The sequence below is a fragment of the Pogona vitticeps genome, chromosome 3 (genome assembly GCF_051106095.1).
Source record: "Pogona vitticeps strain Pit_001003342236 chromosome 3, PviZW2.1, whole genome shotgun sequence".
Lineage (NCBI taxonomy): Eukaryota > Metazoa > Chordata > Lepidosauria > Squamata > Agamidae > Pogona > Pogona vitticeps.
In genome coordinates this window covers 71,363,960-71,423,375 of record NC_135785.1, presented here as the reverse complement: position 1 = coordinate 71,423,375, position 59,416 = coordinate 71,363,960, and the positions used below count along the sequence as shown (strand labels likewise).

Below are 59,416 nucleotides of genomic sequence, written 5' to 3'. Positions count from 1 at the left end.
GGAGAACCAAGCTACTTAAGCCTTAATTTTGGTCTTTACACTGATGGAATATCACAGGCCTCACCTCTTGTGTAACACAGCTGCTTGATGAAGCTTGCCATTACTGATTTAGAGTGTGTCTATGTATATGCGCATGCATATACACATTTCCATATGCACACACAAGAAAATAATGGGAGTTCCTGTTAGAGGTGTGGGGGGGGGAGAAGAAGGGATCATGAGGGTGCATAAATTTAACCCAAGTGTTATTCCATGTTAATGTATCTACACAGTAATCTGTGATGGCTTCTTGCAAAAGGAAGAAAATACATTACTGAAACTTCTTTATCTCCTCTTGTTCTCCTGAATAGGATATTATTTCCAGCACAATTTGCAAAAAATATATAAAAAATAAAGGGAGTAATGCAGAATGACTGTGGAAGGCTTTGTTGTATGCAGCTGTCATTATCAGTTGATACCTGAATACAGAAATGGTGTTTCTAACAATCTTTGATCAGTACCCCATGCTCTTGCTGCGTAGATGTTTCTCTCAGCCCAGCAGCTTCCTTTCAGCTTTTTCAGACAAATGTATCCTCCTGTTGCAGTTGTGATCTCACGGAATGAGCAAAAAAATGTGTAGGATCATTTTAGCAAAATTATTATTTGTCACTCCCAGATTCTTACTTAATTTGATTTCACTCACTCACTGAACCTCATACTTTAGAAGATGAATGGACCCTCCATTCTTATTCTACTAGTTGTGATTACTGGGATCCATTTTAAAACTGTGTATGTCATTCGCTGTCTGATGTTGACTCCTGTGAAGAAAGGGACAGTTCATGTATTCCTCATGTTCCAGAGGAGTGACTAATGGTATAGTATTTCCTGTAGTGTGGACAGAGAAAACTGAATGGGTGGGGAATCCTCATTTTGGATTGGCCAGTCTCCATATATTACCTCAGGTGAAGACACTGAAGCTAGCTAGAGTGTGAATGAATGTCAGATATTTGGTTTCCTGGCCATTTTGAAGCTGGGAGCAGGGGCACATGGTGTTCCTTAAACATGACAAATATTGCCTCCATGCCATCTAAAACACAATTGTTTTCCAAATATTTTTTTAATTGTCTTTAAAAAATCAAGATGTGTGGAACCCTCATAGGTTCTGCAGGCCCACTTTTGGGCCCCTATGGGTGCTCCTGACTAACCGGCCATATGTTGCTCACTTCTGATCTAATAGGTTGGGGGTACTTACCAGGGTAAATGAAGAGATTTTCTGCCTGAGATGAAGGACAAAGAAGATACTCAATCCCCTTCTACCAATTCTAGCTCATTAGACTATTTCCATTAAATACTTGCAACAGGTGAGATCTATCATACCTGAGGCTGTAGGCCAGTTTAGGGGATCAGAACAAGTTGTGTGACACAACCTGATCCTTCAAGAGAAGGAAACAGCTGAGAGACACGGAAAGAGCAGCCAGATTACTGCTTTTTGCCCCTCACCAACTGTCATTCCAGGTATTTGCCTCTCTGACTAATCGTAGGGACAGCTATGGAAGAGACTGAGTGTAATCACAACTCTTTTCAAGCTGAACCTGGAGTCCTAAGAAAATCAGAAAATTGTTATGTAGCGTGCTTGATGGTATTTTAATTATTGATTCAAATGAAAGGGAAGTGAGCATCTCTTTCCTCCAGTTGTTCTTTGCAGAGGATCCAATTGGCTCTCAAAGAGATAAGAAATAACCCACCACAAAGGGATGACTCCCCAGCTGCTGCTTACTTTCTGGCTCCAGAAAAAGTCCTGGAAATGCTATTCCTTTGCAAACATTTCATGTCTCCAAAGCCACGGAAAACATAAGGACTAGGCAATCACTTGGCAGCCCATTTGCAAATAGCATGTATGCATGAACATTGCTACAGCAATGGAGAAAAATAGGTTCCCAAATGCATCTTGATTGCAAAATTGAAAAGGAACATAATACATGGACGGCAAAGGCAAGCAAATTTGAGAAATGAGTTTCAGCTTACACAAAAGCACATTTGTGAAGCAAGCACATATAAAAATATGCAATCAAGCGCAACAACAAGTAAAAAAATGATAAGTAAAACCCCAAAGGAAATAATTCCTGCAGGATTCTGTAAAGGCGTAAGGATACTCAGAGGTTATCATCACAGGAATTTCTTCTTCAATTCAGCCCCTATAGGTACATGGTGAGTACATGCACACACATATGTAAACACTCACCCACACAGAGATTTCTCATTATCTTTGCTAGCCAAGACAAGAGAGTGCTGGTTCAAGAACAGAGTCCATACACTACATTAAATGATGTTTTTAAACATGCAGTTTTGAAGCTTCTCTTATTTTTCTTGATAAAAGAAGCCATGAAAGCACCAATCCAGATTGGTGTTGGGGCCTGTGGGCAGTGGGGCTAATTATTTCCCACTATGCCTTCTTCCATGGTGAAAACATTGTTTCCTTGAAGGTACTTTATAGGACTCTACATCTTAGAGAGCAAACACTATGGGGTGGAGAGAAGGAAGGAGGCATGAGTTTTGGTTGTGAAAATGGGAGGGAGGAAGCTCCACCCCTCATGACTGGGTATATTTAAAAAAGAGAGACATTTTCTGTGTACTTAATTTAGGGGTGAGCAAAGACTTGTTCCACTGATGCACCACTGTTTTTCATGTTTTCTGCCCCTTTAATTAACCCCTCCCAACAGTTCAAGGATAGAAAAAAATGTCCCTCAGCCTCTTTGTCCAAAAGGCTGACAAAATCTTATTCAAAATGTGTGGTGTAACCCATCCATCACACAAGCAATGTGTGTGATTTTGCAAGCTGTCCATTGTATGCTCAGACATGTAGCATGCTTGCATGTAGCTTATTGCATAACTGGGCATGACAACTAGAAAATTAAAACTCCTTGTACCACTGTTCTTACATCAACACAGTTTTGCAGTAGGATTCTGGCCAGTGCATTTCAGTGCATGGAAGCCTTTGGGAACAGTAATTCATATTGTAAATAGGTTAATCTCTTTCACACACTACAGTGGCGCCTCGCTTAACGAGTGCCCCATTTAACGAAAAAATCGCATAGCGATTTTTCCCCATAGGCACCATTTTCCCCCAGCTGAGCGGCGGGAGCTTTGAAGCCCCGCTGCTCAGCTGGGGGAAAATGTCGGCAGTGGGCTGCGGCCTCGGAAGGACCCCGAAGCCACCGTCCCCTGCCGACAATTCCCTTCCAAGCTCCGGGGACAGGCTGGGGGGTGGACCGGGAAGCTTGAAGCCTCTCCGCGCCGCCCACCCCGGCTGTTCCCGGACTTCCAGAAGTCCGGGAACAGCCTGGGTAAGCAGCGCGGGAAGGCTTCAAGCTTCCCGATTCACCCCCCAGCCTGTACCCAGCCCGTTCGCGGACACCTACCCAGCCCGTTCTCAGACAGCCGAGAACGGGCTGGGTAGGCAGCGGGGGAGGCTACCGGCATCGGGGACAGGCTGGGGGGTGGACCGGGGAGCTTGAAGCCTCTCCGCGCCGCCTACCCAGGTCGTTCCCGGACTTCTGGAAGTCCGGGAATGACCTGGGTAAGCAGCGCTGGGAGGCTTCAAGCTTCCCGATCCACCCCCCAGCCTGTCCCCGATGCTTAAAGCCTCCTTGCGCCGCCTACCCAGCCCGTTCTCGGACACCTAGGTGTCCGAGAACGGGCTGGGTAGGCGGCGGGGGAGGCTACCGGCATCGGAGAACAGGCTGGGGGGTGGACCGGGGAGCTTGAAGCCTCTCCGCGCCGCCTACCCAGGTCGTTCTGGAAGTCCGGGAACGACCTGGGTAGGCGGCGCGGAGAGGCTTCAAGCTCCCCGGTCCACCCCCAGCCTGTCCCCGATGCCGGTAGCCTCCCCCGACGCCTACCCAGCCTGTTCTCGGCTGTCCGAGAATGGGCTGGGTAGGTGTCCGAGAACGGGCTGGGTAGGCGGCGCAAGGAGGCTTTAAGCGGCGGAGACAGGCTAGGGGGTGGATCGGGAAGCTTGAAGCCTCCCAGCGCTGCTTACCCAGGTCGTTCCCGGACTTCCAGAAGTCCGGGAACGACCTGGGTAGGCGGCGCGGAGAGGCTTCAAGCTCCCCGATCCACCCCCCAGCCTGTCTCCGCCGCTTAAAGGGTAAGCGGCTACCCCAGCCATGGCTGGACTCTAGGGAGTCCAGCCATGGCTGAGGTAGCCGCCATGGGTCAGATCCAAGCCGCGGGGGGGAGGGAAAAAACCGGATAATCCGTTCCAGTTGGAACGGATTAACCGGTTTTCAATGCATTCCTATGGGAAATGGTGCTTCCCATAACGATGTTTTCACATAACTTTTTTTTTCTGGAACCAATTAACATCGTTATGCGAGGCACCACTGTATTTAGCAGCAAGATATGTCAATTTTGCAAAAATGGGAGCAGACTTTTAGCCATTTCAGTGTTGCCATTTTCTTCCTTCCTTCCTTCTGCAATTTCAGTAGTTCATGTACCCTTTAACATTTAATGGGCTGGAAATGGGTGTCTTAGTGCCCTCCACATCTTTTAGACTACAATTTCCAGAATCCCTCTACTTTGGTAATTCTGGATGAGGTTTACAGGCATGCTAATCCCAAACATCAATAAGGCACCAGGCTTCTAGCAGGTTGTCCATATCTAATCATTTCTTTCTTGAAAATAAATACTACTGCTATTCATATTTGTTTAAGAATATATTCTTATTGTAGAACAGCAATTCATATAACTTTTTTCTACAGTGAAATTTATTACCCTAAGGAAAGTAACGAGGAGAAATCTAAGTGCAATCAAATACAATGATAGTGAAGGATGTCTCACAGGAAGTGAAAATAGCGACAAACCAACTGTCCAGTACTCACAGCAATACACAAATTTAAAAAGCATGCCTGAAAGGGAAATGCATATTCCTAAGGATTAAACCATTTTACACACAAAAACACGCCTGTCATACATACAGATTAAGCTCATGTTTACCTTTCGAATTACCAGTCTCAGAACAAAAGCAAAATCAATGCAAAATTTAAGTAAGAAAAATAATATGCAATGAGAAACTGTCATCTTTCACCAACTGAGGAGATATTTCATCTCTTTCAAGGACCTGACAAACAGTGTCTTTTTGTGAAATTGCCTCCTGATCTTTTTAAGGTGATTTTTTTCATCAGACAGGAGGGCTGCTTTGAGAGTATCTTGACTCATGACTAGTTAGTTCTAATTCTGTGAAGACATGGACCAGACAAGGACATGGTGGACTGTGCAATATGCTGACAAAAGGGCACTGAGGACCGGATTTTTGCCTCAGCCATTGGACAATTACTGTGTGCACAACCTTGAGTTGCCCACATACTATGCCCACATACTATTCTTCAGATAGTATGGCCACAGGAATTTGGCCATACTATCTGAAGAAAGAAGACCTTTTTTTGAGAAAACTTGCCTTAAACTGACTGTCCAGTGATTATTCCTTTATATACAGCGGTGCCTCGCTAGACGATGATTATCCGTTCCACTGAAATCGCTGTTTAGCGAAATCATCGTCTAGCAAAAAGCATTTCCCCATTGGAATGCATTGAAACCTGTTTAATGCATTCCAATGGGGAAGAATCGTCATTGTCTAGCGAAGATCGGCCACAGGAAAGCCACTTTGCAAACCACTGATCAGCTGTTTAAATAGCTATCTTGCGAAGCTTAGATCCCGAAAACACCTGTTTTGCGAGCACGGAGAGAGCTGTCAAAGTGGTTGTCTAGCGAAAATTGGTTTGCGAAGCAGGGACCAAACATTATCCAGCGAAATTCCCCCACAGGAATCACTGTTTTTCGAATTGCTATAGCGATCGCAAAAATCCAATGTCTAGTGAAAAAAACTATCATGCGGGGTAACTGTTTAGTGAGGCACCACTTTATGTTTGATGGGTAAAGATCATCTTGTTCCCACAGGCTTCAGACTCCCTCACCCTCTAATTTTCCTTAAAAGCAAGGCAATAGAGGTAACCTATAGGGCACTGCAATCTGGTTTGGACTGAGACCAGTAAAACAAATGTGAGAAACTCCAGCAGCTCTATCATCTGGAATGTGTCAGGCTATCTTGAAACGGCACTTTGCCTCCACACATGAACATTTTCTGCATCAGGATTTTGAGCCACTGCCAGGGTATTGGTCTAGTTTCATAACTGTCTAAATGTGATATCATTATGGCTTGTCCTTTTGTCCCACAAATTCCCCTTCAGTTCCAGGAATTAAGAAAAAAACGAAGATATCCTGGTTTGAAAGTTACTAAGGAGAGCATGGATTCAAAACATCCTTTTAACCTCTGTTTAACTAACTCTCTTGCCTTAGGGAAGAAGCAGAAAAATAGCATTTTGCAAGGCTCTCTGCTAAATCCACGGCTCTAGGGGTGGCTGGAAGAAGAAGAAAGATCTTATAACCATACCAAAACACTGAGCCTTCCACCAAGACAAACATACTTCTGTATTTATCTAGAAAACAAGACATTGTTGTCTGTTGATCCCAGTGCACAGGCATGTCTTTCTTTGACCTAATAATCTCAAGACAAACAAAGAAGTTGTTTCAGCTTTGCATCTGTCATCTTGCCAAGAATTAATCAAGTTTCCCAACCAAGCCAGAGGTATTTTTTTCTGTATAAGAAGATACTAAACTTGTCGCTGGAATGTGATTTACATTAAGATACCTCGTGCAGATCAGGCACCAGTGTGTGTTTAGTGTTACCCTGATGTGCCTTTTTTTTTTATTAAACTGCTTTTAGTTTAGCCTTTTTTAGATTTCACCCCAGAGAAGCAAACTTATGCTGTGGTGCCACCTTGTGTCCACCATGCAGAATGTTTTTGTTTTGTTATTTATTTATTTATTTAGCTGTGAATCTGTTCATAAAATGGAAGAATTTCAGAAATGTAAATGGCAGATTTAGATAAATGTCAACCTAACCGAATCACAGCTATCTGTGCTGATCTGGCTCTTTCACAGATCAGAGCAAAGAGCCTTGGGCTGGCCACAGTGGGGATCGGCATCTCTACAAAGTATGGATTAGGTAAACTGCAGGATCTGGCTGATTTAAAAAGATGCTTTAAAAATAGAGATATGTGGTGCAATGAAAAACAGTGAACAAGAAAGAGAAAATAACACCCTACAAGGCAGAAGTGGCCTGAGATAACAACAGAGGATGACAACTGTAGACACACATACACACACACCAGTGTGCATGCAGCTGCTTGTCTGTGTGCCCATCTGCCTGAGTGTGAGGATATATCTGTGATAATTGTAAATGGAGCTGGGAGGAATCTAAGGGCTGCATAATATTTGCTTCTTCCATGAGGTAAGCTTTACATTGACCAAAAAACCCATATTTAGCCCTGAAGTGTGTTGGTATCTCTCATAGAAATAGTGCCTGCCAGTTTTTCTGGCCAAAAGTACACTCCTCAGAAATACCTGACTGAATCTGCAGTGTTTCCTGTCATGGCACATGATGTGATGCCGTACTGCAATTCAAAATGGCACCCGGTCTGCTTCTTTTCTTCTTTGGTTTATTTACTTTTTTAAAATAGATCCATCACACGTTTGGCCAGTACAGGACCACACAATTTTCCCCCAGAAGTTATATGCTGTCCTCTTCTCCACCCCTTTTTGCCACTTCCCCATGCTCAATCTCCTCATTTATCCCTCCCTGCCATCATGTCTTCAATTTCCCCCCTCATATTGTCTTCTATTCACAAATGCAGAGAATCAATTCCCTTTTTAAAACCTGTATTTAAAATTGCACATTCAAAGACATACATAAATATATTTTCTAAATTTTTTTAAAGGGGTTGTGTGGGACTTCTGCACAAATTTTCATGTTGACTTGAGCCAACACATTCATGGCAACATTGTGCACAACCACCTACACTAGAGATCTCCCACCATATATATCAATAGGCTGAATTAAAGCATGGAAAAATTCACAACTTGGATGTGTGTTTAAAATGTGGTTGCACCTGTTTGCTGCAACCTTGCAGCAACTATACTTTCCCCAGTTTATTGCAGTCTATTTATTTACTCATCGGGAGACTCTCCTTTTTGTAATTTGTGAACCACAAAAGGAAATTGTTAGATGATTTATATTAAGATCGGGTGTTAATGATCAAGCTAACCCCAGTCTTTCATGCTCTTTTTTCCTTTTCTTTTTTTGGACATTAAAATAACTTGCAATCTCCATGCAAGTAATGAGGCCAGGAACCTGTTCAGCTTTGGTGGAGCAGAAAGGTGTAGAATGTGGGATTACCCTTCTTGCTCTTATTCAGTCAGAGATTTCTGTCAGTGTATATGCAGAGTACTTGCAAAGAAGGGGCCGGAGGCCTCCTTCCATGGGCAGCATTGCGCTGCAAAAACAGTTTGATGGACAAAGATCCTGGCCATGATTTCTCAAAGACTAACATATAACTACTCTATCTTAAGTTATCCTTAATATGCGTTCTTGATTAAGAACATGAGAAGTACATTGTTGGACAAGATGAAGGCATACATAAACCCTATTCAGCCATTCTCACAACATGCCCAAGCCAACGTAGACGTGGCTGTTTCAGTAATGTATACATGCTAAAAATTCCAGCTCAATCTAGGACTACTCTATTTGGAACTTTGTCCTGCCAGGTGATACAAAAAATGCATCAGAGACAATGCATATGAAACGTGTTCAGCTTCCTCTCCTGCCGTGCACAAAGGGTCCAGGACTCACTGCAGTACAGGAGTGTGCTCAGGACACAGGCTCTATAGACCTGGATCTTGGTGTATGCCCTCAGCTTCTTATTGAGCCATACTTTCTTTGTGAGTCTTGAGAACGTGGTAGCTGCTTTGCCAATGAGTTTGTCCAGCTCGACATCTAGGGAGAGAGTGTCAGAGATTGTTGAGCCAAGGTGCACAAATTCATGAACAACCTCCAATTCTTGCATGGAGATGGTAATAGCGGGAGGTGAGTCCACGGCCTGGCCCATGACTTGTGTTTTCTTCAGGCTGATTGTTAGTCCAAAGTCTTGGCAGGCCTTGCTAAGATGATTCATGAGTTGTTGGAGGTCTTCAGCAGAGTGGGCAACAATGGCTGCATCATCGGCGAAGAGGAAGTCCCACATGCATTTCAGTTGGACTTTGGTTTTTGCTCGAATTCTAGAGAGATTAAAGAGCTTTCCACCTGATCTAGTCCAGAGATAGACACCTTCTTTTGCAGTTCCAAAGGCCTGCTTCAGCATGACTGCAAAAAAGATCCCAAACAGAGTCGGCATGAGGACACAGCCCTGTTTCACTCCACTTTGGATGTCAAAGGGATCTGATGTTGAGCCATCAAAAACTGCAGTGCCCTTCATTCCATCATGAAAGGACCTGCTGATGTGAAGGAGTTGAGGTGGACATCCAATCTTGGGAAGTATTTTAAAAAGGCCGTCTCTGCTAACCAAACCAAACGCCTTTATGAGATCCATGAAGGCCACAAAGAGTGGCTGTTGTTGTTCCCTACATTTCTCCTGCGACTGTCTGAGGGAGAATACCATGTCAGAGGTAGATCTATTAGCTTGAAATCAGGATAGACTCTGTCTGCAAGCACCTGGAGTCTCTTCAGTACAACATGGGCAAGCAGCTTCCCTACAACACTGAGAAGAGAGATGCCACAGCAGTTATTGCAATCACCCTGTCTCTTTTGTTTTTATACAATGTAACAATGTTTGCGTCCTTCATGTCCTGTGGTACTCCACTTTCCCTCCAGCAAAGAATTCATACAGTTCGGTGGTGATGATCTCCTTACAGCATTTCAGCACTTCAACAGGGATGTTATCCTTTTCAGGTGCCTTGCCGGAGGCGAGGGAATCCAAGGCCACTTTTATTTCTGCTAAAGTTTAAATGAGTCTTCAGTTTAAATGACTCTTAAATTAACTTTCCCTTTCCTCCATTTCCTAGTGCATCTCCAATAAGTTCCCTTTAAGAAAGATATTTAGCAGTCAAGAAGTACAAAATATAACCCTCTACACTGGCTAGACAGAAGAGGAAGCAGTGGTGATTACACCAAAGAAAGCTTTTCACTCAGCAACCACATATACACATAAAGACCAGCTAAGGCAAGGAGGTGCAGCTTATAGGAATAGAATAGATGGTATAGTTTGTAGAGACAAGCTCAAATAGGTTGGAGAAATGTGGTGATTGTTGTCATTTGGTCAACACCTAACCTAACAAAACTAAGAATGAAGTGGCTACATTTAATGTAAAGGTGTCAGAGAGGTGCTTGGAGATTACCTGGGGAGTGTGTGAGTGATTAAGGAGATAGTAGTGAGAAGGGATGCCTCCCCATGTAGGTTGCAGGGGCCTGTCTGTTCTTTCTTGGTGGTATGCCTTCCAAAATTCTAGCAGCAGTACAGGAAAAACTCCTTGTTTGTCAGGTGTGCTGTAGGTAAGGCTGTGAATCTTTGTGGGAGTAGCACCAATTGCTGTGGTTGCTGCACTCATTTTGCCTTTCCCACCAAAAGATTGAGAGAGAGAGAGAGCTTGAGAGAGAGAGAGAGAGAGAGAGAGAGAGAGAGAGGGCTTTTCCCACATGTGACTCTTGGATATTGCATTGCCTGGTTATACCAGTGTTTTGATCCCATTGACCAGGATTACCCATGTGCCCTTGTCACAATTAACAGGCCCGGAAGCATATCCAGCCCTCCTTCCAACTCTCGCTTGCCTTTCCTCCGCTCTTGTGACAACCCCAGTCCAAGGTTTGGGCCCTATAACCTTAGGGATCAAAATGCTGCGAACCGAGCAACCCTAAAAGGCTTTTATCTTCTTGTTATGCCTTTCCGTTAGTCAGTTTGTGCAGGGTGACAATCTCTGACATTGTATAACAGCAGCAAGCATAAATTTGGTTTGGCAAGATTGGTCCCCTTTACCCTCCCGGCTCAGCTAGCAAAAGATTACATGTGATGTCTTCCTCGAACATTAACAGGAACAGGCAAATCTTGCTGTGGCCTTTCCTATTTGACAGGAAGGAACAAAGTTTTCCAATATGGCTCTTGGGTGTGAACCTTTCCTGCTCTCAGCTGACACAAATTGTTATATTCAAAAGCGACAAGCTCCTCTTACCCCTTTCCAAGCTTGATGTTGCCTTTTTAAACATTAACATTTTATGAAATTGCAGCCTTGCCCCTTTGCTGTATCAACATAATGGTGCTGAAAATGATTCATACACAAGTCAACTTGGTGGGGGTTTAATAGACTGCTGGGCTGAAAGCTGCTAGAAGCCAATGGGATCCTGCAGTGTACAAGATCAGAACAGGAAAAAAACAAAGGATTTGTTTGAATCTGTGGTGGTGGATTGTTTTGTGGAAATTGGGGACATCTGTTCCTTTCAGTGGGACCATGATGCAATGAGGCAGCCTTTCATTAAGAGACATATCTAAAGGCATGCTTGGATATCCTTACATAAAGAGATAAGAAACAGACATTCCATGTGGGGGTAGGAGGATACAGATGCAAATATTAAAAAGCCAACAGCAAGTACAATCTGCTTCATTTTCTCTGTGATCATCACAAAAAGAGCTGCTAGGTGCATATAAAAGTGACTCGACATGGAGTTTGTTGAGTCCTTCTGTAACATGTAAAGATAATTATTATTACATGCTGTCCAGTCAATTCTGGCTGACGGCTACCATTTCTAGAGTACAGAATACTCAGAAGTATTCTGCACTCTTCTTCTGGGGCCACTCTGGGACTGTGTAGCTTTCCCAAGGCTATGCAACCTGGACCTTCTCCCGGGAAGTCCTGTGCAGAATTGATCTCCCAAACTCCGGCTCCAGAGTCAGATACCTTACTCACTGAGCCACGAAGTCACATATATTTAGGTAAAAAGGAACATTGCCCCCCCCCATCCTGACAAGACAAAACTTAAGGCAACTGTGATATATCTGGCAAACTGTGAAATAAAACTTTCTTGTCTTCAATGCCACAGTTTGCTGATTTTGCTTCAACAGGGCCACATGGTTCCTCCCCAAAAAATGTTGGCAAATGTGATGTTAGAAATAATTTGGCCAGTCCTCACATTAAGACAGGGCAGGGTGACACTGGTTGATCTGAGGACAAATTCTGCTTCCCTGGAAGGTGTCCGGTTAGAGAGCATAAAGCCTGAACATCTTGCTAAGAGCCCTGCAGAACTTTATAGACCTCCAGGAAAAAAATCAGAAACCTGTATTTGTCCCAGTTGGCATTTATTGCAGAAAGAGAGTTAATTCCAGAATGGAACCTGATAACCATTTCCAATCATTTCAAAACTTATCTGGGTATCAAGATATACTCTTTTTTTCATTATTGTAGTAATTCCAGGCAACATCAGCTCATCTAATTTTACAAAACTTTATTTATCTACATTACAGTGGTGCCCCGTATAGCGAGGTTAATCCGTTCCAGATTAACCTTCGCTATACGAAAACATCGCTGTGCGGGTAAGTAAAACCTATTGGAACGCATTAAACTTAGTTTAATGCGTTCCAATAAGTGTGCAAACTTACCCCTCCAGCGATGTTTTCGCGTCCGGCGGCCATTTTGGAGCCGCCGATCAGCTGATCGGCGGCTCCAAAATGGCCGCTGCATGACCCGAAATGGCCCCTATCAGCGTTTTCACGCCCTCCGTAAGCAAGGGGAGGGCGCGAAAACGCTGATAGGGGCCATTTCGGGTCATCCGGCGGCCATTTTGGAGCTGCCGATCAGCTGTTCGGCGGCTCCAAAATGGCCGCTGGAGCCCCAATCGTCGCAAAGCGAGTGCGGCGATTGGGGCTGATCCGTATAGCGATCCCCAAAAAGGGATCGCTATACGGATTTTTCGTTAAACGGTGCACTCGTTAAGCGAGGCACCACTGTACTTCTATGTTCCATACAGTATGCACAAAAGTATGGAACTTGTACTTCTAAGTTGTTGAAAACATCTCCGTTTCAGTGCATTGTTCTGGCTCTGTGCTCCCAGTCCTGTGACCTGGCTTCCAGCCCAGTGTTCTTGCCTCTGCTTGGCCACAGCCAGCTGCATAGTGAGTGTCTTTGGACTTGATAACCTGTGTGGAGGACTGGGTCCTGATGCCCTTGTCCATGGTGGGAGGCTGTCTGTGACATCTTGGACTTTGACATGCAGGTTTGACTAACAGCTGAGTTCATCTGCCATGGAAGTGGGTTGCACTGGGTGTAAGTTGTTTTGGCCCTATTTTTCCAGGTAGCTGAAATGCTATGGGCCTAAAGTGCTGGTGGACTATCTTGCTCAGGTACCAGTTTATTCTGTCCACATTTTAAGACTCTTATTTCCTCCCCTCCTTTGTTTACTTCCATGGTTGACTTAACAACCATGAAATAGATTCTTATGTAACATAGAGAGGTGGCTAGAATGCTTCCTAATCTCTTGCTGATATTGATTTAGCTGCTACTTACACCACAATTTGTATCTTAAAGCCATCCAATAAAAGAAATCAACATTCCAAGCCACACTTACAGTTAAATACAGAAAATATGGCAGCTTTTAAATTGAGGATAGAAAACTTTTAATTTTCTAGATGTTCTTGATGCCATCTCCCATCAGCCTCATGCACCACAGTCAATAAATAAGGGGTTGCAGAATTTGCAGACTGAAACATCTAAAAAGCCAGTGGTTCCTTTCCTATGCTTTAAATTGTACGGCAGCTTGCCTGTATGTTTATTTCCTAAACACAAACACTATAAAGATGTTTGAATCCTCATATTTATTTATTTATTTTATTTATTTATTATGTAGTACTAAAAGATTGGTAAGGATGTGGCTTTGCATAAATGCCGTGCCTTTGAACATGCATATGAAACCAGAAGCATGCTAGACTTTTGTCTCTTGAGCACCAAGGTCTGCTGAGAGATTTATAACCATGTTTTGGCTGTAACTGGTTACTGGGGTGTTGTCTTTCTGATTTTTTTTTCACTCCAACTCCCAGAATTCTCCAAGAATAATCAGTCAGCTGATAAGAGCTTAACTTGAGTACTGGATCTGACAAACTGGATAACTGGTTCACTGCAAGACACCTTCAGGACAGCAAAAATGGTGCTGTGCTTAGAAAACTGATTTAAGGTTTTTGGGTCTTAAATTCTCACTAGACATGGGGATGAATATAAAAATGAATCAGGATATTCAACAAGTATTCCTGACTCATCAGATAATAATTGCTTTGTATTCTTGGGGTCCAGAGACCCCAACAAATATGAAGCAGTGAATATAACCCTTTCATATTCGTCCCTTCATTCCCTATCTGCTTATACCCCCACAGATCAGCTGTTCCTTAGGGGCATAATCAGAGAGAGGTTTTCCTTTCAGGCAGCTTGCTAAAGCCTGCCTGAAGGGAATCTCACCCCTGGGCTGGGGAATGGCTTGGTTCCCCTTTCCCCCTCTTCCTGTGCCCACACGGCATAGGAAGAGGAGGGAAGGGATCAAAGCCTTTGTGAAGGCAGTGGGGCTGGGGGATCGCTTTGATCCCTTTCCTCCTCTTCCTATGCCATGCGGCACAGGAAGGCTGTGGGGCCAGGGCTTTTTTTTTTAAAGATAGCCCCAGGGGCTGTCTAAAAAAGTATGACCTGACAAATTGATTCGTGGTTGGTTGGGCCACGGGGGGGGGATTTGTGGTTCATGGGTTGTCAAGTTTGACGACCCATGAACCAAGACGCAGCTCCATTTTGGTGCTTCCTCCTCATCTCTATTCATCACCTTACCTTTAGCCAGCCATGCTGTCTTATTTCAACCTGCCTCACAGGGTGGTCGGGATGATAAAGTGGGGTGGAGAAGAACTGAGTATGCCTTCAGCTCACGAGAGAACATCTAAAATAGAAATGTTATTAAAAAATAGGAACCATTGCAGGAAAAAAATGAAAATAAAGTGTGAATTTAGTAACACTTTCTTGGTTTTTAAAAGAAGCAGTTTGTACAATCAGTGTACAATCTAGGGGGAGATTCTCCCCAAAATAATGGACAGCAGTCCTGAGTATCTTATGAAAGGTACATTATTTTGAGGATCACATCACCCAAGTATCTGTTCTGAAGCAATTATACATATTCTAACTACATTCAGGATAAATTCTTACAGTTATTAATTTGACTTAGTTTCTCGGCAGAACACTAGAGGGTAGTGTTGTTTTCTTTTTCTTCAATCGTCACCAACAAAAATTTGGTTTTTAAGGTTTTCTAAAATCAAGACGAGTCAGAAGTTTTCTGGGTAGATTACAAACATTAACATTACTGTGAAAAAAATACACAAAATGCTCAAATACAAGGCACTGGCAGCACTAGTTCAGAGGAGAAATGCAGAGTTTTGGCGTAGCAGAGTTTTAAATTTCTGATAAACTATCTTTTGCTACACAGTAGGTATACAGAGACTCACAAAGGATAGCAGTTACAAGTTTCCCAGAGTCCACCTCTTTCTCATCAACTGATATATACAGTCTCAGTAATGCACTCTGAGATATTTGTGGTGAAATGAATTTTTTAAAAATATTTATTTACAATTGCTTGAAATTACAGATTTGTGCATGCTGCTTTCTTTACTGCACATACATTGGCAACCAACCAACCAGAGCAGCATCAAATAAACAACTGCCACTAACAGAAGAAAGAGAGGGAAAATACATTCAGCAGAGAGGTGGGGCTCTCTATGTATCCAAAGGCTGGAAGGAACAATTGGTTAGTGCTGGAGAGATGGATACCCCAGCCCAGAAAGTCCCTCCCAGTCACACAAATCACACACAAAGTTGCAAATAAAATTCCAACAGAAGGTTTCCACTGACCCCTTCCCAAACCGCTGCTCCCTCCAGATTCCCATTATCTGCTGTTAACACCGGCTGAGAGCAGATCGCTTTCCTAGTATTTTTTGCTCTATAGCTGTCAGAATTCTTCATCCAGAATGTGTCGTGTTCATGCTGGTTTGTGGGGCTAGGGATTGTAGTGCAAAAAAGCAGCTTGTCTAAGAGTTGGTTCTGAGGAATAACAGCCAAGAGCAATTGTCAACTTCCCATCTCCTGGGATTGTGAATTGAGAGCAGAGCATCCAACCCACCCACCCCCTTGCCTCACATGGGCAGAACGAAGAACAAAGCAAAGCTGTGCTGAAACCATTGCTAATGGTGAGCCCTGCCTTTGGGAGATTCCTGGAGACATTTGGTGGAATCTTTTCTCCACAACTAGGTGGAGATTTTTGGAAGGCCATTTGTGCCAAGAAATATTTGTTACCAGGATGAGGTAGGGAGTACTAGATATCTTAAAGTGAGGGCTAGGCCTGCCTAAAACACTGGAGAGTCACTGCCAGTCAGAGTTCACAGTGCATGATGAACTAGGAAGGCAGCGTATTTTTTTTTTCAACCAGTGTTCCTGGCTGCAGGAGGAGGAGGGTTGATATGGTCATGCTGACAAAGTCATTCTCTCGGAAAAGTTATCCTACTATAATTTGTCTTCCTGGTTGTATTTCTCCGTGGCACTCAACTGTTCAAGGTTGCTGGCCAGGCAGACATGAAGCTACGTGAAAGTCCAAGAATGATCCAAATCACCCCACGGAAAAGACATCACAAGAGTTCAGGGAGGAGGCAGAGGATAATCACAGTACAAAGCCAGAGTCAATCCATAAATCAATTACATAGCAAGTCGGCAATCCAAACAGGGAGCAGTCAGAAGCAGGATCAGTAAACAGTCCAAATGAGGATGGCAGGAGATCAGTGGAGACGAAGAGTGCTGAAGCCAGGAAGCAGGGGCAAGGAGCCATCAAAATAAAAGCAGTGGTTTTAGCAATTCTGTTCCATTTTGTTTTCTGCATTTGTGGGCTCCTGGCTGGGTGACTCCCTATCCCAGCTGCAGTTGCTCTGTTATGTGGTATAGGTGGGCCATGAAATGAGATGCACTTTCCTTCTCAGCTGTGCTTTAAATTCTTGCAGTTTGAAATACAGTGGTGCCTCACAAGACGATTGCCTTGCGGGACGATTAATCCGCAAGATGATTGGTTTTTGCAATTGCTGTTGCGCTTCGCAAGACGATATTTTCTATGGGCAATTTTCACATTTTTCCCCATTGGAACACATTAAATAGATTTCAATGCATTCCAATTGGGAACTGCGTTCCACAAGACGATGATTTTTATGGACGATTTTTGCAAGATGATTATTTTTCCATTGGAACACACTAAATAGATTTCAATGCATTCCAATGGGGAATGACATTTCACAAGATGTTTTCGCAAGACAGCATTTTTCGCTGAACGAATTAACATTGTCTTGGGAGGCACCACTGTACTGACGTTTTTAATGGACTGGTGGAGGGGATCATTCTTCTCCAGCCCCTCTGGCATCTAGAAGGAAGGATTCCTCTCTGCAAGGGCCAGTCTTTGCTTTAGTCTCCTGCTTCTCAGAAGTAGAGCTGGCAGCTGGCCTCATGCCCTTCCTCCAGAATGAGGCATATCAATGTAGCCTTTATTGTCTGAAGAAAACTCTGCCAGGCAGGGCAGGGCATAGTCATTTTAGTTCCATACAACTCCAGAGATCTCTCTCCACAGCTAGCATCCAACTCCCTGGCTCCAGCTGCTGGCATTTCCAGACTGATGGTCAAGGAGATGCTTCCTTCATTCTTGCCTTCTTTCCTTCATCTTACCCTTCCTGACACCAGGAAGCATAGTCTGTTGCCTTAGGGGGAGCACCAGTTTGCTATAGTGACTTCTGTTCTCCTTCTGTGGTTGCTGCTCTTGATCTCCCTCTGCTTGCCTCAAGTGTACCTCTTAGTCTTTTATGTGTCCCCTCTTTCTGGGCTCTGGGTGTTTGTGGATGCTGTAGACCAAATAAGATGGCCAGAAGCCCAGCCAGAAATGAGTTTGATGGCCAGTGTGTGTGTTGGGGAGGGGGATCCTTGTGCCTGCTTGCCACCACCGCGTAAAAAGATGCTCTAGTTCGGCAGAGATTTTCCCATATTCACTGAAGCAAGATGGACAACTTTTTGTCTACGAATCTAATATGCCACATCCAGAAAGGGCAATGGGCAGGTATTCTAGGAATGGTGGATCAGAAAATTTGAAGGCTGTTCTATTCCTGTTCTTTCTACTGTAGACACAACAGCAGATGGGCCTTTAACAAGCATACTCATTTGGAACAACTCAACCTTCAAAACATTTCAGCTGCTTCAAAATCCACAGGGAGAATGTCTCTTGATTCAGCAAGCTTGGAAGCCCTTTGGGAGACAATAAATATTTCCTTAACTTTAACTGGCAAGAACATTGTTTTCTTCATATGCCTTAAAGCAGCTTCAAGAGAACAGTCAGGAAGTACCATGTAATTATTTTGGAATCTTTTTAGTTGACCATGATAGTTCATGGTCAGACAGGGAAACAAGCCACAGAAAATGAATGCAAATAAGCAAGAGCAGAAAAGTGTTATTTGAGCTTTAGCCCATGCCTTGCCTTTGTAAGGACATCCATTGACTGTGACAGAATAAAGAAATTTAATGGAAGTAATTACAAAGCGAGGATAGCATGGTATTTTGCAAAAGTGAGTGAACTGCTTCAGGTGGTGGATTATGAGTAGAGATAGACATGAACCACTAACTCAGTGGTTTGTGCTGGTTTCCTTATTGGCTGAACAGGGGTTCAGTGCTTCAAAGCTCCACCTCCTCTAGTGACCACCCACTCAGAGGCATCACCTGGAGATGGCAGGGCAGCGAAGCCAGGCCGCTTCCTCTGAGTGAGTGCCCCCCAAGGAGGAAGCAGGTCTATGAAGCACTGAACTGATAAATGAACCAGCACAAACCACTGAACTGGTGGTTCATGCCCATCTCTAATTAAGAGTATTATGAAAAGGCAGCAAATTGCTATTAATGTACTGTTGTATTTTTACTGCCAGGGGGGATGGAAAGGAAAACTCGAGAAAATCTCTGCCTCTATTGCCAAAATAATTTGGCTCACCGTGGGTACTGGGTACTATGACCTTTGGAGGGTAAGAAGAATGCCAATTCCTGATCTAACTCAAATAGCAAAATGGCTTCAGCTTGCTCTGTTACAAGTACAGTACATTTTTTCTTGAACATTAGGCTCCACTGGATATTCCAGGTACAACTCTCTTTGAGACAATTGTTTGAAAGCCAGCTCATTTCATTATTGCCCTCTTAAGTTTCAACAGATGGCAAAGGAAATGAAGAATATATGGTACAGGCATATTTTACTGTTTCCTAAGATTCCTTAACTGTTTTCCTCCCTTCTCCATGAATGGAAGTGAGTGCAATTACCTTTGGTTACACATTACAGATATTAGAAAATGGACTGAAGCCCATACACTGTCCTCCAGGAGTTCTCAACTTGCTCCAATATAGCAGTTGCTATGGCAAATGTTAAGCACCTGTTACCGATGGCAACAAAGATCTATGGTGCAGTGCAGTTATACCTGAGTGAAGTGGAATGCCTCCCATATTGAGCAACATTATTGTAATTTTCTCAGGACTCAGGGAGCAGCTGGTATATTCTTCACTTCAAATAGTTATTAGCTCAGGATATAATAGCATGTTTTAAAATTGGTGTGGTTTACAATTAGTGTGCCATGTTTAAAATGGTGAGCAAGGCCTTCATATAAGTAACAGTTGTAAGGCATGACTAGCTATGTTTTAAGAATATAGACAGCTGCCTCATACCAAGTCAGACCATTTGTCAAGAGGATGAATGGGAGTGAGGGGTAAATCTCTGCCTATTTTCTTCTTGCAAGCAACAAACAAAAATCACACAAGTTTTGTCCCCATCAATTAAGATTATGGACGTTTTTGTGCATTTGTTTTGTAATTTGATACTTTTTATTCAAAAATTTGCAGATGTGTATTTTATTGCACAAAATATGTTTTACATGAAGACCTTATATATTGTGCAAAATACAGGATTTCAAATGCAAAATATACATGTTTATTTTTTGTGCCAAAACACACATTTAAAAAAGGGCTGCTCCTGTAGTCCCACAGTTACTATATGATTGGTAGAAAGTCCAATTTGCCTCTGTTACTCTGTAAATTGGAACTTATATATGTACAAGAGGAACGTTTAATTTATGCTCTAGCTTATGATGAAGGTTTTATTTTGTTTTGCTTTCACTTTCAACTTTCCTGTATGCTAATAGGAACCTTGCTGCCATAGAAAATAGCTATGGTCAGTAAGTTTTCTGATGAACAGTCCAGATGTGAATTATTTGTTTAGTTAAAACTAGGCTTCAGGTCTTTCCTACATTTTGCCATACATTTGGAAAACCTCAAATGGTGTCCCTGTTTAGTAGGCAAATATTATTCTTACATAGTGGAACTCAGTCTGTATATTTTCCTGGGTTCTAGAGTGATCCAAAGTACAGTTTGGAACAACCAAGTAGGAGAATAAAGGAATCTTTTCAGCTGCAGAGAAAAAACTAAATATGGGAACAAATATAAAAACAAATCACAGAATTTGTTGAATATTGCTGATTCATTGGATATTCATCCCTTCCTATTTGTGAGATCAGGAGACCCACCATGAATACGAAGGGATGAATATACATCTCTTATATTTGTCCATTAATCTCTCTGCCTATGCTCACATGGATCAGCTGATCTGCTTGGCAGGGACAGAGAGTAAGCCTGATTGAAACACGCTTTTTTTTTAAAAGGGAATAAGTCCTGCTGTCATTGCAAACAGTGGTGATTCCCTTCAAACAGGCTTCCATCATCTGCCAATGCCTCTGTGGATTCCATGCAAGCATAGGCAGAGAGTCGAAGCCTGATTGAAGGAAATTTATTTATTTATTTATTCCATTTATACCCCGCCTATCTGGTCACCGTGACCACTCTAGGCGGCTAGATCCCCCCCTTCATTTGCAATGGAACAGAAGCTAGGCTGCTGGAACAGAAACCGCTGTTTCAGCAGCTTAGCTTCCATTCCAGTGGAGACAGCAGTGGCAGAGGAGCAGGAGGAGACAGTAGGATAAGTTAGGGATTGAGAAGCGATACAGCAGTGGGAAGGGGCAAGGAGGCCAGTTTTAAAAAATCCAAGGAACTGACAAATAATTAATGGTTCATCCGGTTACTGGGAGCAAATTCATGGATCAACTTTGATGACTCACAAACCAGGACGACCCACCAAAATGATTTGTCCCCATCTCTAGAAGAATCTTTGGATTCAAAGACAGCATGTGTATGTGGCTGTCATGCCTCCCCTCTCAGAAAAGAGCTCACCAGAGAGGAGTATAGTCTCTTAGGGTTCACCAAGAAGTAAATATTGATGGTTTGGCTTGTTAGTGTTCACTTTCTGGTCAACTCTGAGAGACTGTACTCCTGCCAGTTACTATGCTCTTTCTCTAGTTAGGTAATGACCATAGAGACCTGGATAGTGGCTATAAAATTTCATTTATGTTGGGAAGAGGTTCTAAATACTTGGAGATTGGGGGGATGCTAGTTTTAATTGTGATGCAGACTTGTTACCACCACCACCACCACCTCCTCCTCCTCCCCCTCCTCCTGTTGCTAGAGATTGGCAATAAACCTTATGACATAATGCTAAAAATATACCCCATCTGTATAAAATATACATTCAGGGCACCCAGTCTTGTCACATTCTCCAGCTCCAAAATTACTCCCACAAACTGTTTGAGGCCAACAATGAGTCAAACATACCAGGAGCACAAGTGACACCAGATATGACAGTTCCCATCTGTTAACATGAAGCTGCCTTCTTTGAAAAATTGGCTGAAAAACCTTGCAGTTCACTATGGATGCAACACAACATCATGGTCTAGAGCTGCTGTATACAATGTCACAATGAGAGAAATAGAGGAATCAGTGCTGCTTTTGCAAGTCCATGTAAGGACAGGATTATCGAGTAAATGGTCATGATAAAATAATCAGTACATACTCTTTAGCCCACACAAGGAATTTAAAGAAGTCATGAGGAATTATAAGACGAAAGTACAAATAAGGGAGGTACCCTGTTGTACTGACAAGAAGATTGAGTGAGTAGGCCTAGGTAAGAATGAAGGAACTTAATGGGTCAGTTAGAATGACCACAGGGAGGTTAGGAAAAGGGAACATATACCAAATAAGGATAGAAATAAATAAGAGTCTGGGGTCTAGGTAAAGAGAGGAGTGGGAGATGTAAACAGAGGCGGGACTTCCTGTGATCGGTTTAAGCATATCAGATAGGCTGTACACCTTGGATTACCCAGACCAATGGGGAAACAAGGGAGGGACCATGTGGCCGGGAGTAGGGCATAAATATCATGCTACCTGTATTGATATGTGTGCCTACCCAGTTAGGACACCTGCTCTTGTAAAACTGCTTTTTTTAAATAAAGGAGAGCTGCTTGTATTCGTGGTTGTCTGGTTACTGCATTTGAGTAACAAGGTTGTGAGCATTTCTCACAATTGGAGCCAAGGGGTGAGCGTTTCTCACAAAAGCAACATCCAAATTCTGATAGGGAAGGAGACAGAGGAGGAGGAGGAGGAGACCTTCTCTGAGCCCTTCAGGATCATAGTCTTGCTGATGCGAAAGGAAGGGACTGGGCAACAGGGCTAGTAATAAAACTGGGCCATAAAAGTGACTAAGGCTTGTTTCTCTGGCTTGTTTCCTTGTCACCTCATAGCTGATCAGCTTCTCTGGAAATCCTCATTCCCTGACATATTAGATAGCACCTTGGAGTTGTCAATGAAGAGAATGTCACCCAACAATGGTGATTAAAAAAATATTAAAATAGCAAATATATTTAAATTCTATATGGCATACTATAATCTGGATGTTGTTGGCTGTGGAATGATATATGAATATAACATTAAACACAGTAAGGCAGCATTAATTTTTGGTGCTTTATATATTCCTCTATTAAAGTATTAGTATTAGAAATAAAGAGTAGTATTTTTCAATTGCTTTTTGGGCTACAAAGGTTTCCAAAGCACTATACAATAAAAATGGATACAGGTTAAAAAAATAGGAAAAAATATATGTTTTAGTAATAGATCACAGATAATTTTTTGTAATCTCTTTCTTTGGAAGTTTAGAAACTGGTTTGGGGTAATCCATAGAAAATAGCATAGTTTTAACTGCCTGCTGGAAACTCATTGAGGACGGAGCCAGTGTAATGTCCCCTGGGAAGGAATTCCACAATAAAATGATGTTATGGAGAAATTCCTGACTCATGTGTTCACCAGCCTACCTTCCTGGGGTGCTGAGGGACGCAACAGAGCCTCCACTGAAGATCACAGATTCTAGCAGGATGTCCCTAATGTTCCCAGATGCTAAAGTGTCAAGATGTGAAATTTTGTATGTATAGAATGTTGAAATAATAAAAAGAGGTGTCGAAAACTGGATAGTTTCAGTGACTTAAAAGCCAGAGGTTGAGAATTTGTCTCCCCACTGTGCCTCCTGTGAGGTAAGCCAGCCTGTTTGGCTTTGGGCAAGCTGCACAGTCCCAGGGTGCCCCAGAAGAAGGGAATGGTAAACCACTTCTTAGTATTTGCTACTTGGAAAATATTACTTTCTAAATGATGGTGAACTTTCCCCTAATGCCTCACCATTGGTCACATGGGTGAAATCCCTTAGAACAGGGGTCTCAAACTGTGACCCTCCAGATGTTCTTGGACTTCAACTCCCAGAAATCCTGGCCAGCAGAGGTGGTGCTGAAGGCTTCTGGGAGCTGTAGGCTAAGAACATCTGGAGGGCCACAGTTTGAGACCCCTGCCTTAGAAGCTGAAGTTTAGAAACATCTGGAGGATGACAGATTCCCCAACCTGGCATACAGTTTTCAGGAAGACGTGTGCATTATAATGATAGTGGATTTCCACAAGAGGGCAGGATATAGTCAGAAATATAAATATGATGAAGCATATGAGTGTGTGTTTATCCAACAGGAGGTATGTGAGTGAGTGTGTTTAAGAACAGGGGGCATAAATACCCTTCCCCCTCACATGTTACCAGTGACATTTTGCTTCTAAAGGGAACTTCTCTAATGAACTTTATGCGTGACTTCTGCATGTCCCTCCAGATAGCAGAGGAAAAAGGATTATGGCTGAAAAACCAAGCCAAAGCTTGAGTGCACAGAGGCAGAGTTATAAGCATAAACTTAGTACAATGAATGGATATATAAACATATCACTCCTCTGTCAAATCAGAAGTTTTTTTTCTTTTTCACACCAGCTGAACATTTTCTTTCTCTCTCTGATCTCAGATATTATAAGATAATGTTAACGTCTTCAGGATTTTTATTCTTGTGTATTGAAGTTCATGGTTGGTGGTTTTATTTATTCTAGTTGGTTATTTCATGTTTGAGTGTTTGTATTTTGCCTTACGTTTTAATGATTTTTTTTTAATTAAGCAAACAGAGGGAGTTGTTAACAGATCACATACAACTGGTATAACTACAACAGAATTTTGTTTTTCAAAGGCTTAAGGTTCTTGTTCTATTCTGAGAGGACTCTGGAAGTTCTAAATATGTGAACCTCTGAGGTCCCATGAAATAATTTAACAAAGTTTTTTTAAAAAGCAAATATCTTTCTTTTCTGAAAACCCACAGAAATGATCTGCCATGTTGGAGATGATACTTGGAAGTGCTTGAGTAATTATTCCATATTTGGATCCTTATATGGTCCCAAGTCAGAATAAAAAAATGGACCCACCTAATCTTTTGTTGCATGTGGTTTTCCTGTCTTGCTTTATTTTGTAAAATAAAGAATATGTTTGAAGCATAGTATGCTTCGTTTGATCCTCTTTACCAGTAGATGATGGGCGAGGTATATAATACATCTCAAACTCAAAAACTGTACTAAAAATAAGATTAAGGCCAGTACAGTGGTGCCCGGCATAGCGAGGTTAATCCGTTCCGGATTAACCTTCGCTATGCGAAAACATCGCTGTACGGGGCAAGGAAAGCCTATTGGAACGCATTAAACTTAGTTTAATGCGTTCCAATAAGCATCCAAACTTACCCCTCCAGCGATGTTTTTGCGGTACGGTGGCCATTTTGGAGCCGCCGATCAGCTGATCGGTGGCTCCAAAATGGCCGCCGGATGACCCGAAATGGCCCCCTATCAGTGTTTTCGCGCCCTCCCCTTGCTTACCGAGGTCGCAAAAACGCTGCGGGGGGGCATTTCGGGTCGTCCGCAGCCATTTTAATGTTAGGCGGCTCCAAAATGGCCTCCGGACGCCCCAATCGTCGCAAAGCGAGTGCGGCGATTGGGGCAGCTCCGTATAGCGATCCCCAAAAAGGGATCGCTATACGGATTCTTCGTTATACGGTGCGCTCGTTAAGCGAGGCACCACTGTATTATGTTTGGCAGTTGTATGGTATAAATATACATATAAAGAGGTATTTTGGATTGTACCTTTGTATCCAATTGGTTGTACAAAGGTACAATACATGTTATACAATGTTCACAAACAACCTCCTATTAGCAGCCTATGTGTGGGACAGGGTCCATGATCTTTTAAAGCAATGTCTTCTGCAAGAGTACTTACAATAATATAAATCATCAACAGAATTCTAGCCTTAGATGCATTTTTCAGTAAGCTGACTGTTTAGTTAATTCCTAATTTGTCAGACAGTAGATATACCACTAATGTAGTTAAATAATGAATCTTTCGAACCAAGTGGGACCCTCTACCTGGGGAACCCTCTTAAATGTCACTTGTATAAGGCACTGCATTATTTATAAAGCTAATATTAGAGAACTTTTTTTGTACATGGTTGAATCTACCATCTGCATTCTACAATCTTCAAGTATCTTTCTAATTTTTATGTGGTTCTATTGCACTGGCACCATCTTTTAAATGTTAAGCAATAGATTTTTAAGCAACTAATGTCTACTCTGTGTATTTGGGATTTTAGAATGTTACAACCAACTGTTACATACAGCACTGATGTTACCTGTCTGTCATGGGTTTGGAGGGAAAGTTCCATCCTATGGGGAGTGGAAGGCGGGACATCAGGAGGAGGGGCTGTACTGTATATATATGTGATGCGTGTGTGGAGAAGTGCAGACGCTGGGATGTGAAGAAGCAGCAGCTGGGAAGAAGAAGCTGGTGTGGGAGTCTGTGTGTCAGACAGGGTACTACTGTGTGTCAGAGTACCAACCTGATAGGTTCAGGTGTCTGTTGGTTAGCCAGAACTGATAGGTTCAGGGTCTGTGCTTCAAGTTAAGGGTTCTGTGTGAACCAAACTGTATGCATGTATGAATGAGACTAAGCCACGTTACTATATCTTATTCACCTAATCATTTTATTTTCCCTGTGTGTTGTTTTAAATAAACCTTATTCTTTATTTGTTGAAAATCCATCCCTGGTCTGTGTGACTTCTTATAGGGAATGGTTGGTGGCAGCTTAGTTAACGTGTGGCAGATCCCAGTAGGTCTGGGTTTGTCACACCAACCACAACTTGCTTGTGACAAATTGGCTTTAATTTAGCATGAGATTTTGCAGGCAACAGCCTGCATTAACAGCTTTTCTTCAAAGCATCGAATCCAAAGTTAACCTTGTTTTCCTCGCCTGCCCTAGGGAACCCTTTTCCTGCATTGAGAAGCTTCTTAACCAATGCTGCTGTATCTACAATGTGCCCACGGAAGAAGATTCATAATTTACTAAAGGTGTACACCTTACAACCATGGAAAGAAACAATTACTTCTAAAAGAGGGGTGAGGTTCTAGTTCCACGCAGACCCATTTTGTCACAATATACTTCTGTTTAACTTGCAAAGGTCAATAGATGAACCTAATATCACACATTGTATGTGAGAGTGGGTGTAAGACCTTTGAAATATCCTTCAGGCTGACCTAGGACTAATGAGCAAAAGACATCCAGATAAGAACGTGTCAGGCTTACAAAACCAGACTTCTTTTGTCAAGGAATGCAGCCATTCCATCTTATTGAGCTCAGAAGGTGAAAATTAAAAAACCCAGGGACTTTTTGTTAAAATCTGCATGGAGTTTCTTGCTATTTAAATCTTTTTTTCAGTTGCCTTCACACTCTTACCCACTTCTCACCATATGCTGCAGTACGTAACAGACAGTACAGTAACTATATCACTCATGGCAATCTTTTCCATATTATTTTAAATTTCACAAGACTATTGTCTTAGGGGGAAAAAAGCAAAGATAATCTTTTCTTTTTAAATAAAAATGCCCAGTTGAAAAGTCAAATGAGACAATTACTGGAAGAAGGCAGTTTGATGTTAAGTCCTGGGCTGCAGTTTAATTTACTTGCACTGGAGTCTTTGAACAACAGTTAGGCATTGATTGATTTTCTGTATAACACACATAACCTTTCCATCATATCGCCCAGCAGTGTGTCTCATAAAGGTAGTTCAAAATACAGTTCATTGCAAGTAAATAACAGTAGGAGCAGTCAGTAAAAACAAAGTAAGCAAAGAAATTATGGATGTACTTTCATAGGACGAGGCATCTTATTCCCCTAAAGAATTCTTTGCACAGTTCTCTCAGAACTAGACCCTACAGCAGAATTATCACAAACGATGTTCCCAAGTTTGTCACTCAGTGTGTATAATATGTCTTAAAAACAAACAAATGAGCAAAATTTGTCTCAGTAATCCTTTTCCTTTCTTTTTTGTTTTCTTTTCTTTTTTTTTGCCACTGAGGCAATATCTTGTCTTTGGCTAAAGCTAGCCCTGACCTGAACTTGCAATTGTAGGATCTATTCAGATGGCTAGGAAATATCCCATCCACGGACATCTCAAATCCACCACACACAGTCCCCATGGAAACTCATATACTTTTGTTTCTCTAGGAGTACAGCTTCAAAACCATTAGAAGCAAGGGTTGCTGCTGCTTCCTGCCTGCCTGATTGGACTTTGCAGATTTTTGTTTGTTTGTTTGTTTGTTTGTTTGTTTGTTTGTTTTGAAGCATCTAGCTTTGGAATGTCCCAAGCTCATGTCTGGTGGTTCCAGTTAATAATCTAGCTGCCATATTTTAAACAAGTTCAAGTTTCCAAATAGTCTTGTTGAGGAGATAAAACTACTGATCCCAGCAGATGTTTCCTGTCTGTATATAACCTCTGTGTTTGGCTGTAGTCCTCTTTAATTTATCATGTCTACATATTACCACAATTAGAAGTTGACTGTAACCCAGGAAAGTTCACACTGAAACAAATCTATTAATATTTCAAATGTTACTATCTTTTTATTTTATATGTGGTTACCTCATTGAAAAGGTCCACAATTCTCCAGTTCATTGCTGATGGCAATGCTTTATATTTTTTCTAAAGTATCCATAGGATCAGGCTGTTCACTGATAGGTAAAATGAAATTTATTGGCATTTAGACATCTCTTTGTCTAACTAAAAACAAATTCCTTGTATAAAGGTGAGGATATTTTGGGGATCCATGTGTTGTTATGGCAGTGCAGGCTATGTTGAAGAAATGACAAAGAATTTAACAGTATTTTAGGTTTGAGATGTAAAAAAATAATTGCTGGATGTGTTGGGGTACTTTTCACCATGGTATAATATCATATTGTCAATATGAGGATCACTTATACCTATAAGATATTACAGAATACTAGGTTATATATGCAGTGTGCAAAGAATTCTTGATCTCTATTTAGGCTCTTAGAGAACCACTCAAACCTGTTCATCTAGCCAATTTTTAAGGTCACTCTCTTGAGTTTCCACTCTCCTGAGATCTCTCTGTCATAATGCCTTTCTGTACATTAAATAGAGATAGACTCTGGAGCTTGAGTTCCTCTGTGAAGAATAGTGTCAGTTGTTTTGTACAAGCTGGGTCTTCTAGACTCTAGAAAATGGAACAACAATGTGGTAGAAGTGTAAGGGTGCCAGTATGGCTCACCTCTGTAGTGCTTCCCCTCCCACCAAAGTGATTGGAGAACATGGATGACTACTGCACTCCATAGTCTAGCCTCTTAGATTGAGTTGATTTGCTCGTCTGAACTAGACCAATAGGCATAGATGTGTCTTGGACTCAGCAGCTTGAAAGGAGAAGTAAACAAATGTCATGGGATGGGGCACATAGCTGTTTCTGGGACAGGAAGAGCAGTTGTTATCAACCAACTTGAAAAGAAAATGCTTGAGCAACTTGGAAAGGAAATGTCTTCATGAACCTCTTTGGTTGGAGATATAGCCAGGCTGCCCAAAATTTGAAGACAAACTTCTATTCTGAAGGTGAAAGGGGGAATTACTTTACCCACAGAGATAACCAGAGAATTTATACAGGAATTTATACAGCCTTGGGAGATTTTTGCCGTGGTCAAACAAATGAAAGGGAAAAAATCCAACCGAACAAAAATCAGATTGATAGTATGAGACAGACAAAGGAATAAAGTACGAAAGAAAGCAGTAATAAAATATAAGTGAGGAAAAGGTTTAAACAACCAAAACAGAACACTGAAAAGAGAAAGATTTTGTGTTTGTGTGAGTGAAAGAGAGATGTACTGATCTCTGGTGTAAACTGTGTTATGTGGCAGCTGATTTCTGATTTCCTCTTCTCTTCCAGGCATGCACCATGGAGTGATGGGATCACACATTTATAGAGGATGCCATCTGGTGTACAAACAACTCCCCACAGATACAACAGTTGAAAAAATCACTGTAGACATTATAAATTGCATACTGAGTCACACACCTCAGTGAGCAACACACAATATCTATAGTGATTTCTCTAACTTAAGGCAATTTGCCTCAAAAAGTTATACTGTTTGTGTTACATCAGTGTAACCAGGGAAGAGGATTTGGGCCAATGTCTTAGTCTTAAAAGCATATCCGTGTATGTATCCCAGGAGTTATTTCTCTGCTTTACTACCTGTTCCTTGAACACATTACCTTCCTCCCTGCAACAGTGGTACAGTGGAGCTAGGGGGTTGCTGAGTTGAAGTTTAGGACTTTTTGAGCAGCAAGGATAATGATATCATCTGCCAGGTATTCTCATTCCCTCTGAGCTTGAGTACAACTCTCACAGTAGCTGGGAGAGAAATGAAATTTCTGTACAAAAGCCCTCATGCTCATCTATTGATATAGATGAGAGGTTTCCAAACTGCAGCCCACAGGCCACATCCAGCTTGCCTTGTCATTTTATCTGATCCGTTCCCTTCAGCCGGTGCACAGGCATCCGGGAGGGTGGGGGTGCATGCGTGCGTCCGGGCGGGGGTGCATGTGGGTGTGCATGAGGGCGGACATCCATGTGGCCAGACATGCACATGTTACTTTGGTCCTCAAAAATGTGAAAAATATACGATGTAGCCCTCATGCTCAAAAATCTGGAGACCCTGATATAAACTAATCTAGCTGCCTGTATTTTTGGACCTTATAGGGCAGTGGTTCTTAACCTTGGGTTACTCAGGTATTTTTGAACTGCAACTCCCAGAAGCCTTCACCACCAGCTCTGCTGGCTGGGGTTTCTGGGAGTTGCAGTTCAAAAACACCTGAGTAACCCAAGGTTAAGAACCACTGTTATAGGGAATAGGCTGATGATGGGGATTATCCTGATGAGTGCCCGTGCTTCCAAATTTAGCACTAACCCACTGCCCTCCTGGCTTCTACCTTTCCTTCCATCATACCCTTGTTTACAATCAGTTAAACTTGATTGGCAGTGTCAGTTCCAGATGGGTAGCCATGCTTTCTCCAAACAAATCAAAAACAAAAAGAAAATTCATGTCAGTGGGAGGTTCTGACCTAGGATTTGTTCGTCTTTTATGTGTCACTAGCTTCCACTGATACTGGAAAGATAAAGTGCAATGTTTTAAGCTTTGGTGTAAGCAATTACTTGTCTTATATATTGCATTTTTAAATATTGGCCTTTTAGATGGCAGTTAGCATTTGGGTGCTGCGTATTTCTCATTGTATGCCTCTAGCCCCCAATTTAGACACAATCCCAGACACAATCTTTTCATTGACCAAATGCTGTAGACCAGAATCCAAAAGGCATCTGAAATTTGATTTAGTAGTATGATATTTGACAGGCTTTTTTTTTTTTTTGCAAAAGAGTTCTGTTCTTTTGCTCCCCTAGGAGATGCAAAGGCCAAGAGGAGTTTGCAGCTCCCAGCAACTTTAATGGCCTTGGGCATATTTTGCATAGCCAAAGCTCAGAAATGTGCACTATCTGCTGTAACACAGAAGTTTGGTGCAGGAATTTGGGATGGGTTTGTCTGAGAAGAACTGCACACACTTTGAGACACTTTTCCCCCTCTGGTTTGTGTTAGTGACTTGAAGAAGTTCTGATTTTATCATTCAAGTAATTCTTATGCTAATGCATTTTAGGTTGCCCTGTGCTGCTGGCGGTTGATGCATATATTTTTTTAATCCCTGAAAAGCACAGCAAGGAAGAACTTTTAAAAAACAATTGGAAAAGGTGCCAATTTTGATTCTTTCATCAGGCAGGAGAGTAAGTGATCTCTAAATCAGGCTGCTTCTCTCCTGCATCAGAGGGAGGAGGAACCACATCAATAATCAACATGCAAAACAAATCAAGAATAACAGCTGAAGATAAGCAGAGCTGCTACAGTTGATAACTAAACAAAGCCATTTTCAGACCCAGAGTTTTCCTTTTGTGTAGTTTCCCTGAAGATTCATAGCGGTTTTAGGGACTTCAAAGCTGAACAATCATGCAGAATTTCTTTTTATGATACAACAGCTGCCTATCAAAAGGACCTAAAAATGTTCCTTGTTTTGGACTACAGCTCCCAGAATTGCCCAGCCAACATCTGCCAGCCATGCTGGCCAGGGCATTTTGGAAGCTGTAGTCTAAAAAGGTCATTTTCCCAAGCTCTGCTACTGACACTGAACTAATGGTGAAGAAACTGGAGAAGTTAAAACTCAGCGAGCTAGGAATTTAATGTAGACAAGCCCAAATGAGGCAAGATAGAAGGAATCTCCACTCAGTTACTCAAATAAGGTAGCAAAGTAGCTATGAATAATGAAGAAAGTGAATTTGGGACTGTGAGCCATATATTTAAGGGTAGGTGCATAGAGCAGCATATCATTTTTCTCTTGCATTTGTCTAAGAAATACATCCCGTCATCTGCTCATATCAGTGGAACTTCTGAGCTGCAGCTATTCAAAATAACTCATTACAACAATCAGATTAATGCAGTTCTGTCAGGGTAAAATAATAAGGAGGTTAACAGTTATGGTGAAAAGGGTACATATGGGAGCACAGGCAAAATTAAATAGATTAAAATAATTGTGCAGATGGAATGTATCCCATGTGGTGAAGGCTTGAGAAAAGAAAGAGTTGGATGAGAAATAAACTTTATGCAGCCTTCAACACGAAGGCCAGCCCCATCATAAATCTATGCTCCTTCTCCTGTTATGTACTTCTAAAACTGCCCCCTGGTTAGTCTCTGATTTGACTGATGTTACTAATCTGTAAGGCTATTTACCTCCCAAGGGTCTACTTTCTACATTTCAACATTATGATGAGAAGCTGATTGAATATCAGTCTTGATTACCTGCAGTTGAAAAGTGATAGAAAATAGATGTAGAATTTTAAAGGACTAAATGTAATCTAAGTGAATTAAGCTGATTCTTATGTGCTTAAGAATGGCTAATTTGAAGTTCCTTGCTGAATACAACAGTGTTTTTCTTTCTTTTAAAATAGTGATTAGTTTTATTGAATTTTTTCCCCTCCATCTGGATTACCTCTCACGTATTGGGCACTATGTATAGGATTTTTGGATTTCCTAGACTACAGAACCCATTAGTCTTCATTCTGAGAGTTCCACCTGATACACTGATGCCTTTGTAGCCTAGCTCTGCTGAGCTTCCAGTTCTGAAAGGAAGCTGCCCCAGTGCTAGTTGGGAACATTCTTTCTGGACAGGAAGCTAGGTGGAGCTAGGCCTAGCTGGGCCACAAAACCTTCCAGTTTAGGCTTTCTCCCAGTTGAGCCACATTTAGGTGTCTGTAGACACCATATGTCAGATGGAACTCTTAGAATGGAAAATTATGGGACTTGCAGGCCAAAAGAAATCCAAAACCCTACGCCTATTGAGTACAATCAGACCAAAGTTAAGCCTAACATGGTCCCACTGCTTGACTTTCCAATGAGATGTAAATTTATCAAACTTTTATGGATACCAATCCATAAAAGTTATAGAGACACTGGCAAACTGGAAACAAATAGATGGGGGGGGAAAATGAAGATAGAGGAATTGCATACAATCTGTTTGCTTATATCTAACTTCTGTTTCTTATATAATTCCATTCCTAAGAAACAAAAAGACATCTTGGTTACATGTGTTAACGTCATGTTGCTTGAATTTCTGATCTTTGTTCCTGAAACATGTCATGCCATTGCATACATTTTGTGAACAACTTCCTATAAATGTCTGGGCAAACCTTCTACTAAGCTCTTCTGTGATTTCACACTGCATCTCCTAGTGGAGGTCCAGACAGAAGAATGTTCAATTTGTACTCCAAAACTACTAATAGCACCTCTTCTGGAGCCATGCATGATAGGACCTATTTCTCCAGTTTTTCTTGTTTATCTTTTTTTAACATCTAGATCACCGGTTCTTAACCTTTGTTACTCAGATATTTTTGGACTGCAACTCCCAGAAGCCTTCACCATCAGCTCTGCTGGCTGAGGTTTCTGGGAGTTGCAGTTCAAAAACATCTGAGTAACAAAGGTTAAGAACCACTGATCTAGATCATCCTTTCTCAACAACTACTCAACGAACTGCCCATGTGGGCTGCAGGTGTTGTCCCATCCATCTAGAGGGCATGTTGAAGGAGACTAATTTAAGGCAGGTGTTGGAAATTTAGACTAATATTTTTCTTGTTTATTTCTCTTATGCCAATTCTATATTCTGGGTGCTTTGTCAATAAACCTAACTCTTCTGTGAATTATAGCTGGTATATTTATGCTCTGGTGAGTATCCCTATCAACCTTGTTCTTTTCACATTACTGTCTTTGTCTTCGTAGCAAGCTGCTACCATAGGTTATGCTAGTCTTTTGTGATACAGGGTGACCAGATGCTAGAAGCAAACTGCAAACTGGTACCCTGTTATAGTTTTCTCCCACTTTCATGCTACCTCTTATTGAACTTTTATGGATACCAGTCCATAGGCAATCCCAGCTATGGAGACACCATGCAATTTGACACATATATGAGTCCACAGAATCAGTCCCATGGCTTACTCCCAGGTAAGGATTTCTCCTTAAAGATAGCTTAGCGGATACTTTAGAATGGCTCTAACATAAGTGTGAAGGACAGAACAAAAATTAGATTTTCATCCAATATAATTTAAGTAATGACCTCACTCCACCCTCTGGGGTGTTGGTATTATCAGAAAAATTGCATCTGATGCAGGCCAAGTGGGGGACCCAAGTTGAAAAATAAACCTAAAAAGAAGTAATTTTCTTTTTCTAGATGCCTGCAGGAGTGATGGTTTTGCAATAAAACAGGGTGCAGCCCTATCCTAATTCTTGCAAATGCCAAGCCCTCTAAAATACAACCTGAAGGGGACTTCTAGCAATGTCTGGGATTTTTTTAAATTTTTTTTGCACTTTTCACCAATATTCAGGGTTGGTGTGGCCCCTGTTAGTGTGAGAAACTTGGTGCAATGGCTAAGTAAATTGCATGACAAACTCAGGAAAGGAAGGATAGTGTCCTGAAGAAATCCAATGCACAGCTCTTCTTTAATGGTAAAATATTGCTGGCCCATTCTGTCATTTATCTAAAAGTAAATCTGACCAGCTGAGATCCACATTACACAGTATGTTTTCTTTCCTAGTCTCACGTTCTCTGAAATACAGCTAGTCCTGGAAGCCTGCATGATCAGGAAATGCTTTAAACTTTACTGCATCTCCAAGGCTTGGTGGCACCACGTGAGAACATCTGAACTTGCAGCTGTGGTTTTGTTTCCCTTTTATCCATTTCCAAATGACATCTTTCCCTTTCCAACTGCTCAGCAAGGGGGCAGTTTGAAGAAATATGACAGCCATTGGTAATATCTTTGAATTGCCACTGAGGAATAAATCTACTAATATTGTCAGACTCCAGCATATCTAACAGATTTACATATTGGTTTTCTCCCTGGTTTATGCATCTGCCTTTAACCATGGCTTGTGCTGCTATAGGTAAAATTGGGCCCTGCTGTGACAAGCAAAGAGGGGAAATCAAAGCCACAGCCATGCGTTCTGCACTATCATGGGTGTCTGCAGGGCAGAGGGTGAGGAAGTCCTAAATTTACTTATTGTTTTAATGTACACAGAAAGGTACAATGTTTTAGTGTGAGCTATGCATATAATTTATGTTAACATATTGCTTCCCCTCCCGCCCCCAAAAAGTTCATATAGACTTTATTGGCCACTGTTATATGAGGACTGTTCATAATGGCACCAGTTTCTTCTGTCCTACTGTGGCTTAGTGCTGCCATCAGTAATACCAGGGTATAGTGGCTGACCTAGAAATACCAACTGGTAATGTTGTCCTGATGCTTAGATCTGGCACAATCATGATCTGAAACAATCCTAGCTGTAGTTTTCTTTACAAGAGAGGTTCTTAAGTTCCATCTTCTAGATCTTAATGCTGGTAGCTATAGAATGGGGGAGGGGGCTCTCAGTGGGGCTGACAGCCATTTTTTCAGCATGTGAAAAGAGCTAAAGGAGGAGGCTGGAGGTAAAGGAATTAATTTGTTAGTATTTAAAATGTTAATGGAATGATTAGATGCCATAAAGGTTGCTACAACGGGTTACAATGGCTAAAAAGCCCACGATTCTTCTAAACATTTTAAAAGAAAGTGTACACTTTTTTAAAAATTGGGAGATTTGGGAAATCCTAGCCATTTTCAGATCCTCAAAAGAATAATTGTCCCCCATGCACTTTAGATAACACAACAGGGTTGTTTTTTTTTGGGGGGGGGACTATTTTTAAATTAAAATATAAGAGGTTGGGTGTTGCAAAAATGACCCTTGTTCCAAAGGTCTTCCAGAACACTTGATAATTTTCCTGATGATCTTGCATGTCCAGAAGAAAGAACTATTACTGAAAGTCCAACTGCTACTAAGATATGGCAAATAGCTCAGTACTAGGGGGTCTTCTTTGCAATGGCAATATTTAGAATACCCTTCCTTGAGAGGCTCATCTTCCAGCTTAGTGATATCTTTTGCAACAAAGATAAATACAGAGCTCAGAAATTATTGATGACTCCAATAGGATTTCCATTGCTACCACTCAATGAATATCCTTGGCTGAGTGTGGATTTGAACCCAGATCTCCTGAGTCATACTCTTTCACTCTATCCACTTCACCACACTTTTTCTCCTTCATACTTTACTCTTAGCTTAACAAAGCCCACCCTCGTTAATTTTTCACGCAAGTTTTGATTCAATATTTTGTTATTTCTCTGTTCTTTTCTCTGATCAGTGATCAGAGACAAGAAGCTATATAAAGCCTGGAAATGTTTTTTTCTCATATGTAGAATGATAAGATGGAACAGGAGCTGTGGTTAACACTGCAATTCAACTGAACTTTTTAAAAAATGTACACACCTAACATCAATTATAACGAGAGAGAAAATTGAGCTCCCAGATCATTACTTGAACAAATTAAATTTTTTAAAAACCCAACAATCTGGGCTAACTTTAAGACAGTCCTTTTCTTGACTAATTCACACTGACCTAGAGCCAAAATTTTTTTTACTAATTTCTTTTCTTTTCTTTTCTTTGGTTTAACTTTATTTCAGTATCATTTTGTTTGAATGTTGCTTCTAGTGTATTGTGCAAATTTGTTGAGATTTGTCATATGATCTCAAGATATAGTTAGGAAGAAGTAATAAGTTAAGTGGAAAGGATTTAATTGGGTTTGTGGGTAAAAGAATAGTTCTGAGAAAGCTGAAGTCAATTTCCCTCCTTTGGCAGAATGTTTTCCTATAAAGTAATATTATAGTAAGATAAGGGGGCTGGAACTGATCATATACCACTGAATTGGATTTCATGAGAGGCAATTTGTATGAAATCTAATCACTCAAGCTTTTTCACAGGATCAAACTGAAGTTGTCCTAATCTAATATGTGTGGCTTAATCAGGGGTGTTTGTGATTATTTCTGGTTCAAGAGACATTGAACGAACATGGTTTCTCTGACACCCCCTGATTTGCATGAGAACTTTCAGAGTCATGTAGGGTGCACTGGAGGCTTTATCTTACTTGTTCTGCAACAGCCTTTGTTCAACAAAGCTTTGCTTAATATCCACAACTATTCACGATAGCTCTCTATGGCATTTAGGTGCCACCTGTACTGTTACCCCATGGGTTCTGCCCAATCACTGCAGATAACCATGGGGATCTGTGGTGGCTGAGGTTCATTTGATGGAGTGGAAGGCACAATATATGTGGATAGAGCCCAGAGATGATAGGCAGAGTTGAGGCAAAATTTAGTGCACATACCCACATGTCTACACAGGGGCAGACATTCACTCAGAATCTGTCATACTTCCACACCCTTTACTAAAAGTCAGCTGAGGGGGCGGGGGGAATCTTGCTTCCAAATTAAAAATGCTTCTACTTCCTACAGCATCTCTCTGGCTTTCCTCCACTCCTGCTTTCTCTCACCCTGTGAACACAGCCCATGCCTAAAGCTGATTCAGAAGGCAACTTTTCCTCAGTATGGTCTTCATAAATCTGAGACTGCCAAAGCTATTCGAACTTGAGTTTATTAGGACTGGGGAATTTGATACAAGCAAAGAAGAGACACCCATCTCTTCTGAACTCCATGGTCTTTTGGGAAGCTGAGTTGCCACTAGCCTCTTCCCCCACGGCTCAGCCTCTGCCTGCCCCCAAGTTGCTATCACTGTGGTTAGAATGTTCTCAGCCTGTGAGTGACATGTCCTTTGCTACCCAATGCCCTCCATGGAAGAGTGGGGAAAGAGGAAAATGGCTAAGCCCCAAGTCTGAGAAGGGGAATTTCCTCATTTGCTCTAAGAGATGAGTCTCTGCTGTGAGAGGTAAAGAAGAAATGGATGTTGGTTGCATTTGTTTTCTTTCCAACCACCCTTCCATATGCCCCCTACCTCTCCAACGCTCACCTAACAGGTAAAGAAGCTCCCAAGCTCTCTGCTACTATATCAAGAGGGAACTGCAAGCACTTTGGTAACTCTGCAGATGCTTTGCTAAATGATTATGTCATAATCATGATGACAGTGTGAAATGAAGAAAGCCACTGGGAAATAATGGATAACTAAGAGTCCTACATAGTATCTGCTTGGCCATCACTTGGATGCTGATAATGACCAAGAGAAGATTATGTTGTTGTTGTTTTTTTACTTAGAGCATCTCTTGATTCATACTGTAACCATGAAGATAATGCTTTTTATCACTTCACCTGTCATAATGCCAAATCCTGTAGTTTTCTCAGACAGTTAGCATTGCTTGCTGCAGATGTCCTGCAGGACTTCACTTACCAGAGTATCTTCCAGAGGAATAAACAGCCTTGGCACTATGTTTGTTGCTTGTGGATATATCTAAAGTTGTCTTTCCTAAACATAACACAAATATGATGATAGCTTGAAAGGCACTTTCAAATTAATGAGGCAGATCTATATTTTTTAACTCTAAGGTTTAGATCCATAGATTTCAAAGGGACATGCAAAGAATACTCAGGATTTTCTCTCACACAAACCCTGCATAAATGAAAAAAGCATGTCTTGATTCTCTAAATTGCTTAGAATCTGGTCTAAACATTTTGACACAGGAAATATCTTGGCTTGAAAGTCAATGTAATTTAAGGTGAGACAGAAAAGAGCTATGCTTGTATTCATGTTTTCACTTGCTTTTTTATTAGGGTCTTTGTTGTTGGCAATACAATTAATAGCCTCATAGGTTATAAAAATACAACCGTGAAGAGCTGAAGAAGTCAGAAAGGATTATTATCACCCTCGCTTGTTCTAATAATTACCATGTTACTGATGTGGTAATTGCTTCTTAAGTAAGATAAATCTCCTGCTCTTGACATTGAAACAGCTATAAAATTCCATAGCTTGTTCACTATGAATAATGTAGAAAGAAAATAATTGTGTTAGAGCTCAAGGATACAGATATAGGTCTCCTGCTTAACTCTTCTAACTGAAACTAATGAACGGAGTGCTTCATTTTTACAGGATCATGTCCTTTATTTTTATCCCCATTTGTTGAAGTTACAACTAAAGGCCACAAAGAGCTGATTCCTTCATGAATTCATCCAATCTGATATTGGTGAGTTAAGTGCAGGTATGTACTCCTGATATGAATGAGACATATTTTTGGATGCTGGATGGGATATCATGCTTTAATCTTCAGTTATGGACTGTACAACATCAAATGCGTTCCAGTGAGACTGAGATTTATGCAGCACATATATATCAAGTGTCCAGTGCATTTCACATTTTTTCTATCATGCCAGATTTCAAAATGAAGGTATGCATTTTCATACTGGTGTTGTTAATCTGATATATGTGGTGCCAGAATCTGCAAAAGCAATCTGAAGTAGATTGCTAGAAGTTCCATGTAGTTTAGGATTATTTGCCATTATTCACTGAATATATTTCCAGATTCACCCGCCAATCAATGATGACTCATGTTCATTTACGATAAAGGGATTAAAATAATGAATTTTAAGAATCACATTCAACAATCTAAGAGAAAACGGATAAAATACATATATTGCTGTAAAACAGGGAAGACAGAAAAGAAAAGGAAAAAGGAAAGAAAAGAAAAAGAAAAGAGCCTTAATGAAAGATCAGAAACAGGGTATTTTAGTTTCAAATGTTGAACAGCCAAGGAGGGAGCCAACCTGACCTCCCTAGGTCACAAAACTGTTTATATTGATTGACCATATTTTGACTTGTTAAGACACCTTAATAAAGAATGTTTGAGCCTTGTGAGATACCTTGCCTCTAATTAAGAGTGAGACAAGGGGCACTATTTTTTTTCTCTTCAAGTTCTTTGTAATTTTTGAAACCACCTTTGTGGAAAATTATTGCCCATTCCCTTTGAAAAGGAAAGCATATGTAGGAAGCACAGATTAAAAAAACACAACAACACAAGAAGGCAAGTAACCACTCTGATATTTCACATCACTGAAGGTTCCTGTAAACAAAATTAAGCAGTTATGCAAATCATGCAAAGGATACTAAAGAAGGACCTCTGAAGGAGAGGTCCTTCTTTAGTATCCTTTGCATAATTTGCATAACTGCTTAATTTGCACAACAAATGATTCTAACTCTTGTCCTCTTCTCTTGTTGAGAATGCCATAAGATCCCTTGTCCTGTTGCAAGGCAAGAAGAGTAATATCTCAATTCCTTAGCTGAAAAATAAAGCTCAAGGCAGACCCAAGGAGCTCGTGACCAGAGCTCGTGAACAGTAGAGCTAAAAGGGAGTTTGCCACGGGAGAGATAGGAAGGAGACCAAGACAGAGAGGTAAGTGGAATTTTCTCTAGAGTAACACCAAGAAAGGGCCTGAAGTAATCCCTAGGAATTGCCCAGATATGAGCACCACATACTTTACTTAAGGAGCAGTGTGCTCAGTAGAACAGGAAGGGGTGTGTCCTTAACAGGAAGAGCCATGTGATTGGCCTAACAGAAATGGGAGTGTGCTGATTACTGCTGAAGATTATAAGTAGCAGCTTTAAGTTCTGGGAGGGCCTTTTGATTCCTGACACCGAGTACAGCACAGCTGACAAATAAAGCTCAAGGCTGATACAGGGAGCTTGTGACCTGAGCTTGCAAACAGGGAGTTCACTCCAAGAGGCCAAGGGAGAGGTCTCCAATGAATCTTTTGGTTCCTTGGGTATACATACAACTACATTTAAACTAGCAAAACAAGAGTGTCAAGTATCCTAAACAGTTGAAAGTTAAAAAGCTAGAAGGGATTATGGAGTGTGGAGACAACTTGGTTGTGGTTACCTGCAAAGTTTGTGCTATGTTTATCTTTCTTCCTGAGTGCAAAATGCTATTGTAGCGGATAGCCTAGACGTCACCTGTCCATCACTGCGGAACCTTGACAGGAGAGCCAATAGAGAGACCAGTGTTGAGAGTTTGGTTTATACTAAAACTCATGTGAATTCCAGTACAATGCGCAGCAAGAAGTGCCAGCCGGTTCGGGCAGAATTAGCTAGAAGTTTCCTTTTGTACCCGCCCCTCACCAAACACTAGCACTCAAGAAATAACACTCAGGAGGCCTTATTTTGTATAAAAGAAAGAAATCTATATTCTACTCACGAAGATAAGCATTTAGAAGGTTTCAGGTAGATACAGGAATAAAAATAGCAAATACAATGTTCTTCTCTTCTGGCCCCACGTGGCTGGAGGGATTTTCCAGGCTCAGTGGGCCGGCATGGAGTTCTTACATCTTTCCAGGTGAAGAGCGTGTGCAAGAATGGTCACCAACAATGGTGGTTCAATCACCTCATGGCCAGGAGGGCCGGAAACAGGGGTGGAGCCTCCCTACCCGGAACAACAAACTCCCATTAATTGGTCAGCATGCAAACAAACAAGCAAACAAGTTAGTTTGTGTTGCAGGCCCTTCCCCTTTGAAATTTACATCTAGATTGCTTGACCATCCAACAACCAGAAGGCGGGGCCAGAGGAGAGTTTGAGGGTTGGGGGAAGAAGAAGGAGGGAGTGTTGGAAAAGGACTGGAGAGCTGTTGGCTTGGGAATTGGACCAGGAGGGTCAGAGATAGGTAAATAGAATTAAAAGAGTGATTTGAATGAACCAGACCTTATTTAATATATGTGATGCACTTCCTGTGATTTATATTGCAATTCCCAACTGAATATTAACCCCATCCTGTTCAATAAACTGATTGTGTTTTTGCAGCATAAGTGTCCAGTACTTAATTGATGTTAAAGAAATAAAATCTGGTGGCAGCATGAAGAGGAGGAAGGAGCGTGAGCCTTTGTGAGGAAGAAATCAAATGGGCCACAAGGGCACACACCACAGCTATATACATGTAACAAGTGTAAACTGGTGGCACTGTTAGAAGAGAAAGTCTGAGACCGGGAGCAGTGAGTAACCACACTCAAGGCTATAAGGGAAGATGAAGCCAACATTGATAAAACTTTTAAGCAGCAGCAGCAGCTGTCAGAGGGGGCACTGCTGACAGAAGAAAACCAAAATATTGCAGTGGAGGAAAATGCTGTAGAGGCTACAAATATAGTGGAGGAACCACCATGGAAAAGAATAACAGGAGCAAAAGAAGAAGACACTCTTTCCCGGTGGAACTACAAAACTGCTTTCAGTTGCTTGAAGAAGAGTCTGTCAGACAGGACACAGAGGAGACCCCACAGGAGGACATGAGTAGGACTGAAGTGCCGCAGAATACAGTCGCGGAACCCACACCCTACAAAAAGAAGAGGAGAGTAATTGTAGTAGGGGACTCCCGGCTACGTGGAATTGAAACCAAAATTTGCCGGGAGGATCCATGGACTTACCAGGTATGCTGTCTCCCTGGAGGATGTGATGGAAGAATTGCCATCACTTATAAAACCTACAGATACATATCCCTTTCTATTTGTCGATGTGGGAACAAACGACACAGCCACGGGGAGCTACCAAGAAATCACGTCTGACTTTGAAGCTCTGAGAAGGAAACTCAAGGACTTTGGGGCCCAAATAGTTTTTTCTTCCATCCTACCAGTGCTCGGAAGAGAAACTGAAAGAGAAAGGAAGATCCTCTGGGTGAATGACTGGCTGCGAAGGTGGTGTCAATGAGAGGGATTTGGTTTTTGGGACCATAGGCTAAGCTTCCTGGAAGAAGGACTGCTAGCAAGAGATGGATTGCATCTAACAAGGACTGGGAAGAATGTGTTTGCCCACAGCATGAAGAACTTCATCAGGAGGGCTTTAAACGGTATTGGAAGGGGGAGGGAAACACAAGCACAGAGTTAAAGGTAGATGAAGCCTTGCACACAATAAGAGGAATGGATCAAACTGATCAAAAGGGCCACAATAATAACATTAACAATAATAATCACAATAATAAACATAACAATAATCATAATAATATTCATAAAAAGGTACAAAGACAAACAGGCCACAAATCACACACCCTTTGTTGTCTGTATACAAATGCCAGAAATATAGGAAACAAACAAGAAGAACTGGAAATTTTAATTCTAGAGGGTAAGTATGACTTGATAGGAATAACTGAAACTTGGTGGGATGACTCCCATGACTGGAATACAGCAATTGAGGGATATAAACTGATCAAAAAGAACAGACAGAATAAAAAAAGGAGGTGGAATTGTAGTATATGTAAAAAAAATTACATATTCCTGCAGAGAAATACAGGAGGAGGAGAGTGGCTATCCCATCGAGATTATCTGGATCAATCTAGTTGGGACAAGAACAAAAGGAACTTGGTAGTTGGAGTCTACTACTGACCACCCAATCAAAGAGAGGAAGCGGATGAAACTTTCGTAAAACAAATTGCAGGGTTTTCAAAGAGACACAACGTAGTAGTGATGGGAGATTTCAATTATCCAGATATATGTTGGGGGGTAAATTCTGCCAAGTATGGTCCTTCCAAGAAATTCCTGGCTTGTGTGGCTGATAATTTCCTCCTACAAAAAGTGGAGAAAGAAACTAGAGGATTTGCTATCCTTGACTTGAGTCTGACCAACAAAGATGACTTGGTTGGGGAAGTGGTAGTAAGGGCAACTCTAGGTGAGAGTGACCATGTCCTTCTAGAATTCTTGATTTCAAAGGAAACGAAAGCAGAGTGTAGCCACACAGGTCTGCTGGATTTTTAAAAAGCCAATTTTAATGATCTCAGAACAAGGATAAGTAAGGTCCGATGGCAGGAGATCCTAACAAAAGGAACCCAAGAAGGGTGGGAGCGTCTAAAAAAAAAAAAAGAAATTCGAAAGGAACAACTACAAACAATTCCAACAAGAAAAAAAGGGGAGAGGTGGCAAAAAAGAGGCCAGTGTGGCTTCACAAAAAGCTCAGGGAGGACCTAAAAATAAAAAAAGAGAGGTACAGGAAATGGAAAGAAGACCAGGCCACCAAGGAACAGTACAGATAAGTCACAAGAAAATGCACGGATGGCATTAAGAGGGAAAAAGCTGAGAATGAGCTGAGGTTAGCTAGAGACACTAAAAGCAATAAAGAAGCATTCTCCAGGTATGTGAGTAGCAAGAGACAGACAAAAGACACAGTGGCACAGCTCCGAATGGAGATGGAAAAATGTTAAGAGAAGACAAAGAAAAGGCAGAGGTGCTCAACTCCTATTTTAGTCCCATCTTTTCCCAAAAGACAGACAATGAACTTCCAAACAAATTGGAAGTGTAAGTAGGGGGGGACAGGATTACAGCTGGAGATAGTCAAGGAATACCTTACCACTTTGAACGAGTTCAGATCTCCAAGGCTGGATGAACTGCACCTGAGAGTACTGAAGGAACTGGCTGAAGAACTCTCAGAACCACTATCCATTATTTTCTTGAAATCATGGGAAATGGGGGATGTGCCAGAGGATTGGAGGAGGGCCAATGTTATCCCTATCTTCAAAAAGGGCAAAAAAGAAGAACCTGGGTAGTACAGGCCAGTCAGCCTGACATCAATCCCAGGCAAAATTCTGGAACAGATCGTAAACTGGTCATTATGCAAGCACCTAGAAAACAATGTAACAATAACCAGAAGCCAGCCCGGATTTGTCAAGAACAAATCCTGCCAAACTAATTTGATCTTGTTTTTTGATCAGGTCACCTCCCTGATAGAGGGAATGCTGTAGACGTAGTATATCTTGACTTCAGTAAAGCTTTTGACAAAGTGCCCCATAATACCCTGATTAACAAGCTAACTAGGGGTGGGATGGATAGATCAAGTGTCAGGTGAACACACAATTGGCTACAGAATTGTACTCAGAAGGTAATGATTAATATGTCCTTCTCTAACTGGGAGGAGGTAACTAGTAGAGTACCCCAAGGCTCAGTCCTAAGCCCAGTGCTCTTCAACATTTTTATTAATGTTTTAGATGAAGGAGTGCAGGGAATGCTTGTCAAATTTGCAGATGATACCAAAATGGGCAGAATAGCTAATACCCTAGGAAACAGAATCAAAATTAAAAATGACCTTGATAGGATGGGGCACTGGACTGAAAGGAACAGAATGAAATTCAACAGGGATAAATGCACCGTGGAAAAAGAAATCAATTGCACAGTTACAAGATGGGGGATACCTGGCTTCACAAAACGACGAGTGAGAAGGATCTTGGAATTGTCATCGATTACAAGCTAAATATGAGCCAACAATCTGATGTGACTACAGAAAAAGCTAATGCCATTTTAGGCTGCATTAATAGAAATATAGTTTCCAAAACCTGTTTGGTGTTAGTCTTCCTCTGTTCAGCACTGGTTAGGCCTTACCTTGAGCATTGTGTCCAGTTCTGGACACCACATTTCAAGAAGAATGCTAACAAACTGGAACAAGTTCAGAGGAGGGCGACAAGGATGATCGGGGGGCTGGACACCAAGCCTTATGAGGAAAGGCTGAAAGAACTGGGCATGTTTAGCCTTGAGAAAAGAAGGCTGAAGGGTGATATGATAGCACTTTTGAAATATTTGAAAGGTTGTCATATAGAGGAGGGGCAAGATCTGTTCTTAATCATCCCAGAGTGCAGGACACGCAACATTGGGCTCAAGTTAAAGGAAGCCAGATTCCGGTTGAATATCAGGAAAAACTTCCTAACTGTTAGAGCAGTGCAACAGTGGATCAGTTACCTTGGGATTTGGGAAGTGCTCCAACACTGTAGGCATTCAAGAAAATCTTAAATAATCACCTAGCAGATATGCTTTGATTGTATTCCTGCATTGAGCAGAGGGTTGGACTTGATGGCCTTGTAGGCCCCTTCCAACTTCACTTTTGTATGATTCTATGATTCACATGTGTGAGGATGATATAAGTGAGAATTCATACCCCTAGTTTGCTAAACTGTGAAGTCATTTTCCTTCCAAAAGCCAGTTTAGACCAAATCAAGCTTCACAGGTCCCCAGTCATTCATTAAGTGATTTAGGATCCCCAACCCCCTGTCTGCAACCTGGAGCTGGTCTGTGGCCTTGGCAGGACTGGGCCAAGGAGACAGATCTCCCCTCCCCCTCGCACGCACTCCCACCAGGCACACCCACCTGCACACACAGCCCACCCACCCTCATGCACAGGTGACCCACATGAGTACACCCTGCCCACCCATGAGCTCGCCATGCCCATCTGTGCGAGTGCCCCCTGCCCACCCGTGAGTGTGCCGTGCCCATCTGCGAGAGCGCCATGCCCATCCATGCATGCAAGCATGCGCCCCACCCACCCGTGAGCACAAGGTGTGCCCCATTCCCTGGCACATGGACCCTGCCCCCCAACCAGTCTGTGATTCAGAAAAGATAGGCAGTTTTATGAAAATTGGAGGATTATATTTCTGTTGGGCATTTGGTTTTGCTTTGCTTTGTTGCAGGCGATTTCTGGGTCAAAAGAGGGCAACATCAGTCTGGTTTTGCTGTAACGGGTCAGTCTAGGGCTTCATGGTGATTGGGAAAATGCTTCTTAGGGAAGGACTAACTAAAGACTGAGGTGCAGTTATACAGGCAATAAAAACTACTGCTATTTTGGTTTTTTCTTTAAATCAATTAAAACATTTTAACTACACAACACAAATGGAAGAGTGGATTTTTATTATTATTATTATTTTATTTTTTATATTTTTCCAAGAATTGTGTTTTTTTTAAATTGAAAGTGAGATGTTTTACTGTGCCTGCAGAGGGTCATCTGTTTTAGCATGAATGTAAAATCACTTTATTTTTAAGCATTTTGGCATATATTAATTCCTTGGCCAATGTAAAATGTTTTGGTATTCATGCTGAAGTTCTGTGAAGAGTATTTCATGGAGTCTCCATGGCTGTAATGTAGCACCAGGAGCCAGCGGGGAGGAGTGGTGCTATACTCCCGGATGCAGCAACGTAACTTCACCACCTATCACCTGGGTGGCATGGACTCTGCTCAGTGGCAGTGACCCAGCTTCTTTACTGTGATTTGGGATGCAGGGGCTGGCTTTGCTGCCCAGGAGCTACCTAGCTGATGGAAATGAAGTTACTAAATTCATTCATTCATTCATTTATTCTGCAGCTGTTACGTCTATTCTTTGCCCTTGGTCAAGGTGCATTTTTGCTGCCAGTTTTAAAAATAGAATCATAGAATAGTTGAGTTGGAAGGGGTCTATAAGGCCATCGAGTCCAACTCCCTGCTCAATGCAGGAATAAAAATCAAAGCAGATCAAACAGATAGTTGTCCAATATTCTCTTGAACGCAGTGCCAGGTTTCTTACTGGGATGAGAAAACATCAACATATCTCCCCTACTTTGGCTGCCCGTTCATTTCCACATTGATTTCAAAGTACTAATGACGACTGTAGTGGAATGCAAAAAGGTGACATCATTCCTGCCTGTCCATCACAGGAGCTCGGGGGGGGGGAGAGCTGAGGATAGAGCAGAAGGGGCGGAGCTAGAGAAGCAGTTAGGGAGTTGAAGAGACAGACAGGGGGAGTTAGGGAGAGTTAGAGTGTGTTAGGGACAGTTGATGTGGAATGAGATTTAGAGTTAGGAGAACGAAGGAGCGGGTTAGTGAATAGATCTAAGGGGGTTAGGAGAGGAAATTGAGAAGTTTAAAACACATTGAACAAACAGGAATGAATGTATTGAGAGGTATTGATTGAAAACATATAGCAATTCAGAATAAAAGATATTGACTACATGATCTAATATGCATTAACACCTGAACCAGTTCTATTGTGATTTTCCTTTTGATTTGTTCAATAATAAAAGAATACTTAATTAAAACCCCTGCTTCCTAAGTTATGTGACCCTTTGGGTTTGCAGCACCTGTGTGGGACATAAATTGGTATTAGGAGAATACCTGGTGGCAGCGAAAAGGGTATGTGTTCCTTTGTGGAGCCCAAAGAAACAGGGGCCACAAAGGGTTGATTGCCACAATGACATATAGAGTCCTAAAAGGTTTAGGACCACAATATCTGATGGAACACCTCCACCCACCTAGATCTACCAGAATCATTCACTTTAGTCAAAATGGACGGCTGAGGGGCCTAATGGCAAGGGAGGCTCAAAGGGAAAGAACAAGAAAGCGGGCCTTCTCAGCAGTGGCCACTTGCCTCTAGAACAGTCTCCCCCAAGACATTTGTCTGGCTCCCTTGCTGGGTGTTTTTAAAGAGCCAACTCAAGACCTGGCTCTTTAAGCAGGCCTTCCCTCCTGTCGATATCTAATTTATTTGCTGTTTTCAATTGTATTAATGTTGTTGTTTTATATTTTATTATTCTTGAGTGGTGTTAGCTTCCCAGAGTAGACTTCGGTTTAGATGGGCGAGATATTTATTTATTTATTTATTTATTTATTTAGTTAGTTAGTTAGTTAGTTAGTTAGTTATTTAGTTATTTATTTATTTAGACAGACAAACAAACAAACAAACAAACAAACAAACAAGATGATTACCAGAAAAGCTTCTCTAAAGAGCTGAGTTTTTATTAGCTTTAAGAGGGAAAGGACCTGATGCACCCCCACCGGTAATATATTCTGCAAGGTAGCGGCTACCAGTTCCTGGTCATAGATTTCTGGTCCTCCCTTTGGGTGGCCATTTGTAGCATCAAAGCTTGGGAGGAGTGAGTGGTAAAAATAGCATGTTCATGCAACATTGCTCTTTAGGCCCCACCAATTTTAACAAAAATCAAAGCTTTCTTTACAAGAATCCTTCCCTGGCTCTCCTGGTTGTTAAAAACCAGGACCAAAAGCCTAGATAGGCCTGTTTCAATAGTCACACCTCCAGACAGACTGTCTGAAAGAACTTCAGTGGTTTCTATTGTTTTACAGTTCTCTTGCCTATCATAAATATTAGATACAACACTCATTTCTGTAATGTTGTGATTCAATTTTCCATACATTGAACAGTGAAAATAAGCAAGGCCTCCTTTCCTTTGTCTAGTTCTTATGTTGTCACAGTGGAGTGGCTGGCGCACACCTAATACGGATTCTCTTCAAAAATTCTTTCTCCCACAGTGTTGATGAGGGCTATTGTGTTGTAACTGTCAGACGTGCATCTGTGTAGGAATGCAAAATATTTGGGTACATCTCAGTCTTGAATATGCAGCTAAGACCCAAAAGCCATACAAAAGATCTGCTCTAAGGGAAAGAGCTAGACCTGTTGAACTTCATATGTCTCAGCACAGCTGCCTATGATTTTAAACTTTTCTTACAGGTATAGATAATCTATAGGAAATATCACAATGAACACCTACACTTGAAACATGTAGCAATGACCAAAGTTCTGTAATTGCTGCCCTTCAACACATGCCATCTGAGGCAGTTCTCTTGCTGTGCAGGGTTGGCTCTTCATAGACAACCAGCAAAAGGAAGGCAACGTAATATTTCCAGTGCAAGACCTGTTTTATCCTCAAGGGCCCCCAGGGCTGTCTGGTGTTCTTATACCTGGTGAGGTCGTTATATTATTAAGAAAGGGAGATTATTCCCATGTGAATGGACTGGCAGGGAGACTGACAGAATCTGCCTGCAGGCGGGAAAAGCAATGAAACCAGTTTGCAGGACTCTCTCTCAGCTGTTGAGGAGGGTTTAGTCTCCTGCAGTGTTGAGCAAAATGGGAGATTGGCAGCACTCCCTGGAGCACGTGCTCTGTACTTTGACGAAACAGAAGTAAATGAGGGGAAAAGAAATATTGAGGCTACTTCAGAAAATATACTGGTGGGCTTCTTGAGACAGGTTTCTCACACTAAACGTATACGTGAGACTTCTTTATTACAGGAATTTTTTTGTATCTCTACCAATTAATATAATTTTTTTTTTCTATCTGTTTCAGGCCCTTGTGAAATGATGGACTAGACAATGCCTGAGGTGGTGTCAAAGTGTCACAAAAGCATCATTCTTCAAGAATTCCCTCAGAGCCAAGCCCAAGAGAGGTGTTGATAAGCCTTGTCATTTGGAGCCACAACTTAGGTTGCAATTTTAACATCCCACTGCATTTCAACTTTCCCTAGCATGCTACAAAATGCCACAGGAAGAAGGACACGATTTCATTTCAAGATATCAATATTTAAAAAGTTCTCAGGCAGGCTTAGAAAAATTGTCCAAAATATTTTTGGACAAAAATTCCCACATTTTGCCCTTACCACCACCAAGCATGTTGGCTGGATAATTGTGAAAGCCCTAGTCTTAAAAAGTACCTTTCTCAAGGCTGGTTCTTGGGCAGCAGGGCTGGTGTGCAATAGAACATAGCTGTGGAGTAAAAGAAACCATTTTGCTTTTGCAGGCGTATTGTGTTTTATGTTTTCAAATTGCCTTTGTTTTCATTTTACCTCGGTTTTAATTACATTCAGTTTTGGTTTAGCATTTTACTTAACTCAGCAAGGAGCCATCGTATCTTTTACTGCTTGCATCTCAGGTTGCTGGCTTATCCAAAGGGCTTGATGTTTGCAAACTTTACATTGCTCTGCCTCATAGCCTGTATGTTTGAAAAGAAATGTGGAGGAAAAAGAGAAAACAAAGAGGAAAAACAACAACAAGATATAGGTTTAAGTGAGAGCAGAGGTGGACAACTTGTGGTTCTTCAGACAGTGCTGGAGTGCCACTCCCCTTAACATTAACCAGCACAGACAATGGTGAGGAATGATGGAAGGTGCAGTCAAACAACATCTGAAGGACTACAGATGGCTTGCCTTGATTTAAATCTTTTATAGATGATACTGGTTTAAGCCCTGAATAAGGCAGAGATGTTGGTAAGTGTAGAGGTCACCCTGGCATGCATATTCAGTAGTGCATTTGCATGAACCAATAGGGAGCTGTATAGAAGGGGGGCTGAAGCAGAGTGTGCAAGAGATAGAGAGCAGATAAAGGAGAGAGAGGAGTAGAGAGTTGAAGAGAAAGGGAGATTGGGTTTTGAGGCAGAGACAGAGTTTAGGGAGTGAACAGTCAGAGTGTTGTCTGTATTAGTTAAGTATCGAAGAGGTTAAAAGAAAATACTGAACGCTTTGTGTAACTTTAAGAATGTGCTTAAGAACTATTCCTGAAACAACCTGTAACCAATAAACCTGTTCTTATTTCAATGTTAAGTACTTAATGGACCTCAGTCTTTCACAGGAAACATAGATGGTAAAGAGATAAATTGGTTGCAACATGGTAAAGGACATAGTGGGTGCCTGAAATTGGGTACATAATCTAGGTACACGCAAGAGGCACGTCAGGGTGAGTGACAAGGTACTGATACTAGTGGTGTTAGCTTGCACTATGGTCACGACAATTGGTGTCAGCTGGTGGGATACATAGTGTGAGCTCCTTGTTTGGTGGAACACGCAGGGGTCATGTGGTAAACATCACAGTTGGTGTCCAGCAGCGGGATACAAAATGATTTAGTGAAGCCAAAGTTTAAAAGTGAATTTTCTGGATTCCTGGGTACCTTTTTAGTTAGGTCTTTGGTGAAGAAGTGGGTGACCTGCTAGAGCTTATGTGGAAAAGCTTAGTGACGGGGCTTCTGAACCCAGATCTGGGGAAACTAAGAGAACTGACTCTAAAGAAAACTTCTTTTTACCTCAGGATTTGAGAGACCCAGTGAGCTAACTCCAAATCCAGAGCTCTGAGAGAGAGAGAGAGAGAGAGAGAGAGAGAGAGAGAGAGAGAGAGAGAGAGAGCTATAGTGGATAAGAGTAGAAGCCAGAGTCAGAGCAGATCTGAGGGGACAGGAAAATAAAAAGCAAAGGCTTGAAAAGAAAATTGTTTTGGTGTCTGAGAGGAATAATAGCTCAGACAAAGAAAAATAGTAACTAAAAGATTGTGAGCCGGAAAGCAGCCAGAGAGAGCAGCTTAGGAAGAACACATAGTTACTAGAATAAACAGCAGAAAGATAGGTCCTTTTAAAAAAGCAGTACAGATATTAAAGACTAATTCACTCAGACTTAAACATGCCACCCAAATGAAGCCAAAAAGGGAGCCAGGAGACACAAAGTTTACTTCATGAAGTGGAGGGAAATGGAGACCCTCTAGCTCCAGTGGAAAGGGAGGAAATTCATGAAAATGCCTCAGAAATACAAGGTGTTCTAAGCTTCCAAGATTTTGAAAAATGGAAGTTAGAACAGGAATTCTGGCTTAAAGAACTGGACATCAAAGCGAGGGGTGAAGAAAGAGCTAAGGAAATAGAACTTGAAATGAAAAGGGCCAGAGAAAGGCAAAGAGACAAAGAAATGCAGTGCCAAATACAGTAATGCCTCAATTTACAAACATCCTGGCTTATGACCAGCTCTGGCCTGCAAAATTTTGCTTCTACTTGCGACCGGAGCTGTGAGTTACGACTGGAAAAAAGGTGGGAGAAAAGGCGGGGGAATTCAAATGTACTAACCATTGGTTGGCGAAGAGGCTGCTTCTTTGTAGCGCTTTCACCCCAACGGTTAGAGAGAGTGCGTCAGAGGAGGCTTCGGACTGCCTGGTGCTGCTTTCTGCTTTTCTGAGTGAGTACAGGGTTTTGCAGGGTGTGTTTGATTTTTGTGTGTGTGTGTGTGTGTTTGTGTTTTGGTGTGTTTGTTTTTTCAGCCCCAGTGCATTCTGATGGGGCTTGCTGTGTTGTTTATTTTTGGAGTTTTTTTTTCAGCCCCAGCGCATTCCGATTGGGCTTGCTGTGTTGTTTATTTTTGGTTTGTTTGTCTTTTTTCAGCTCCAGCGCATTCCGATGGGGGGTTGCTTTATTGTTTATTTTTGGTTATTGTTTTTCAGCCCCAGTGCATTCTGATGGGGCTTGGTGTGTGTTTTTGTGTTTGTGTGTGTGATTTTTTTTCGGCCCCAGTGCATTCCAATGGGGCTTGCATTGGATTTTTTTTTGTTTGGGGTGATTTTCCCCCCGGCCCTGCCACATTCTGATGGGGCTTGCACTGTTTTTTTTCTTGTTTTGTTTTGTTTTCGGTGAATTTTTCTGATGGAGTTTGCTGTGTTGTTTATTTTTGGTCATTTTTTTTTCAGCCCCAGCACATTCCGATGGGGCTTGGTGTGTTTGTTTGTTTTTTGGGTGATTTCCCCCCAGCCCTGACGCGTTCCGATGGGGCTTGCATTGTTTGTTGAGAAAGTGAAGCCATGAGTCAAAAAGAGATCAGGCTTCACCAGGAAAAGGCGAACTGAGGAAATCCAGTGGATGTCAGAGTGCCAGGTGACTGTCGATCATCAGAAGAGAGTGCAGACTTCAAAACCAGTCTTTGTTGCACCAAACTCAAATCGGGAGCTCCTCAGCTGTGTGGGTGCATCAAGTATCGGACTTGGAGCTGGAATGTGCCAAGCGGATGACAGTGACAGTCTACACCCAGTGACCTTGGCCTTGGGGTGAGGTCAATCCACCAGTTTTTTCTCCATATCCCACCAGTTCAATGCCCAATATTTTTGGCATTAGCCCTCCCTCTCAGGTTGGGCCCGTACTGGCTTTGAAGCCTTGGATGGCGCCATACCCACAGTGATCTTCACCCAGTCAGATACTGGGCTTTGTTGAGGGCTTGCAGCAGCCTAGCTGGTTGCTGGGATTTTTTATTTATGCTAGCACCATTGTAAAAGCATACCTGCCTAAGGCTTTTGCACTTATCCTATACATATATCTCATATAATCTATGTAGATTTCCCAGGGCACATGTGGCTGCTATATGATGAGGGGTATGAGAGTTCCACATGAGAGCTGCAATAAACCCCCAGATGTGCTGGGATGTGCATAATCACAGACTATGGCTGCAGCTGATGACCCCATCTTGCCCCACTTTGGACGACTGTTTTGATAGTGAACATTTCATTCAAAAATCCGCCAATGCTCCCCATGCTTTGGTGGGCCAGATGGTTCAACCCTGTCCGGTTTGCTGGGAAATTAACGCAAAGGGTTTTTGCAACAGGTAGGCTGAGAAGGTGGGGACCCTTAGCACAGAGCACCTGAAGGCATGCTGTTCAATGGACAACACGATTAAGAAATAGGAGCCCGCCCTGCTCTATTGAATGGTCCAGAGGTTTAGGGTACAGTGGACCCTCTACTTACAGAATTAATCCGTATTGGAACGGTGGCTGCAGGTCGAAAAGTCTGTAGGTCGCTTCTCCATTGACCTACAATGCATTGAAAACTGATTAATCCCATAACCAGCTGTTTTTGTTCCATTTTTGTTCCATTTTTGTTTTTTTCTGGTCTGTAAGTCGATTCTCCGGCTGCAAGTCGAACCCAAATTTTGTGGCCAGAGAAGTCTATAACTTGAGTTGTCTGTAAGTCGAGGGTCCGCTGTAGTTGGCAGACTAGTTTAAATAGTTAATAAAGTTGTGGCCCAAGTTTTAACCCAACAACATGTGTCTTGCCTCTTTATTTCTGGGCTGGAGGGCAATGGGAAAGTTGTCGTTTCTTTAAAGAGGGCCCAGAGCACAAGATCTCTTTGTCTTTTACTGCTCTTCTTTCTAGATGCTACTCAAAAGGGAAACCTATTACAGTCAATGGTGCTTACTTCCAGTGTTTTCTGGCACACCACTTCATGACACTCCCTATCACACTTGTTGCCACTCACCCACAACTTGGCACATGGATCCTCCTGAGAGGTTTACAGCCAGTTTGTTCAGTTCATCATTCCAGCTTGCCTCCTTTTTATTCTCCTCTCCCTTTGTACAAGCAAGCACTGTTTGTGTGAAACCAGAATGAGAAGGGAAATAAGAGGAGGAAATCTGCATCTGCCTTGTCATCAACTTATTAATAAGTCCTTTTGTAGCTATGCCCCTGGTGGGCTATAGAAAAGCTATGTTAACAAGCTGTTTAGCTAATTTTTTCCCCTTTCCCTGTGTGGTCAGTTAACTTACACAGATTTTGAGAAACCTGAGCTCCCCAGTATGACTTCACAGTGAGTGAATTCGCATTACTCCATCTGTGTAGTCACACCCTTAGATTAGTAGCCTTGGTACATGATAGAGCTAGTCAGAACTCAATTAGATTTTTAATGGCTGAATGGGTATCGCACATTGGCTGAAATCCTGTTACTTGGCATAACAAGTTACAACTAGAGTAGGTCCATTGAATCAGTAGAACTTACGGAGCAGCTGACTTACTAAATCCTTGCTGATTCAATGGGCACACTCTAGTTGCAACATATTGTGCTAAACAACAGGATTTCAACCAATGAATACATTTGGATGATGCTCTCTATTCTCAATATACTTTTCAAAATCAACACTTCTGCCTTGTTCCCTATTAAACCATACTTATTAGTAATTTATGCTTGCATTCTCCCCTCACTCCTTATCCTAAGTATCTGCCACAGTGATAACAATGAAAAAGGAATTATGGGAGGAATCTCTTAATTTTCAACCTCTGAATCTCTCTTCCAGTAAAAATCGTCAGCGTGAAATCATAAAGGCACTGGTAATTTAATTAAAAGAACATCTCTTTTGTTTACATACCATCACATACTGCAACAGCAAAATCAGCTTGCTCATTGTTTATTTTAGAAATGTAAATAAAAATAGATGAGATGATTGTAGTTTACAACAACCCAGAATCTTTATTTTCTTTCTTTTTAAAATGATAATAATGTAATGATTCCCAGATGTTGGACAATAGCCATTGACACAGTTCACAGAAATTCTGCAATTTGTTTTTAATATAGAGTGGTGACTCTTACCAAGGAATTAAATCTCTAGCTTCTGTGTAGAACTTATGAGCACATTTCAAAAGGATAAAGGGCTTTATCCAGAACAGATGATCATCTGAAACCGATTCTTTATTTGTTTCATAGAGAGACACACAAGTTGAATGCCATTTCTTCACATGGATGAGGAACATAAATAAAATTCCTCTAACAATTTGAAAATGAAAAGGTCTTGGTAGGCTAGAAGAATACTGTATTAAAATGTCTCAGTATATAGGGCCGAGCTGAAACCTCTCATAAAAGCTTTCTAAGAAAGTTTAGGATTTTTATTTTCCTTCACTGCTCTGTTCCTAAGTAAGAGGATATTTGTGAGTCTGTCACAACTCCCCCTGTAAAGTCATGCAGAATGACACCAGGCCAAGGACATTACAGTGGATGCAATAGTTACCTATAGGCTACCACAGTGGTCCTCAACCTTGGGCCTCCAGATGTTCTTGGACTACAACTCCCAGAAGCCTTCACCACCACCTGTGCTGGCCAGGATTTCTGGGAGTTGAAGTCCAAGAACATCTGGAGGCCCAAGTGAGGACCACTGGGCTACCGCATAACCCCTCCCAAAGAAACAAAACCTTTCTGTCAGATCATTTAACAGTGCTGGTACCTCTCTCAGCAAGACAGGTATCTGGTTGCAGAGCCAGAGGTTGAGAGTTTGCTTCCCCACTGTACTTCCTGTGAGTAGAGTTGGCCTGTGTGGCCTTTAGGAAGCTGCACTGTCCTAGGATGCCACCCAAAGAATGGAGTGGTAAACCACTTCTGAATACTCTCTACTAGAGATGGGTATGGACCACTGGTATGGTGCTTCATGCCAGTTCATTTACTGGCGAAACGTATTCAGCATTTCAAAACCATGCTTTGAAGCACTGAATACCTATTCGTCTGATAAACAAGCCCATCTCTACTCTCTACCTAGAAAACCCTGAAAAACGTTGTCATAAGTCAGAATTGACTTGATGGCACATTGTTGTTGTTGTTGGATTCACATAGGAAATGGGACTCATCCCTAAATAAACATGCACATATGGGATTTTTTTAAAAAAGGCATGAATCACCTTTCCCATATGAACCCCCCAGAGGATGCAACATCTGAAAGTAAGAAATCAGTTTTATCATGACCAAACACAATGTAGGAAAACCAGCAGCCCATGGGGCAGCTTGCCTGTTCCCTCTCTCTTGTCAGCATCTGAACTTAGAGGGATTTTTTTTACTACAATCAGTTGGTCGTTCAGGGATATGTAGTCAAAAACAGCATGTTTTCCTGCCACTGACTGGTGAGCTCTGACAATATTGAACTTTCATGAGTTTCAAGCAGATCTATCTCCGTCCTCCATCTTGTTTTGCATCCTAGTCCATTCTGAGAAATGTTAAATTGGAACACCTTGAGGAACGAGCGTTGAGTATTTTCTTATTGACCGCCTAGAGTGGTCCATTGGTCCAGATAGGTGGTGGTACAAATCAAATCAAATCAAATCAAATCAAATCAAATCAAATCAAATCAAATCAAATCAAATCAAATCAATCAATCAATCAATCAATCAATCAATCAATCAATCAAATAGCATGCTGGATAGCTTTCCTGGGGTTTCTGAGATATTGGAAATGCAAATAGACAGTATGTTTGGTTTCTACTTGTGATGAAACTGCCGTGCTTATTTCAAATGAGCACCTCCATGTAATTTCTTCCACCTCACTTTTCTTTCTGGCATGGTAGTCATAGATGTGCAGGCGTTTTGTAGATCTTTGTTTTGGTTTTAAGATGGCAGGGTTGTTCAAGCTAAGAAACAAGCATTCTGAAGTGGTGGACTCCTAGACAGGTGGCTGTTTTATTTGCTTTTTTAAAGCAAGTTAACAAATAGAACCTATTCTGAGATTTGGGGTGCTATATAGTTAACCAATGATTTTTTTGAAAAAGTAGACATTTGAAAATGTCTGATCAGCTGATTTTCTAACAAACAATAGAACTTCCATGAGAATATTGAAATAGGTATAATTTAATTCTTCTCAGTTCTTTACCTTTAAAAATAATGTTTCTGTACATTTTTCTGCACATGCAAGTGCATCAAGAGGCTGCAAAAATAATTTTGAAAGACTATTACAGCATTTTAATATTGATTGTGATGCTTCTTTCAGAGAGAGGGGGAGGAAGGGAGGCAGAATTACAATGGAAAGGGGCTAAAAATACCATCACATTGTTTATGGAGGGTTAGTCTTCACATTTGTACAAAAATCTTAAAGAAGAAACAAACTGTAATTGCTTCTGACGTTTCCCTTGGTATGTGGAGTGGAAACTCATATGGAACTGCCAAAAGACAGCAATGAAAAAAAACCAATAAAGTCAAACAGGGATTCTTTTGAGTGTCTTTTTCTTTTTGTTTTTAAATGACTTGAATGAAGGAATCAAAGAACAAGTTAATTATATTAGGAGAAACAACTCTGACAAGGGTTTTACTATAAAAATGGCATGCAACTACAGAGAAATATTGAAACATGTGGACCCAGCAACTCATTATGCTAATATGCAGACATGCAGCTGAACCATCCCTTTGCAAGGACAAATGTTGTGCTAACTAAGAGGTTGACTACACAGACATTTAGCCCACTGCAGAAACTAGTTGGTTCGATCTTAAAGACAGTGATCAGACACCATGTTTGTTAGAGCAAACTGGCTTGCCTCCCGAGTGGTCTTATCTGTACCTTTCTGGCCCCTGTTAGGGGCTTCTACTTTTTGGTCCAGATATAATTACTCTGGTTTGGATAGGTTCCAGCATATGTGATTGTTGGATTCAAAGCAAGCCTTCTGATTTGAATTTGCCAGTGTTATTAAGTGGCCTTAGTTATATTCAGGATATTGACAAATTAATCACTTCCTCTGCTCCTTGGCAGAAGAGCAGGGGAAGTGAAATGTTTGTTTCACTGTATAATAGACTATCGCTATGTGCTGCACGAGTTATTAAAACAATAGAAATATGTTTTCTTTGCCTCCTCTAAAGAGCTGGTTGAGAAACCACCTGTAGTTGATGGTGGTGGCTTCAGCTGCAAATAGTTTCTCAACCAGACTTTTAAGAGAAGGCACATTTTTTTTTTAAAAAAGGCTTTTAAAATAACTGATGCAGAGCATTAGCAATAGTCCATATAAGTTTTTTTGAAAATAGTTTCTTTCCCCTGCCCCTTTGCCAAGGAGAAAATGATTAGTTTGTCAATGTTCTAAAGTGGCTTGCTGATTAGACCACTTTATGACATTGGCCGGAACGATTTCTATATGTTGGGCTTGATGAAATTGTTCTAATAAAGTCCAGCCATTGCAAAGTGGCCCTTATTAGCTCATTTCCTGCTACTAATGTACCTGAACTCTGAGTACTCTTTAACTAAGTTAGAGTTTATAGGAAAAGTCTTGAGGAAAAAAACACAAGCAAGGGATTTTGGTATACTTTGGGGAACCATTGGAAAAGTGAATGATGTTTCCTGAGTCCCCTCTTACTGGGTCATTGGATTCAAAATGGCAGGGGCCAGAACCTCCTTGCTGCCTATTTAACCCTCTGCAAGTGAATAGGTGATGGTGGCTCAGGTGGTTTTCCTTCATTATATCCAGTCTCAGTGCATTGCGTTGGATAGCATTGTGAACTGGGATTCAGAAAACCCACTGGGTGCTTTGGACCAAGCACGCCATCTCAACCTGACTTTTCTCATAAAATTTTTGTGCAAATAACTGGAAGAGGAGGAGAACTGTATAAATTACCTTAAGGAGGAAAGGTAGTGTGGAAATGTAACAAAAAT

General features: G+C 41.6%; 1 long non-coding RNA gene across 1 annotated transcript; it reads left to right on the top strand.

Annotated features, from left to right (window-relative positions):
- Positions 1 to 12,939: 12,939 nt before the first annotated feature.
- Positions 12,940 to 43,811, top strand: LOC110070376 (uncharacterized). The gene is made up of 3 exons (XR_002299021.3): positions 12,940 to 13,028; positions 26,507 to 26,643; positions 29,473 to 43,811. It is a non-coding gene; the product is annotated as an uncharacterized LOC110070376 (long non-coding RNA).
- Positions 43,812 to 59,416: the final 15,605 nt, after the last annotated feature.